Source organism: Melanerpes formicivorus, unplaced genomic scaffold (genome assembly GCF_026170545.1).
Source record: "Melanerpes formicivorus ecotype bairdi unplaced genomic scaffold, bMelFor1.0.p_v2 SCAF_9, whole genome shotgun sequence".
In the NCBI taxonomy this organism is placed as follows: Eukaryota; Metazoa; Chordata; class Aves; order Piciformes; family Picidae; genus Melanerpes; species Melanerpes formicivorus.
In genome coordinates this window covers 20362395-20433370 of record NW_027142361.1, presented here as the reverse complement: position 1 = coordinate 20433370, position 70976 = coordinate 20362395, and the positions used below count along the sequence as shown (strand labels likewise).

The 70976-nt window shown below is 50.2% G+C and overlaps 1 protein-coding gene and 1 long non-coding RNA gene across 2 annotated transcripts in view; both read left to right on the top strand.

Annotated features, from left to right (window-relative positions):
- Nucleotides 1-21592: 21592 nt before the first annotated feature.
- FAM167A (family with sequence similarity 167 member A) lies at nucleotides 21593-42824 on the top strand. The gene is made up of 3 exons (XM_068143218.1): nucleotides 21593-21681; nucleotides 34669-35210; nucleotides 40542-42824. The coding sequence occupies exons 2-3, from the start codon at nucleotides 34839-34841 to the stop codon at nucleotides 40803-40805; spliced, it is 636 nt and encodes a 211-aa protein (XP_067999319.1). The 5' UTR covers nucleotides 21593-21681; nucleotides 34669-34838; the 3' UTR covers nucleotides 40806-42824.
- A 24008-nt stretch (nucleotides 42825-66832) lies between these two features.
- LOC137443457 (uncharacterized) overlaps nucleotides 66833-70976 on the top strand; it is a 10701-nt gene continuing 6557 nt past the window's right edge. The window contains exon 1 of the long non-coding RNA XR_010987883.1: nucleotides 66833-69120. This is a non-coding gene — a long non-coding RNA (uncharacterized lncRNA). The remainder of the gene's footprint in view (nucleotides 69121-70976) is intronic.

Genomic DNA, 70976 nt, shown 5'->3' with positions numbered 1-70976 from the left:
TTTGCCATGAGGACAGGCTGAGGGAGCTGGGGTTGTTCAGCATGAAGGAAAGAAGGGAGACATAATAGCAGACATCCAGTACCTGTTGTAGCCACCTAGGTGGAAAACAGTGGTTTGCTTTGGCAGGTAATACAGCTGGTGGAGTGCCTTCTTGAACACCATGCGGGAATCTTTGGCAAGGGGGTGGCTGGGTTTGCAAACCAGCATTAGGAGCAGAAGTATAGTTATGTGAGAAAGTTCTTCACAGAGAGAGTTGTTAGCCATTGGAATGTGCTGCCCAGGGAGGTGGTGGAGTCACCGTCCCTGGAGGTGTTCAAAAAGGGACTGGATGTGGCACTTGGTGCCATGGTTTAGTAGTCATGAGGTGCTGGGTTGACAAGAACGGAGACAGGTCGGACAGCACTCATTATTTATAGTCTTATCTTATGCATAGTTAATTATATTCTAATTTAACACATACTATTGGTTTCTCTCTAAAAGTTTCATAGTTTCAAAGTTTCATAGTTTCATTCAGGGTTGGAAGGGACCACAAGGATCATCTAGTTCCAACCCCCCTGCCATGGGCAGGGACACCCCACACTAGATCAGGCTGGACAGAGCCTCATCCAGCCTGCTCTTAAACACCCCCAGGGACGGGGCCTCGACCACCTCCCTGGACAACACATTCCAGGGTTTCACCACTCTCATGGTGAAGAACCTCCTCCTCACATCTAGCCTGAATCTCCCCACCTCCAGCTTCATTCCATTCCCCCTAGTCCTCTCACTACCTGAGATCCTGAGAAGTCCTTCCCCAGCCTTCCTGTAGGCCCCTTTCAGATACTGGAAGGCGACAATTAGGTCACCTCGGAGCCTTCTCTTCTGCAGACTGAACAGCCCCAACTCCTTCAGTCTGTCCTCATAGGAGAGGTGCTCCAGCCCTCTGATCATCCTTGTGGCCCTTCTCTGGACACGTTCCAGCACCTCCACATCCCTCTTGTAATAGGGGCTCCAGAACTGGACACAGTACTCCAGGTGGGGTCTCACCAGGGCTGAGTAGAGGGGGAGGATCACCTCCCTCGACCTGCTAGCCACACTTCTCCTGATGCAGCCCAGGATCTGATTGGCTTTGCGGGCTGCAAGTGCACACTGAGAGCTCATGTTGAGCTTTTTGTCCACCAGCACCCCCAAGTCTCTCTCCTCAGGGCTACTTTCCAGCCAGTCACTGCCCAGCCTGTATTTGTGCCTGGGATTGCCTCGACCCAGATGCAGGACCCTGCACTTGCTCTTATTGAACTTCATGAGGTTGGCTTGTGCCCACCTCTCCAGCCTGTCAAGGTCCCTCTGGATGGCCTCCCTTCCCTCCAGCGTGTCTGCTGCACCACACAGCTTGGTGTCATCAGCAAACTTGCTGAGGGTGCACTCAATGCCACTGTCCATGTCCCCCACAAAGATGTTGAATAAGACAGGTCCCAGGACTGATCCCTGAGGGACTCCGCTTCTCACTGGCCTCCACTGGGACATGGAGCCATTGACAGCCACTCTTTGGGTGCGGCCATCAAGCCAGTTCCTTATCCATCTAGTGGTCCACCCATCAAACCCATGTGTCACCAGTTTGGAGACCAGGATGTGGTGCGGGACAGTGTCGAAGGCTTTGCTCAGGTCCAGGTAAACAACATCAGTTGCTCGCCCCTCATCTATTAATTTTGTCACCTGCTCATAGAAGGCCACCAGGTTGGTCAGGCAGGATTTGCCCTTGGCAAAGCCATGCTGACTGTTCCCAATCACCTCTTCACTATTCTTTTGAGCGAGTAGTGACTCCAGGAGGATCTGCTCCATGATCTTTCCTGGCACAGAGGTGAGACTGACTGGCCTGTAGTTCCCTGGTTCCTCCTTCTTGCCCTTTTTGAAGATGGGGGCAATGTTTCCCCTTTTCCAGTCTGTGAGGACTTCACCAGATTGCCATGACTTTTGAAATATAATAGAGAGGGGTTTAGCAACCTCATCTGCCAGTTCTCTCAGTACCCGTGGGTGTAACCCGTCGGGTCCCATGGACTTGAACACTTTCAGGTTCTTCAGATGATCACGAGCCTGATCGGCACTTACAATGGGCAGTTCTTCCTCCCCGTCCCTGGCTTTGACTTCCATAACATCAGGAGTGTGGCTAGAGGCCCTTGCAGTGAAGACTGAGGTAAAGAAGTTATTAAGTACCTCAGCCTTTTCCTCATCACATGTGACCATGTCACCATTTTCCTTTCTGAGGGGGCCCACACCTTCCCTAGTCTTCTTCTTCCCATTAATATACCTGTAAAAGTTCTTAGTATTCCCTTTAATCTCCCTGGCTAGATTCAACTCAAACTCTGCTTTGGCTTTCCTAACCAGGGCTCTTGCTGCTCGGGCAGCTTCCTTATATACCCCCTGTTCTACCTGTCCTTCCCTCCACTTCCAGTAGAGTTTCCTTTTAAGTAATAGTGTGTCCAGTAGCTCCTTGCCCATCCAGGCAGGCCTCCTAGCATTCTTACCTGCTTTTCTCTTTGTTGGTACACAGAGCTCCTGGACACAGAGGAGGTGGTCCTTGAATACTGACCAGCTGTCCTGGGTCCCTCTTCCCTCCAGGGCTTTGCCCCACGACACTTTGGCTAGCAGATCCCTGAAGCGATCAAAATCTGCACGCCTAAAGTCTAGGGTCGTGAGCTTGGAATACTTCCTCCTGATTGCCCTGAGGATGTTAAATTCAACTGCTTCATGGTCACTGCAGCCAAGGCCGTCTATGAGCCTCACATTGCTTACCAGCCCTTCCCTGTTGGTGAGAACAAGGTCCAGCATAGCACCATTTCTTGTTGGTTCCTCCACCATTTAGAGGAGGAAGTTGTCTTCTATGCAGTCCAGGAACATCCTGGATTGCTGGTGCCTTGCTGTGTTGTCCTCCAGCAGATATCCGGGTGGTTGAAATCACCCATGAGGACCAGGGCTTGTGACCTGGAAGCTGCTTCTATTTGCCTATGGAGGGCCTCATCTGCTTGGATCTGCTGGTCAGGTGGCCTGTAGGAGACCCCCACAGTAATATCTTCTTCCCCTGTCCTGCCTTTAATTTTGACCCATACACTCTCAACTAGCTTATCATCCCTCCCCAGTTGGAGCTCCACTGATTCCAACTGGCTATTGACATAGAGGGCAACACCTCCTCCTCTCCTTCCCTGCCTATCCTTCCTAAAGAGTTTATACCCATCTATCCCTACATCCCAGTCATGGGATTCATCCCACCAAGTTTCAGTAACAGCCACTATGTCGTGGCATCCCAGCAGCACAGTGGCCCTTAATTCATCCTGTTTGTTGCCCACGCTGCACGCATTCACATAGAAGCACTTCAGCTGGGCTGGCCCTGTCCTCCTCTTGTGCCAAATCCCCTCGGTTTCCACAGAATGTCCTGGTGGATCATTCGTGGCTTGCCTCAGGGTAGCAATTTGAGAGCCCTTACCAGCTCTCCTTCTCTCTACTGCTGGTGATCTGCCCCTCTGTTTGTCACCAGCCAGCAGGAGACTCTTAACCCCTTCCCCCTTCAAATCTAGTTTAAAGCCCTATCAATGAGCCCTGCCAATTCCTGTCCCCTCTCGCTCAAACCAAACCCCAACAATTCCCCCATTTTTCTTTTGTGCAAGTAAGGCCTTGGAGGTTATACTTTGAACACTTTGCATAATACAATTATAAACAAGTTTAACAATAATCAAAATTAATACAATAATACCTAAAAACCTTAAAGCTTCTTTTATCAATTGTATAACCCACTGTGACACATTCCCAAGCATTGATCTTAACCAATCATCTAAGGGACTTTTTACAATTGTAACAGCGTGCGTATGATTCTTTAGCCACCTAATCTCAGCATGCATCGACACTCCATGATCCGACAAGTTAAAACAACACATTCCTTCAAAATCTTCGCATCCATGCCCTTGAGCCAACAACAAAAAATCAATTGCAGCACGATTTTGCAGTAACGTGTGCTTCAATGATTTTTGATCTAACAATAACCCTTCCAACACCTGAGTGGTAACATTTGCGGTTTCTACTGACCAACACGCTAATTTTTCTACTGCACTCAAGGCTTTTCCTGCAGCGGCACCTGGCACAATTATACTTGCAAAGGCTCTCATTGCATACCCCCATAATTCCACTTGGTCATTACAATTTGATGGTAATTGCTCAATCGTGCGTTTTTTCCGTTGTTTTATTTGCTTTAAAAGTTTTAGCCACTGAGTCTGAGATGGTGCTATTATGGATAAAGACCCCAAATAACAGGGACCCCCCACTGGGTTAGCTGGAATTCCCTGCCAGGCACGATCTCCACAAATCAAAAACATACCTGGCGGCAATGCTTTTGCTATATGATTCTTCCATAAAAGGGGTATATTTTTGTTCTTAATTGTTGAAGTCCCTGCACTGAGATCTTGAGCTCCATATGCACCCCACAGTTTTGGCACGATGAGACCTTTTATTGTTGCTTTGTCATTCCATCCACAATAGTCACCATACACGTTATATGGTCTTTTGGGACGAACGTCAGTCCATCCCTGAGAGCTGCTTTGTATCCCAACTGGCACTTTCCCCCAACTTTCTAACACTTGCTCAAAACCTTGCTGTCCTTTAAACATACCTCCAAACACAATACATGTTCAAGTCCAGTTTCTCGATGCATTGCCGACCTGCTGAGAGCCCAATAATCGCATTTCTTCAGGATCATAAGGTAACCGCTGAGTCAGTCCCTTAATCAATAATGCACTACAATTTGCCACTTCACTCTCATTACTACAACTATTACTACTATAATTAACAAACATATTTACATCAAATCTGGGTATCCCTATCAGACATGTGTGAAAAGGTTCACCCACAGTCTGTAAGCTCAAACAAAATTCATTGTTGCCTGTCATGTTGGCCCATGTCACCCACAAATTTTCCCTGGGATTAATCTTCGTGATGATCGAGCGGCTGGTCGTGATCCCCGTTAGGAACATCAGCAACATTATTCGTGGCTGGCTTAGTCCACCTCGCAGGAATCCACAATGGACCTGAGGGAGTAATGACAGGCATATAACCTCTCCCCATATACTGTACTTCAGCAGGTCCCATCCACATTCCAGTTTTTGGATCTCTGTACATCACCCACATTTGCGGCGAATGATGTACCTGTGGATTCCAGTGACGGACTGCTGATGGTTGATCTTTGTCCCCAAAAATACACAGATGATTTAATACAAACAAAGCTTTACTGATACATTCTTTAGGATCTTTTTCTTCCTTGAACTTTTTTAGATATTGTTTTAATGTCTGATGGGCCCTTTCTATTATTGCCTGCCCAGTTGGGATATTAGCAATTCCTGTACTGTGTTTAATACCTCATGTCAGCATGAACTGTCTCATGGTTTGACTCGTATAGGCTGGTCCATTATCTGTCTTTATTGCCTGAGGCACCCCCATGACTGCAAAACTCACTAACAAATGTTTCCTTACATTGATTGCTTTTTCTCCTGTCTGTGGTGTTGTCCAAATGAACCCACTAAAAGTATCAATTGACACATGCACATATTTCAGTCTTCCAAACTCTCCTACATGAGTCACATCCATCTGCCAAAGTTCTAGTGGTCCTGCTCCTCTGGGATTTACCCCTACACCTAGTCCTGGTCCATAATGACTACACACAGGACAGGAAGCAACTATACCTTTTGCATCAGACAATGATATTCCAAACTGTCGATATAAACCTTTGGCATTTTGGTGAAACATAGAGTGTGACTCTCTTGCCATTACAAACTGATTCTGAGGTACCATCAATGATACCAATTTACCTGCTCTTTGGTTTCCTTCCCCCAAACCTTCATTCCACTTATGACTACGAATGGGCATGACACAATAGGGCTCCTGTCGCAGTCTGATGGCTCCTTTTAATTGTCTAAAAAGATCATTCAGCCTTTCATTTTTTATCTCCTTTATGATGGCCTCTTCAATCCTATTATTCATAGCCCAATCCAAAGCATCCTTTTTCATTGGCACCATAATACAATGGGGATGCCCACCAGAGATTTCCAACAAACGTTTTCGACCCTTAGAAATTATATTTGCTATAGCCTACATTTGCGTTAAAATAGATGGTTTTGGTTGCATTGCTTGAAAGATCCACTCCAACACCCAAGGCTCCCCCGTTTTTTCTTTGCACTGAACAAGTGCACCAAAGACAGTTACATCTAGGCCCAATACCGCAATTGAAATAGGCAATTCAGGATCTCTATGATGGACTTTACGCTCCATAACTTGCATTGCAATTTCTTGAATTACTGCTTTTTGCTCAGATGTAAGTGTTACAGGCAAAGATGGATTAGTACCCTTTAACAATGGTGTGGTGGGTTATCGCCTTTTTCTGAAAACAAAAGAAGAAAGCAGGGTGGAGGGCTTGCGGGTACTTTACCCTCCCTGAAGGGCGTTTCCCCCTGGGAAAGCTGAGTCTGTTCCACTCCCCCCTCCCTGCCCAGCTAGGGTATAAAAAGCAGGACATCATAGATGTTGGATCTCCTTTTTGGTTCCTGCCTCTGCTGGATGAGAGCTACTGCAGCTGCCCTCCTGCTCCTCAGCCACGTGGCCGGACCTGATATTTTTCCCGGCTGTTTCCGCACCTCCTCAGAGAAAGACTGGTTTTGTATTATTCTTTTCTGTCCCACTCCCATCCATTCTTGTTCCTTGCCCTTGTGAACCTTTTTTTTCCCTGTTATTGTCATATATATAATTTGAAGAAAAAAATATTCGCCTCTCTACATCCAAGCTGACTCCAGATTGTTGTTTAGTGGATTTGCTCCTTACCATTTTTTTTTTGTTTTCTCCTCTCCCTGTTTGCGGGGGGGGGGGGGGGGGGGGGGGGGGGAGTGGGGAAGAGATTCTCAGCCTTTTCCCCATTTGAGCTTTTAACTCTCAGTTAAGGCTCAAACCACTACAAATGGTCTCAATTTTTCCAAAGCGTCCAGTGAGATGCTCACCACAGGATGCAGCCACTGCATGTCTCCCATAAATGTCTGCGTATCATGCAGTGTTTTGATCTCAGTACACAGATTCAGCTTTTGTGGCGTAATATGACTGTCAGTGATCTTCCACCCTAAATATTTAATAGGAGATATACATTGTACCTTTTCTGGAGCCACAACCAGACCACGATGTTTTAATGTTACCTCTAATTGTTGTTCTTGTATTTGTGTAATAGACTCTGATTGTGCAATTAAGATGTCATCCATATAGTGATAAATAAGTGTCCCGGGCCACGTTATCCTAAGTGATGAGAGTGCATCATCAACATAAAGTTGACATAAAGTAGGGCTGTTCTTCATTCCTTGAGGCAAAACCACCCATTCAAATCGCATAGCAGGTGCTTGCCTATTGATAGAGGGTACAGTAAAAGCAAATCTCTTACAATCATCAGGGTGTAACCTAATAGTGAAGAAACAGTCCTTTAAGTCTACAACCAACAGATGCCAATCCTTTGGAATCATAGCAGGTGAGGGTAAGCCTGGTTGTAAGGCTCCCATATCTTCCATCTGAGCATTGACTTCCCTTAAATCATGTAACAAGCGATATTTGCCTGACTTCTTTGGAATTACAAAAATAGGCGTATTCCATGGACTTGTTGATGGTCTTATATGTCCTGAAGCCAACTGCTCATTTACCAGGATGTGAGCTTGTTGCAGTCTTTCTTTTGAAAGCGGCCATTGCTCGACCCATCTAGGTTGATTATCATGCCACTGTAATTTTATGGGGAAAGACTGCCGCCCAAAGGTCGCAATTAAAAATGTTTTTCTGAAGTTAAGACCACATCCAATTCCTGCGTCACATCCCGGACCACCTAAGCATTGATTCCATCAGGCAATGGCATAACAGTAACTGTGATTAAAGCCTGTTTTCCTTCAATCTTCACTACAATTTTGTGACTACTCTGCATTACTGCTTGTGCCCCTCCAATACTCAGCCGCTTGGATCCACACAAGTCATAGTATCACAGTATCATAGTATCATTCAGGGTTGGAAGGGACCACAAGGATCATCTAGTTCCAACCCCCCTGCCATGGGCAGGGACACCCCACACTAGATCAGGCTGGACAGAGCCTCATCCAGCCTGGTCTTAAACACCCCCAGGGACGGGGCCTCGACCACCTCCCTGGACAACCCATTCCAGGGTTTCACCACTCTCATGGTGAAGAACCTCCTCCTCACATCTAGCCTGAATCTCCCCACCTCCAGCTTCATTCCATTCCCCTAGTCCTATCACTACCTGAGATCCTGAGAAGTCCTTCCCCAGCCTTCCTGTAGGCCCCCCTCAGATACTGGAAGGCGACAATTAGGTCACCTCAGAGCCTTCTCTTCTGCAGACTGAACAGCCCCAACTCCTTCAGTCTGTCCTCATAGGAGAGGTGCTCCAGCCCTCTGATCATCCTTGTGGCCCTTCTCTGGACACCTTCCAGCACCTCCACATCCCTCTTGTAATAGGGGCTCCAGAACTGGACACAGTACTCCAGGTGGGGTCTCACCAGAGCTGAGTAGAGGGGGAGGATCACCTCCCTCAACCTGCTAGCCACACTTCTCCTTATGCAGGCCAGGATCTGATTGGCTTTGCGGGCTGCAAGTGCACACTGAGAGCTCATGTTGGGCTTTTTGTCCACCAGCACCCCCAAGTCTCTCTCTTCAGGGCTACTTTCCAGCCAGTCACTGCCCAGCCTGTATTTGTGCCTGGGATTGCCTCGACCCAGATGCAGGACCCTGCACTTGCTCTTATTGAACTTCATGAGGTTGGCTTGTGCCCACCTCTCCAGCCTGTCAAGGTCCCTCTGGATGGCCTCCCTTCCCTCCAGCGTGTCTGCTGCACCACACAGCTTGGTGTCATCAGCAAACTTGCTGAGGGTGCACTCAATGCCACTGTCCATGTCCCCCACAAAGATGTTGAACAAAACAGGTCCCAGGACTGATCCCTGAGGGACTCCGCTTGTCACTGGCCTCCACTGGGACATGGACCCATTGACAGCCACTCTCTGGGTGCGGCCATCAAGCCAGTTCCTTATCCATCTAGTGGTCCACCCATCAAACCCATGTGTCACCAGTTTGGACACCAGGATGTGGTGCGGGACAGTGTCGAAGGCTTTGCTCAGGTCCAGGTAAACAACATCAGTTGCTCGCCCCTCATCTATTAATTTTGTCACCTGCTCATAGAAGGCCACCAGGTTGGTCAGGCAGGATTTGCCCTTGGCAAAGCCATGCTGACTGTTCCCAATCACCTCTTCACTATCTTTCTGAGCAAGTAGTGACTCCAGGAGCATCTGCTCCATGATCTTTCCAGGCACAGAGGTGAGACTGACTGGCCTGTAGATCCCTGGTTCCTCCTTCTTACCCTTTTTGAAGATGGGGGCAATGTTTCCCCTTTTCCAGTCTGTGGGGACTTCCCCAGACTGCCATGACTTTTGAAATATAATAGAGAGGGGTTTAGCAACCTCATCTGCCAGTTCTCTCAGTACCCGTGGGTGTATCCTGTCGGGTCCCATGGACTTGAACACTTTCAGGTTCTTCAGGTGATCACGAACCTGATCTGCACTTACAATGGGCAGTTCTTCCTCCCCGTCTCTGGCATTGTCTTCCTTAACATCAGGAGTGTGGCTAGAGGCCCTTGCAGTGAAGACTGAGGTAAAGAAGTTGTTAAGTACCTCAGCCTTTTCCTCATCACTTGTGACCATGTCACCATTTTCCTTTCTGAGGGGGCCCACACCTTCCCTAGTCTTCTTGTTCCCATTAATATACCTATAGAAGTTCTTAGTGTTCCCTTTAATCTCCCTGGCTAGATTAAATTCAAACTCTGCTTTGGCTTTCCTAACCAGGTCTCTTGCTGCTCGGGCAGCTTCCTTATATACCCCCTGTTCTAGCTGTCCTCCTCTCCACTTCCTGTAGAGTTTCCTTTTAAGTAATAGTGTGTCCAGTAGCTCCTTGCTCATCCAGGCAGGCCTCCTAGCATTCTTACCTGATTTTCTCTTTGTTGGTACACAGAGCTCCTGGACACAGAGGAGGTGGTCCTTGAATACTGACCAGCTGTCCTGGGTCCCTCTTCCCTCCAGGGCTTTGTCCCACGACACTTTGGCTAGCAGATCCCTGAAGCGATCAAAATCTGCACGCCTAAAGTCTAGGGTCGTGAGCTTGGAATACTTCCTCCTGATTGCCCTGAGGATATTAAATTCAACTGCTTCATGGTCACTGCAGCCAAGGCCGTCTCTGAGCCTCACATTGCTTACCAGCCCTTCCCTGTTGGTGAGAACAAGGTCCAGCATAGCACCTTTTCTTGTTGGTTCCTCTACCATTTGGAGGAGGAAGTTGTCTTCTATGCAGTCCAGGAACATCCTGGATTGCTGGTGCCTTGCTGTGTTGTCCCTCCAGCAGATGTCCGGGTGGTTGAAATCACCCATGAGGACCAGGGCTTGTGACCTGGAAGCCGCTTCTATTTGCCTGTGGAGGGCCTCATCTGCTTGGATCTGCTGGTCAGGTGGCCTGTAGGAGACCCCCACAGTAATATCTCCTTCCCCTGTCCTGCCTTTAGTTTTAACCCATACGCTCTCAACTAGCTTATCATCCCTCCCCAGTTGGAGCTCCACTGATTCCAACTGGCTATTGACATAGAGGGCAACACCTCCTCCTCTCCTTCCCTGCCTATCCTTCCTAAAGAGTTTATACCCATCTATCCCTACATTCCAGTCATGGGATTCATCCCACCAAGTTTCAGTAACAGCCACTATGTCGTGGCATCCCAGCAGCACAGTGGCCCTTAATTCATCCTGTTTGTTGCCCACGCTGCACGCATTCACATAGAAGCACTTCAGCTGGGCTGGCCCTGTCCTCCTCTTGTGCCAATTCCCCTCGGTTTCCACAGAATGTCCTGGTGGATCATTCGTGGCTTGCCTCAGGGCAGCAAGTTGAGAGCCCTTACCAGCTCTCCTTCTCTCTACTGCTGGTGAGCTGCCCCTCTGTTTGTCACCGGCCAGCAGGAGACTATTAACCTCTTCCCCCTTCAAATCTAGTTTAAAGCCCTATCAATGAGCCCTGCCAATTCCTGCCCCAGGATTCTTTTCCCCCTCTGGGACAAGTGTGTCCCATAAGTTGTTTTCAGTTCTGGTGCCTTGAAAACCAATCTATGATTGTGGAACCCAAAGCCCTGTCGATGGCACCAGCCCCTGAGCCATGAATTGACCTGTCGGCCCTTCCCTCAGTGTATCCTCATCCATTGCTGACGTTAGAGGGATAGCAGAGAACACGACTTGAGCCCCTGATCCCTTTAGCACTTGCCCTAAGGTTCTGAAGTCTTTTTTAATAGATTGTAAGCCTTTCATTGTTACATCGTCACTGCCCACCTGAAAGACCAGCAGTGGGTAGTAGTCTGAAGGACTCACGAGTTTGGGAATTCTATCTACAATGTCTTTTACTTGGGCACCAGGGAGGCAGCTGACCTCTCTATGAAATGGGTCTGGTCTGCATATTGGGCCCTCTGTTCCCCTCAGTAGGGAGTCTCCTATGACGATGACCCTGCGAGGTTTCTTTTCTGGGTAAGTTTTGATGGCTGGCCTGAGGCAACCTGTCATTGGTGTAGCTTCTGACCTTCTTGAGTCCTCGACCTTACCAATGACCTGTTCCTCCTGCAGAGCCTCATACCTGTTCTGTAACTGCACTGGAGGCAGCGTGCTGCTCACAGGAGCAGACTTCCTTCGTTTGCATTTCTTCCGTCGCGCAGAGACCTGTTCCCATTGGCCCTGCTCATGTGGGTTACTACAAGGGAGGTTGAGAGTCTTGCTGCTGGGAAGGTATCAAACTCCCTGTTCCACTGAGAATTACCCCCTGTTCTGGTTTAGAAGAGGTTACATTATGGGAATCGTCAATTTTCTGCTCGCCATCTCTTCTAGCTCTTAGCCTTTCCACCTCTTCTTTTAGTTTGACCACCATGCTCATCAGATCCCTGACCTGCTGACACCTGACACAGGAGCTGCTCCCTCCATCCTCCATATCGAGTGCCAGGCTCCAGCACTCACTGCAGCCACCTACTTGAACATCTGCATGCTTGTGTGTGGTCTCTGTTTGGGTGCGCATTGTCCTTCTGTTAGCCTTTGCTCTAGTAGTGACCATCTTGTAGTAAAGACCCTCTCCACCCGTGGTTTTTTGGTTTTTGGGTGTTTTTTTGGTTTTGTTTTTTCCCCTGTCACTCAGAAGACGAGCTGCGCTCCTCAAGCTGCCTCCTCTCTCTTCAGCCATGCGCTGGGTTCTGTTTGGTTTGCACGCAGTCTCCGCGGCAACCCCTCCCCCAGCTACGTTACTGCCCTCCGGCATGTAGGCAATCCGAGCCCCCTGCCCCTCCTCCTCTCTTCGGGAAGTCCCGAGCCACCAGCCCCTTACTGCCTGAAAAGCAATGGAAGCAAAGCCAAAAGCCAAAATCTGGTCCATGGGACCAGATGTGATCCATCCTAGGGTGCTGAGATACCTGGCAGAGGAGCTAGCCAAGCTGCTCTCCATCATTTTCCAGCAGTCCTGGCTCACTGGAGAGGTCCCAGAGGACTGGAAGCTGGCCAACGTGGTGCCCATCCACAAGAAGGGCCGGTTGGATGAGCCAGGGAATTATAGGTCAGTCAGCCTGACCTCAGTGCCAGGCAAGATCATGGAACAGGTCATCCTGAGTGCAATAACACAGCACTTAGAGGATGGCCAAGGGATCAGGCCTAGCCAGCATGGATTTAGGAAGGGCAGGTCCTGCCTGACCAACCTGATCTCCTTCTATGATCAGGTGACCCGCCTGGTGGATGTGGGGAGGCCTGTGGATGTAGTCTACCTGGACTTCAGCAAGGCCTTTGACACCGTCCCCCATAGCAAACTGCTGGCCAAGCTGTCAGCCCATGGCTTGGACGGGAGCACACTGCGATGGGTTAGGAACTGGCTGGATGGCCGAGCCCAGAGAGTGGTGGTGAATGGTGCCACATCCAGCTGTCGGCCAGTCACTAGTGGAGTCCCCTAGGGATCAGTGCTGGGCCCTGTGCTCTTTAACATCTTTATTGATGATCTGGATGAGGGCATTGAGTCCATCATCAGTAAATTTGCTGACGACACCAAGCTGGGGGCAGGAGTTGATCTGCTGGAGGGTAGAGAGACTCTGCAGAGGGACCTCGACAGGCTGGACAGATGGGCAGAACCCAACGGCATGAGATTTAACACATCCAAGTGCCCGGTTCTGCACATTGGCCACAACAACCCTATGCGGTGCTATAGGCTGGGGTCAGAGTGGCTGGAGAGCAGCCAGGCAGAGAGGGACCTGGGGGTGCTGGTTGATGGTAGGCTGAACATGAGCCTGCAGTGTGCCCAGGCAGCCAAGAGGGCCAATGGCATCCTGGCCTGCATCAGGAATAGTGTGGCCAGCAGGAGCAGGGAGGTCATTCTGCCCCTGTACACTGCACTGGTTAGGCCACTCCTTGAATACTGTGTCCAGTTCTGGGCCCCTCAGTTTAGGAAGGATGTTGACTTGCTGGAGCGTGTCCAGAGAAGGGCAACAAAGTTGGTGAGGGACTTGGAATACAAGCCCTATGAGGAGAGGCTGAGGGGGCTGGGGCTGCTTAGCCTGGAGAAGAGGAGACTCAGGGGTGACCTTATTGCTCTCTACAACTACCTGAAGGGGGGTTGTAGACAGGCAGAGGTTGGTCTCTTCTCCCAGGCAGCCAGCACCAGAACAAGAGGACACAGTCTCAGGCTGCACCAGGGGAGGTTCAGGCTGGAGGTCAGGAGGAAGTTTTACACAGAGAGAGTGATTGCCCATTGGAATGGGCTGCCCAAGGAGGTGGTGGAATCGCCATCGCTGGAGGTGTTCAGGAGGAGACTTGACAGGGTGCTTGGTTGCATGGTTTAGTTGGTTGGGTGGTGTTGGATGATAGGTTGGATGCGATGATCTTGAAGGTCTGCTACAACCTGGTCTATTCTATTCTATTCTATTCTATTCTATTCTATTCTATTCTATTCTATTCTATTCTCCTATTGCTGGTTCTAAAGGCCAGTGTCCCGGCCAGTGTGCATTACTCATGATTGTGATGTCAGCACCAGTATCTAGCAGACAAATTAATTTCACATGTTGAGACCTGTACCAAAATTCTACACCAGCGACTGGTCGTCTTCCCATTGGTATAGTTAAGAGAGGCAGTCCCCCCGTGGATCCAAAGCCTTTGTCACCTCGTACAGGCATTTCTGCAACTGAATTTGGAATCGGTACCAATTGAGCTACACGGCTGCCTTGCTGTATAAAAAATGGAGGATACATAGTCCATATCACAACACAAATAACACCACTGTAATCCGCATCAATTACTCCTGGCAATATCATTACCCCTTTAACACCCATAGATGATCAACCCATCCACAATGCTCCTACAGGCTGACCATTGATGTATATAGGCCCCTTTACATTTGTTTCCACTTTAATGGGCTGATTATCTGTTAAGGTAACATCTACTGCGGTTGCCACGTCCAAGCCAATGCTCCCTCTGGTTGCTGGTTGTAAGGCTGAGGTGTCGTTATCATTTCTGCGTCCTGTTGGTGATACACTGGAGCTGCCACTTGTGTCCCGGTGTGGTGGCTCTTCGCGCTGCTCCAGCCGTTTCCTGAGCTTTGACATGCATTGGTGGAATGAGAATTACTCTTACAATTATCACACCATACAAATTTCACTCTACATTGTGATCGGATATGTCCTTCTGTGGTGAAGAGGTTATTAAATTTATTAATATGAAATATGAATTATGAAAATAGAATTTTTATTAATTATCAAACTATTAATAACTGACGAATCACCAACTTATATACATGTTCTAGTGCACGTTCGTGAAATAGATTCCACAAGTGGCTTAGTGTTATGATTATAACTTAATTGAACTATCTATAAACCCTTTCTATATTTATATAATGAAGGGCGCAGTACTGCCACTTGGCCACTAGATGGAGACTCGGCGGGACGCGGGCGGCTTCTGGCTATACACAGCAATATTACAATCTTTCTATGCATCAGCGCTTACTCTGCTGGACACAGAGACTTTGAACTGAGTGCTAGTGGATGGAAAGCACGTGGAAGATATTCGATCCCCTTCAGACAACAGGGATCGGTCCTGGTCGAGGTTGGCCCATGGCTCTCATGGCAGGGCGGGACGACGGTGGCCGGTAGGCGGGCTCAAACGATGGGCAGCGGGCAAAGCTATGGGGCTCGGCCCAATCACGGCGGTTCTCGCGGATGATGTAAACAGCCTCGGGGAGAGAATGCGGCTGCATTAGGCGGCAGATTCTCGTTTACTGATCTTAAGGGACTCTCGTAGTGGTCCCGGGTTCGGTGCAGTATAGGCACGAACAATGCTTTAGTCTTCCCTGAGGTTCACAGGGCTCAGAGCGGCACTTGGCGGCTCCTCAGAGCGGCACTCGGCGGCTCCTCTCCCGCTACGGCGGGGCTAGACATACGTGGACTCGGTATTGATCAAGTCCCTTCTCCCCGGCAACTGGGCAGATCTTACCCTCGGGGGTCAGTCCAGTCATCCGGTGGCATGGTGGGCTATCCCGGTCGGCACGACTGGTTGTAGCAACGCTGGATTCCTCAGAAACAGCGAAGGTCCTCCCTCGGGGCTTCTCACCATGCACGGGCTTTCAGTATGCGTGCATGTATAACCGAAGCTAACAACAATAAGCTCAACGGCAAAGGCTGCAGCTCGTGAGTTACTCTCTCGAGCAAGCACAGAGACAAAGTGAATGAGGGGGCAACTTGTTTACCAACTGGGGTGATACTTATAGATTCCTCGAGGATGGGCTTGACCAATGGGCACTCTCATAAACAACTGGCTTCAGCCTATAGAAAGCGTGAAGCTAGAATTATGCCCATACTTGGTGTCAGCACGAGCACTGCATGCGCTGGGTGTGTGCAAGCCTGGCTAATGCCTTGCCTTTTGTCTTCCTCCTGGAGGGAGGGGGAACTTGCCCACATGCTGGGACAAGATTCAGTATCGGGGCATAATGTGCCTTCACCACACCTTCTTTACCACACTTATAACATCTTATTTTCCTTTGAAAAACATCCCCTTGTTGCCCCCTCGTATTAGCCTTTAAATAAGCTAAGGCTGACAATATTTGGGTTTGTGACACCGCAGTCTCTTCCAATCTCAGTGATCGTTCAGCCAATTTGTGCATACTATCTATGAGAAAAGCCTGTGGACCAGAAGATATTTAGAATAAACCTTTATTGAGAATAAACCAAACCAGGTTGGAAGAGACCTTCAAGATCATCGCATCCAACCCATCAACCAATCCAACCGACCCAAACAGCTAACCCATGGCACCAAGTACCCCATCAAGTCTCCTCCTGAAAACCTCCAATGATGGTGACTCCATCACCTCCTTGGGCAGCCCATTCCAATGGGCAATAACTCTTTCTGTATAGAACTTCTTACTAACATCCAACCTGAACCTCCCCTGGCACAGCCTGAGACTGTGTCCTCTTGTTCTGGTACTAGCTGCCTAGGAGAAGAGACCATCATCCGCCTGTCTACAACCTCCCTTCAGGTAGTTGTAGAGAGTGATAAGGTCACCCCTGAGTCTCCTCTTCTCCAGGCTGAGCAACCCCAGCTCCCTCAGTCTTTCCTCATAGGGCTTGTGTTCCAAACCCCTCACCAACTTTGCTGCCCTTCTCTGGACACACTCCAGCAAGTCAACATCCTCAGGATGTTACGAAAACTGAGGGGCCCAGAACTGGACACAGTATTCAAGGAGTGGCCTAACCAGTGCAGTGTACAGGGGCAGAATGACCCCCCTGCTCCTGCTGGCCACACTATTCCTGATGCAGGACAGGATGCCATTGGCCCTCTTGGCTGCCTGGGCACACTGCAGGCTCATGTTCAGCCTACCATCAACCAGCACCCCCAGGTCCCTCTCTGCCTGGCTGCTCTCCAGCCACTCTGACCCTGGCTTGTAGCACTGCATGGGGTTGTTGTGGCCAATGTGCAGAACCGGGCACTTGGATGTGTTAAATCTCATGCCGTTGGATTCTGCCCATCTGTCCAGCCTGTCGAGGTCCCTCTGCAGAGCCTCTCTACCCTCCAGCAAATCAACTCCTGCCCCCAGCTTGGTGTCGTCACCAAATTTACTGATGATGGACTCAATGCCCTCATCCAGATCATCAATAAAGATGTTAAAGAGCACAGGGCCCAGCACTGATCCCTAGGGGACTCCACTAGTGACTGGCCGACAGCTGGATGTGGCACCATTCACCACCGCTCTCTGGACTCGGCCCTCCAGCCAGTTCCTAACCCATTGCAGTGTGCTCCCATCCAAGCCATGGGCTGACAGCTTGGCCAGCAGTTTGCTATAGGGGACGGTGTCAAAGGCCTTGCTGAAGTCCAGGTAGACTACATCCACAGGCCTCCCCACATCCACCAGGCGGGTCACCTGATCATAGAAGGAGATCAGGTTGGTCAGGCAGGACCTGCCCTTCCTAAATCCATGCTGGCTGAGCCTGATCCCTTGGCCATCCTGTAAGTGCTGTGTGATTGCAGTCCGGATGACCTGTTCCATGATCTTGCCTGGCACTGAGGTCAGGCTGACAGGCCTATAATTCCCTGGCTCATCCAACCGATCCTCCTTGTGGATGGGCACCACGTTGGCCAGCTTCCGGTCCTCTGGGACCTCTCCAGTGAGCCAGGACTGCTGGAAAATGATGGATAGTGGCTTGGCCAGCTCATCTGCCAGCTCTCTCAGCACCCTAGGATGAATCCCATCTGGTCCCATGGACTTGTGGGGATCCAAGCTGCTAAGGAGAGTTCCAACCGCCTCCTCATGGAACTCAGGGAAAGTGCGGCTCCCTGGCTCCTTCTGCCAGCTCTGGAGGCCAGCTGTCAGGAAGACGTTCTGTCCTGCTAGTAAAACTTGAGGCAAAGAAGGTGTTAAGTATCTCTGCCTTTTCCTCATCCCTTGATACAACATTTCCCTCCATGTCAACCAAGGAGTGGAGGTTGTCCTTTCCCTTCCTCTTGCTATTAATATATTTATAGAAGGGCTTTTTGTTGTGCTTCACAGCAGAGGCCAGTTTAAGCTCCAAGTGTGCTTTTGCCTCCCTAATTTTCTTCCTACATGATTTGGCAACATCCTTAAACATTCAGTGGGTTGCCTCCCCTCTCTTCCAAAGGTGATACACCCTCTTTTTTTCCCTTAGTTCTATTAAACGTTCATTAACCATCCAGGCTGGCCGTCTGCCCCGGCGGCTCATCTTCCGGCACATTGGCACAGCCTGTCCCTGCGCCTTCAACAATTCTTCCTTGAAGTAGGTCCAGCTCTCTTGGACCCCTTTGTTTTTAAGGGCTTTATCCCAAGGAACCCTCTGAATTAGTTCCTTGAGTAGCCTGAAATCTGCCCTCCAGAAGTTCAGAGTGGAGGTCTTCTTGCTACCCCTCTTAGCTTGACCAAATGCTGAAAATTCAATTATCTCATGGTCACTGGCCCCTAAACACTCTCCGACCACCATATCACCTACCAGCCCTTCCCTGTTGGTGAAGAGGAGGTCAAGCATAGCCTTGCCCCTGGTAGTCTCTCGCAGCACCTGGGATAAGAAGCTGTCCTCCATGCATTCTAAGAACCTCCTAGACTGTCTCCTCTCTGCTGTGTTGAGATCCCAGCAGATGTCAGGCAGGTTGAAGTCGCCCATGAGAACAAGGTCCGGAGATCTTGAGAGAGCCTTAAGCTGCCTATAGAATGCTTCATCAACATCTTCCTCCTGGTTGGGTGGTCTATAACAGACTCCAACCAGGGTGTCTGCCCTGCTGGTCTTCCCTCTAATTCTTATCCACAAGCACTCAACCCGATCATCCCTAATCTCCGTCTCAATGGCATCTAGTGCCCCCCTGATGTACAGGTCCCTCTAATTCTTACCAACAAGCACTCAACCTGATCGTCCCTAATCTCCATCTCAATGGCATAACTAGTAAGGGATAGTAGTCAGAGGGCTGCACCAGGCTAGGCAGCCTTCTCGTAACATCATTAACTTGGACTCCTGGCAGACAACAGAGTTCCCTATGAGATGGGTCAGGCCGACATATGGGGCCCTCCGTTCCCCTCAGAAGGGAATCACCAATGACAATTACCCTCCTCTTTTTTTTGAGGGAGCAGGTCCTGATGCCAGGGGAAGGCTGTTTAACCTTAGGCTGCTTTGCCTTAGGCTGTTTAACCTTAGGCTGTTTAACCTCAGACTCTTTAACCTCAGACTGTTTAACCTCAGGGAGAACCCCAGATGGTGGGTCCTCCGGCATCAGGATCACCTCACCCTCAATCTCCGGTGCCCCATACCTGTTTTCCAAGAGCAGCGGGGAAGGTGAGGGGAGGCAAGGAGGTTTTAGTTTGTGTCTTTTGAGAGGAACCTGCGTCCATTCCCCTCTGCTTTTTGAATAACCAGCCTCTGCTGGGGGAGCCTGCAGAGCCTGCTTACTCTGATTCATCTCTTTCCTCCTCTGGTTCATCTCTTTCCTACATTCCCTTACATTTCTAAGGCTAGCAACCTCATCCTTCAGTCTGGCCACCTGTGATTAAGCAGATAGTCAATCTGCTCACACCTTATGCAAGAGTTGCCCCCACTACCCTCCATCTCAAGAGCCAGGCTCCAGCACTCTCTACAGCCAGATACCTGGACAGCTACCTGTTTGTGTTCTACCTCAGTCTGGGTCGACACTGATTTTTTTAGGGAGATTTTGCTGCAAGTTACAACCATGCCTGTCCCTGGCCACAGCACAAAACAAAAAAAAAAAAATTTAGAAAAAGTGTGGCAGCGCGTGAGAGCACAAGAGAGTACAAGAGAATACAGGCTGCCCGACGAACAGAGTCCCCGCGAGCCCCAGCAAACCCTTTTAAATTAAGCCGCTCCCGCAGCTGAGATCACGAGTCTGAGCCACGTGAAAAGACTGCTGCTCCTAGCCTCATGGCAGCAGGAAACTCCGCAGTGCTGGCAATTCCCGCAGCCCGAAAAGGAGAGCAGCAGCTGGTCCCCGGCTGCTGCTGGTCTTGGTGCTGTCCCGAGAGGGCTGCCCGACGAACAGAGACAGCCTTAAGCTGCCTATAGAATGCTTCATCAACATCTTCCTCCTGGTTGGGTGGTCTATAACAGACTCCAACCAGGATGTCAGCCCTGTTGGCCTTCCCTCTAATTCTCACCCCCAGGCACTCAACCTGATGGTCCCTGATCTCCAGCTCAATGGCATCTAGTGCCTCCCTGATGTACAGGGCCACCCCTCCACCCCTTCTTCCTTGCCTGTCTCTACTGAAGAGCCTGTAGCCATCAATTGCAGCGCTCCAGTCACGTGAGTCGTCCCACCACGTCTCTGTGATGGCAACTACATAATAACTTTCCTGCTGCAGCAAGGCTTCCAGCTCCTCTTGTTTGTTGCCCATGCTTCGTGCATTAGTGTACATGCACTTCAGCCGGGCTGCTGGTTTCACCTCTGGCTCTTCTCACCACCCCAACAGACCTGAGACACCAGATGTGCAATAGCTGCCCACTGGGACAGATGCGTGGGATGCTTTGGAGAGCTGTCCCCAGGCTTTTAGGGGTTAACTTCCAGCTCCTAGTGAAGAAATGAAATTCTCTCCCTTCCCTGCCTTTGCCTCTGGCCCCAAGTCAACCAGCAGCTGGGGCACATGTCTCTATCAGTCCCTTCTTGGAAGCAGTTAAAATGATTTCCAGCCCCACTACGGGATTCCTGGGAGCAACAGGCACTTTCCCAGTACAAAATCCAGGCAAAGGCTGCCTTCTGAGCTGGTTTCTGTCCAGAGGTGTATTGTGCCAGAAAGGGAATAGCAGCCCCGGTGCCCGGAGATCCCCACCCCTGGTCTTCCCGGAGATGCTGATGCAGCCTTGCAAAACTTCTCTCCGCACACACACGCTGACCCTCAGGCAAGACGTGGTGTCTGGAAAACGTTATCCCAAACCTCTCCTGAGTGCCAGAAAGAGCCCAGGCTCCTTGGAAAGGGCTCACAGCTTTCCGCGGTGTGCAACGGGAAGAGCCGTGGGGAGAGCAGCGCGGTTCGTGTCAGGAAGGCTCCTTCGGGAGCACACCAGCTCTTCGGCCATTCCCTGCCCAAAGGCTCCTGGGTTCCTGTCCTCGGCAGCACCGCTTCATCCCTGCTACCCGTTCCAGGGCATCTCTCCCCCTCCTCCTTCGTTTGGGTGCTGGAGTCGGAGGATGTTTAGGACCCAGGCTGTGCGGCTCCTCCCTTTCAGGTCTCTCCAGGGTTATTGCTTGGTGGGAGGTAGGTTCAGGGCTTGATGGTATGAATGAAAGAGAGAGAGAGGAAATCTGGACTGAAAAGCTCAAACTGGAATAGCTCGCCTGTCTCCAGGCAACAAGCCTGACGCAACTGCTGGACAGGGAAAAAAAAAAGTCCCTTAAATAATAAAATAAATTAAAAAGGAAAAAGAAAAGTAAAAGAATCAAACCCAACAACCAACACACACAGAGAGATTTCTGAAGCAAGGCAGGGAGGAGGATGAGACAGTCTCCTGAAGGTACTGGTGGCACTGCTCTGCAAATACCAAGTTGGAGACACGAGGCAGAAAGAGGGAGCCAAGATGTCCGTGCGATCTCCCCGCTGAGCAGCTCCTCGGTAAGTTTGTTGCTCACGCCGCGCTGGGTCTCCAGGGGAGGGTAGCCATCCCTGCCCTCGGGATGGAAGCCGTTGGAGAGATGCACAGCACTAGAGGGGACTCCCCCCCTCCCCCCGCCCCCGGCTTTTCTAGCTCTGTGGAAAAGAGTAGCAGCAAGGACCAGGTCCCTTTGGGAACACTGAGGTTGGGGCCAGGGGGACCCAATGTGCCGTGAAGTTCAGCGCTGGGGGCTGTTGTGCCACCTACGGTATGGTGGGGTTAGGAGCTGGCGTTATCCAACCACAATTTCCTGCCTCACTGGTATCCCCTGGAGGTGGCTGGCATGGTGGCTCCCCATTGTTTGGGACAGGCTGCAAATCAGGGCAGGGTTCAAATCCTCCTGTACAATGAGGCTTGCGGGTTTTGCTCTCGGCTGGGAGCAGCGTCAGGGGACTCAGCATCTTCAGGGGGGATTTTTTTGGGCACTGGATAAGGTCCAAGAGTGAAGAGTCTGACCAGGTTTTGGGACTTGTTGCTGCCCCTGCCCCCCTCCCCAAGATTTGCAAGAGCCCTGGGACAGTTTATCAGCCTGTGCAGTGCAGGCATAATAGGATGAAGCGTGGTGGCCTCGCAGGGCGTAGCTACCTTTGATTTCTGAAGCAGGCACTCCTGCACTGAGCAGAGCAGGTTCCCACCTGCTCACGTCTGGCCCTGGCAGCTCAAGTTAACACTGAGGTGGGGGGGGGGAAACAAAAGAAAAAGAAAACAAAGAAAAATCACCCAGAACTTCCTCAGAGCCCTCGTAACAGCTTGGGGCTAATTGCCACAATCATACTGGCAGCCCACACGCCCTCCCAGCCAGCACCCCCTGGTGCCGTGCAGGCACAGCCCTGCACCCACACTGAGCACGTCCTGTGGCCTGCACCTTGCCCCGTGCATACAGATTGACACCTCACCCCCCGCCCCAAGAGCAGCCACACAGGGCCGAGATGAACCCTTCCTGTTGCCCTGTGATGCTCCCCTGTGTTATGTGGCACCGCTTTGTCCTACAGAGCTTTCCTACCCCAGGGCCCTCAGTGGAAGGATGCAAACCGAGTGCCTTGTTTCCAGTGAGAAGCTATGTCCAGCTGCTACCTTGGGCTTTGTCTGCTCATCCCCTGGACTCCCCACTTTCCAGTGGGAATGAACCTGTTTTGGCTGCTGGGGTTCTTTTCTCTGCCAGCCATCATCTCAGCATGCTGGGACTGTCGCTGTTATTTGCATCTTTCGTCTCCCTTCCCCTTTTGAATGCCCATTGCAGCGATACCACCTCCTGAGGGGACCTGCCTGACCAAACCAAATCCTCACAAAACAAACAAAAAAAACCCAACCCCAAACCAAAATAACCCCCCCCTCCAAAAAAAATCCCACAGAATGGGAGGAATCTACCTTCTCCCAGGCTCTAGGCTTGCAATAGCTCTGCAGCCATTAGGTGCTTGGCAAACGTAGCAGAGACACCGCGGGAGGGGGGCGGGGGGAGAAAAATAAATACAAAATTAATAATCAGCCTTTCTGTGGGAAGGGAGTCAGGGTTTGCTTTAAAGCAGCTCGCCTTGAATCACGTTAAATAGCAAGAGCGCAGCTCAGCGCTGTTTGGAGGCAGGTCTGAGGACAGAGGCTGTGCGATCAGCGCCGGGGCAGCCGCCGCGGTGGCTAATTGGATGGGACAGGGAGCGTGTAAAGGGGATTAAAGGGATCGCCGCGGGGCTGACCCCGCTCCCCCCCCCCCCCCCCGATCGCTTTAACTTCGGGTCTGGAATGGGAGCTGGCCCTGAAGCTTGTCTCTGCAGGAGGTGAGCTCAGCGCTGAGCAGAATGAAGCCCAGGAAAGCAGAAAGAGGAACTTTCTGGTTTTTTTCCTCCCCTGAAAACACACCCTTCTGTCTGCCGTGCTGCGTTTAGGGAAAAATAACTCCCCCTGCTAGTCTCCTGGGAAGGGAGCATTTCTCAGCCTGACTTGGCTCATGCCCAAGGAGTCCCAGCTCTTCGCGTTAGCCTGGTTGCACGGGCACAGAGGTCCCTGCTTACTGCCTCTGCTCTTTCCTCACTGAAACACAGCTGTGGGTTGCCAGCAGGGAAAATAAGGGAAGGAACTGGCTCTGCCGAGCCACAGATCCTTGGAAGGCACCTCTGGGGTCAGGTTAGGCATGCCACCTCCAAGACTAGGTCCCAAAACCTGCTAGGATCCTGGGGCAGTGCACGGAGAAGCAATTCCTTCCTGTAATTTATGGCTCACTTCACCTCAGCAATCCTTACCAGAAGATGACTAGGGTGGATAGAATCACAGAATCATCACAGGATCACAGGATGTTAGGGGCTGGAAGGGACCTCTGGAGATCTTCAAGTCCAACCCCCCTGCCAGAGCAGGACAATATCATAGAATTGTTTTGGTTGGAAAAGATCTCTGAGATCATGAAGTCCAGCCATGGACCTAACACAACCACGGAGTGATGATGTTAGGCTGATGCAGTGCAATCGCTGAGAGCATTGCCTTTGTTGCTGCTGCTTAATCTCTTTCCCTCTAAAAGTAACCATACTTGGTTTTGGCTGATGGGCTGAGAGCATTGAGCCCTGTCCAGCTTCCCACTTACTGCAAGACTGGTTTGCAGAACTGCCAGATATCTCTCCATATCCATCTTCCTGCAGGATTTCCACATAACAGCTGGAAATCTGCTGATCAAGGGGAGCTGAGATGAGCTGAAAATGGAGCTGGTGGGGTCCTTCTGAAGCAGGCAGTAATCTCAGCCCTGCTTCCTCCTAAGGCGCCTGCTTGGCTTTGTGCAGGAGATGCAGGAGGGATAAAATGTAGCTAGACAGGAAGGGGTTCTGGCTCTGCCAGTGATGCTGGAGCAATGAGTACAAACTGGGCACCTCTTATTTCTTTCTTCCCTTTCTGCTCTGCTTCTCTGGCCAGGCAGATGGGTTTTTCTGTAGCTCCTCTTCTCACACCACTGCAGTGTTTAAGGATCTTTCTGGAAGTCATTTGGGCTGAAGGATGTGCCAAGGCAGCCCCTCACCCTGCTCCAGGTCATGCATGAAAGGAAAGCCTCACTTCTTCCCTCTTTCCCCCACGTATCTGTGAATGCCATGTCCACATCTGAAGGGCCAAAGCAGCAGGAGGGGCTGCTTCCCCACTGCTGATCTTAGCATTCCCGCTTGTCTGGGAAGTCTTGTGGGCTGGGTGTTTTTTTCATGACAGTAAATGGGCAGGAATAGCTCAGAACCCCATGAAGATGAGTGTTGTACACATATCTCAGCCCACTGTGTGGTGTGGCATTGTGACCACCAAACCCCTGCAAGCCCATTGCAATCTGGAACAACCCAGGGGCAGAAATGTGGTCTCTTCCCTGGGCTTTTCTCATGCATGAGGCTGGAAGTCTGGTCTGTGTGTGCCCAAAGGGACACAGCCAGCATGGGCATCTCTGCAAGGAGACCTGAAGGTAGAGTCACCAGATGCAGAATCAGAATCATTTTGGTTGAAAAAAACCTCTAAGATCCTCAAGTTCAATCATTATCCAACTCTGCCAAGTCTGGTACTAAACCATGCTCCTTAGCACCACATCTGTGCATGTTTTAAATACCTTCAGGGATGCTGATTCAACCAGGCTCCCTCCCTGGGGAGCATTTTCCAGTGTTTGGTAACCCTTTCAGTGGAGAAGTTTCTTCTAACATGCAGCCTAAGCCTCCCCTGGTGCAACTTGAGGAAGAAGTTCTATACAGAAAGAGTGATTGCGCTATGGAATGGGTTGCCCGGGGAGGTGGTGGAGTCGCCGTCATTGAAGGTGTTCAGAAGGAGACTTGATGGGGTGCTTGGTGCCATGGGTTAGCTGTTTGGGTGGGTTGGATTGGTTGATGGGTTGGACACGATGATCTTGAAGGTCTCTTCCAACCTGGTTTGGTTTATTCTAATATTCTAATATTCATTTCTTCTTGTCCAATTGCTTGTTGTCTAGGGGAAGAGACTGACCCTCATCTAGTTGCAACTTCTTTTCAGGCAGCTGTAGAGAGTGATAAGGTCTTCCCTCAGCCTCTTTTTCTCCAGTTGCCTCAGCTGCTTTCTATAGGACTTGTGCTCCAGACCTTTCACCATCTTTGTTAGCTTTCTTTGGATGTGCTCCAGCACCTCAATGTCTGTCTTGTAGTGAGGGCCTCAAAACTGAGCACAGTACTCAGTGTGGATAGGATAGGATAGGATAGGATAGGATAGGATAGGATAGGATAGGATAGGATAGGATAGGATAGAATTAACCGGGTTGGAAAAGACCTTCAAGATCATCAAGTCCAACCTATCATCCAACACCATCTCATCAACTAAACCATGGCACCAAGAACCCCATCCAGTCTCTCCCTAAACACCTCCAAGGATGGTGACTCCACCACCTCCCTGGGCAGCACATTCCAATGGCCAATCTCTCTTTCTGTGAAGAACTTCTTCCTAACATCCAGCCTAAACCTCTCCTGGTGCAGCTTGAGACTGTCCTCTTGTTCTGGTGCTGGTTGTCTGGGAGAAGAGACCAACCCCCACCTGGCTTCAGGGAGTTGTAGACAGCAAGAAGGTCTCCTCTGAGCCTCCTCTTCTCCAGGCTAAGCAACCCCAGCTCCCTCAGCTTCTCCTCACAGGGCTGTGCTCCAAACGTTCCAGCAACTCAACATCTTTCCTAAACTGAGGGGCCCAGAACTGGACACAGGACTCAAGGTGTGACCTAACCAGTGCTGAGTACAGGGCAGAATGACCTCCCTGCTCCTGCTGGCCACACTGTTCCTGATCCAGGCCAGGATGCCATTGGCCTTCTTGGGCACCTGGGCACACTGCTGGCTCATGTTCAGCCTACTATCAACCAGCACTCCCAGGTCCCTTTCTGCCTGGCCGCTCTCCAGCCACTGTGACCCCAGCCTGTAGCACTGCATGGGGTCGCTGTGGCCAATGTGTAGAACCCGACCCGTGCTGAGTACAGTGGGACAATAACTTCCCTGGTCTTGCTGGTCACACTGTTTCTAACACAGGCCAGGACACTGCTGAATCATGAAGTCCAGCTGTTAATGCAGCACAGCCAAGGTTTTGCGGTGCTGTAGATCTGTGACCATGATTCTAACACCCAGATTGGTCACTCCAGTGTCATCACCTTGCCTCTGGAAAAAGGGACAAGCTCACAGCCCACATGAGTGTGACCAGGGTGTCTCCATGGACACTATATCCAGTGGTCACTGCTGAGGGTTCTGCCATGACCTCTCCAGCCTTGCACAGGCAAATAGATAGGATAGGATAGGAGTAGAATAGAATAGAATAGAATAGAATAGAATAGAATAGAATAGAATAGAATAGAATAGAATAGAATAGAATAGAATAGAATAGAAATATAATTAGCCAGGTTGGAAAAGACCTTTGAGATCATCAAGTCCAACCTATCACCCAATACTATCTAATCAACTAAACCATGGCAACAAGTGCCTCATCCCGTCTCTTCTTAAACACCTCTAGTGATGGTGACTCCACCACCTCCCTGTCCTTCCATCCTGCCCCAAACATTCTGAGCAGGCAGAAAGTCTCTGATCATGGCAGCACCAGCTTCATCAGGGACCTGCATGAGTTTCTGAGTGATCTGCTCTAGTTGATCTTGCTCTGGCAGGGGGGTTGGACTGGATGATCTCTCGAGGTCCCTCCCATCCCCTAACATTCTATGGTTCTGTGACCTCTGCTCTGCAGGGAGTCCTGGCTCCAGGGCTGAGCAGATCTTCAGGCTTCTGGTGTCTTCTCCTTTTGTTGGGAAGGAGCTTGAAGGTCACTTTGGGACAGGCAAGAAAGGCCTTTGGAAAGCAGATAATTTTTTTGGAGAGGCAGGTTTTGGGTACTGCAGAGAGAGATTGTTTGGGAGTCAGTGGGGTGGCTGAGGGAATGATTTGCTCTCCTCCCTGCAGGAGCCTTCTGCAGAGCTGCCTGCTGCAGCCATGCTGCATGCTGGGGAGGGCCATGGCAGAGGTCCCCATGGTAAGGAAGAGCCTGGATTCACCAAAGCCCACACAGCACAACATCTCCCCTTCTGAGTGAGGTCATTTTAGCAGGGGGAAAGGAGTGATTCATACACAGACTGTGAAAAGGAGCCACCAGTTCCAAGGAGCTACAGTGCTGACCTGTGTGGGCCTCTGCTTCCCTCACCCACTGCCCCAGGCCTCTGTGTTTCTGATGCCCAGAGGAGGCTCAGGAGCCTCTATCCACCACCACGCAGCAGAGTCCTCTCTTACTCCATTGCTATGGCAACCCCCTTGCACAGGCATCTCCTCCTCGCTGCCCTGCTGCCAACCCGCTGCTAGACCCCCGAGGGAGTTCAACCATCCCCACCTCATCCCTTTTCACTGTGCTGAGAAGAGAAGCAAAGCAAGCACAGGTCTCCTTGCACAGGGAATGCACACTGGGCACCATCCCCCCACCTCTCACTCCACATCAGTATTCTTCAGCCTGTCCTTTCAGGCTCAGAGTTCTCCTCACCCCCTGGACCTGCAGGGCTTGATGCTGATGTTAGCACCTCTCTCTCCACCTCAGTATTTCTTCAGCCTGTCCTTTCAGGCTCAGAGTTCTCCTCACCCCCTGAACCTGCAGAGCTTGATGCTGATGTTAGCACCTCTCAGTGCCCCTCAGCACTGGTTAGGCCACACCTTGAGTGCTGAGAATAGAATAGAATAGAATAGAATAGAATAGAATAGAATAGAATAGAATAGAATAGACCAGACCAGGTTGGAAGAGACCTTCAAGATCATTGCATCCAACCTATCACCCAACACCATCTAATCAACTAAACCATGGCACCAAGCACGCCATCCAGTCTCTTCCTAAACACCACCAGTGATGGTGACTCCACCACCTCCCTGGGCAGCACATTCCAATGGCCAATCTCTCTTTCTGTGAAGAACTTCTTCCTAACATCCAGCCTAAACCTCCCCTGATGTGTGCTCAGTGCCTTCAGGATTGATAGGATTCCCACAGGGGGAAGGGGAAACCTCTCAGCACAGGTCTTGGCGAGGTGGGAGCAGACCCTCAGCCCATTTTTGGGTGAACTCCTCTTACTACTTAATTAGACATGAATGCCCTGAGACTGGTGAGTGTGATAACGAAGACAAATCAAGGGTTAACCACTGAAACTCCCTTGTGAAGGGCCAGCCTAGGGGTAAATTGAGCCTGAGGCAGAGAGACATCTGTTGATTTGAAGTAGAGGCCGGGTTTGTTCCTGGGAATTATGTAGCTCTCAGGCAGCAAAGAGGTTTGTGTTACAACCTCACACACAAATACTTTTCACACACTTACCCTTTTCAGATCACTTTCTTTTCTGCAGCAGGCCTTTGATTCAAGTCCAAGATATTGATAGGAAATTAAAGCTGGCTCCTTTCCATCATTTTTCCATTTGAACAGGCTGGGGAACTGGCATGCCTGTTTAGGAGGTGTCCCTGCAGAGTTAATGAGAGGCTTCATGTTTCTTCTGGGTTGAGGTGAAGGATGGGTTGGATCCCTGCTGTTTTCAGGGCAGTAAAATCAAATCCCTCCACGGTTGCTGGGCAGTGGTGATGGGGAGGGGGAGATGGCAGTGGGGTGGAGAAAAAGGGCATTGTCGTAGTTTGGGCTGGGTGCCCTCTGCTACAGGGGGGCTTCCTGTGTCCAGAAGTCCAGCCCAGTGGGTGGACACAGGAAATTAGGTTATTTCCTACCATGATCCCTTGCACCACTATAAGTCTCACGGCAGGGTCTGGCACTTCCTCTTTCCTTCCTCCTCGCCACCCGGTAACTGGGGTAGAGATCTCCCGGCCATGGGCCTGGTTAGGCCCAAGGCCACGGGGGGATGGGCAGTCTCAGATCTGGCCAGCTGAGACTAGCCTAGCCTAGCGGGGGGGGGGGGGGAAGGAGGAGCCCTGGGGGTTTGGGTGCACCCCCAGGTGGGGATGGGATCTCTCTGGGTCTGTTTTGGGTCTCTCTCTCTTGTCACTGTATTTCTAGTTCTCTGCACGCACTCACTGTTCTATTTAAACTTTCCATCACTTTTGCAATCCGTTTGTCTGAGTTGTTATTTCTGTGCGTGGTGGGGAGGGGGGCTGCCCCAACCCATTACAGGCATGCTCCAGACTTTAGTGCAATAGTGTAAAAGCTAACTGAGTTGCACCCAGAGCTCAGAGAGCCAAGGCCTTTTCCACCCTGAGGATGCTGAAGACATGAGAGGTTGAGGGGGAGCTCTGCTTTGTGGAAGTGGCATTCACAAAAGTCAGCCTTACAACACAATATTGTCTTTGCTAGGAGTTGCTACCCTAGTCTAGATGAGGATGACCTTGCTCACTGCAGGGCAGATGGACTAGATGCCCTCTAAATCATAGAATCATACAATCATTGATGTTGGAAAAGACCTCAGAGATCAAGTCCAACTTATCACTCAACACCTCATGACTAACTAAACCATGGCTCCAAGTGCCACATCCAATCCCCTCTTGAACACCTCCAGGCAGTGACTCCACCACCTCCCTGGGCAGCACATTCCAATGGCCAACAACTCTCTCTGGGAAGAACTTTCTCCTCACCTCCAGCCTAAATTTCCCCTGGCACAGCTTGAGACTGTGTCCTCCTGTTCCAATGCTGGTTGCCTGGGAGAAGAGACCAACCCCCTCCTGGCTACAACCTCCCTGCAGGGAGTTGTAGAGAGCAAGAAGGTCTGCCCTGAGCCTCCTCTTCTCCAGGCTAAGCAACCCCAGCTCCCTCAGCTTCTCCTCACAAGGCTTGTGCTCCAAACCCCTCCCCAGCCTCATTGCCAGTGCCTTCTTTTAAAGGTCCCTTCCAACCTAAAACATTGAACATATGAAACATTGAACATATGAAACCTAAAACATTGAACATTTGTGTAATGGGTTGGGGCAGACCCCCTCCCCACCACGCACAGAAATAACAACTCAGACAAACAGATTGCAAAAGTGATGGAAAGTTTAAATAGAGAACAGTGAGTGCATGCAAAGAACTAGAAACACAGTGACAAGAGAGAGAGAGACCCAAAAACAGACCCAGAGAAATCCCATCCCCACCTGGGGGTGCACCCAAACCCCCAGGGCTCCTCCTTCCCCCCCCCACTGCTAGGCTACTCTCAGCTGGCCAGATCTGAGACTGCCCATCCCCCCGTGGCCTTGGGCCTAACCAGGCCCATGGCCGGGAGATCTCTACCCCAGTTACCGGGTGGCGAGGAGGAAGGAAAGAGGAAGTGCCAGACCCCGCCGTGAAACTTATAGTGGTGCAAGGGATCATGGTAGGAAATAACCTAATTTCCTGTGTCCACCCACTGGGCTGGACTTCTGGACACAGGAAACACCCCTGTAGCAGAGGGCACCCAGCCCAAACTATGACAGGAGCCACCCCTTATTTCATATCATGATCCCTGCACCCAAACACATCATCAAATCAGAAAACTGATGACATGTCCGGCGAAGTCCTTATCTTCATCTGGGTGTCCACTCAGTCTCTCAGTCATGCTCAAGTGTCTATCCATTCCAGTTCTTCCTCCTTCATCCAGTGGAACCTCCCGGCGATGCAGAGCTCATTCTCCTGCGGTGCAAGTTCTCCATGGATCCGTTGGGCATCCTGGTCACTTGGAAAAGCCTCACGACTTCTCAGCCAAGCCTCTACTTTTCACGTGTAATCACTCGGCGGCATATTCTCCACCCCTGGGGCAGGCCAGTCGAAACAATCCAACCCACGACTGCCTTTTTCAATCCATCCAGGGTGCCGCAATCAACCGCTTCCAACTGCGGTCCAAAACTACACGGATGCATGTCCGAGGTACTCCGCCCCCCCACTAGGCGTACCCGTACCAAGGCAAGACAGCATCCGGCTGCACACCCCCCCTGGAAAGGGAGGGGCTGCACCACAGCTCACTGAGAAGAAGGGAGGTGGAGCCAGGTGCTCGGCGCCATTTTCGGAACTCGTCCGAAAAAGTCAGGGAAGAGACTAGGGCTGGCCCCGCCGCAGCCCGAGCGCACGGCCGGGTCCGCCGCCGCCGCTTGCCATGCAGCAGGGCTCCGCCCACCTCTGCCGCCGCGGCACAGAATCAAAATCACCTCCACCCCTCGGACACTCAAACGGCTTCTCCAGCGAAAGCCATACACGCGTTCTCAGAGCCCTTGAAAACGGCTTTCCAGCTGGAGTCCCTGTCGGCCCCCCGGGGCTTCGGGAGCTGGCTCGCCCGCTCGCAGCGGCTGGCTCTATCCCCGCAGCGAGAACGGACCTGACTCTGATCTGCTCGCCGCTGCCCCTCCCCCGCTTCGCTCCCCGCCGCGGAGGAAGGGCAGGTTCCGCGTTCTCAAGCGGTACCCCCGATGCCAATGGTCGAGAACCACCCCTGCCTGAAATAGCAGGAGAGGGTCCGAGCCACCGGCAGCGCACCAGTTATCCCCCCACAATCCACAAGAACTTACACGGTCGCCCCGGCAACATCACTTGAGCCCCCAACTGCCAAACCCAAACCGACGCCCAGAACTGAATTTAAACTCTCCATCCTTTGCAATCGATCTGCAGAGTGGGCTCAACAGCCAGCCCCACGTTGGTGCGCCAAAATGTAATGGGTTGGGCCAGACCCCCTCCCCACCACGCACAGAAATAACAACTCAGACAAACGGATTGCAAAAGTGATGAAAAGTTTAAATAGAACAGTGAGTGCGTGCAGAAAAAACTAGAAACACAGTGACAAGAGAGAGAGAGACCCAAAAACAGACCCAGAGAAATCCCATCCCCACCTGGGGGTGCACCCAAACCCCCAGGGCTCCTCCTTCCCCCCCCCCACTGCTAGGCTAGTCTCAGCTGGCCAGATCTGAGACTGCCCATCCCCCCGTGGCCTTGGGCCTAACCAGGCCCATGGCCGGGAGATCTCTACCCCAGTTACCGGGTGGCGAGGAGGAAGGAAAGAGGAAGTGCCAGACCCTGCCGTGAAACTTATAGTGGTGCAAGGGATCATGGTAGGAAATAACCTAATTTCCTGTGTCCACCCACTGGGCTGGACTTCTGGACACAGGAAGCCCCCCTGTAGCAGAGGGCACCCAGCCCAAACTACGACAATTTGAAACCTAAAACATTGAACATTTGAAACCCAAAACATTGAACATATGAAACCTCACAGCCCAGTGCAGAGCTGCATCAAGCTCTGTTGGGCTGCTGTTCTTGGCCAGCCCTAGCAATCACCATGTCAATGAACAGCAGCAAAAAAGAGAAAGCTCAGTGGTGAGGTCCTTAAAGGCATTAAGTGTTTTCCTTTATTGATTTTGGCATGCTGGAGTTGGAGGCCAGTGAAATTCACCAACATGCCCTTAGCTCTGTGTGAGAAGAGGTGGTGCAAGAGGTGACGCTGTGACAGGGCAGTCCTCTTGCTTTCCCCTTGCCTCGACTTTTTTCTCAGTGGAAGGAGGCAAACTGCTGCTGCTCCAGACGTGAGAGCTGTTGGGTTCAACCTGCTCCAGTGTCTGTGTTTGCTCCCTCTCATCAACATAAACAGGAGCAGGAATGAGACCACAACATGACTAATTCTCCACCCCCAGACTGTCTGCCTGTGTGTTATCAGCTCCTCATTCAGCTCATGTGCCTGCACACAATTAGGGGATAAATCTGACTCTCTCTTGGTGTTTAATTTAAACTGAACCTCCTCTACTGAAAAGGTTTCAGAGGCGTAATTATGGTCTGGATTTCAGAGCTACACACGTCTTTGTGGGCACAAATAGCAGGGTAAAGAATGGCTGAGTGACTCCTATTGCTCTGGTTTAGTGCATCCAGCTAGGAAGCTGCTTGCATCCTGGCTGGGCATGCTACCAAGCAGGCAAAAAGGTGTTTTGTGTTGGAGGTGTAGATGAGAGCTCTGGATCTATTCCTAGCTCAGTCACAGAGGAGCTTACGACCTTGAGAAAGTCTCTTATCTGATCCTGCAGGCAAACAAATACAAAAGCTGCCTGAGCTTAACTCTTGCAGAGTCCTTTGAATCTTCTGTCCCCCTAGGTCCCCTGGTTTGGTAGACCAGATGGGGCAGAGCTTCTCTGAGCCCACATGCAGTGGCAGAAGAAGCAGCTGGGAGGAAGTTCTGGGTGTCTTTCTGTTAGTCCTCTACTGTCATGTTTTGAAAGGAACCCTTGAGACCACTCCCAGTGGAAGAGTGGATATGGCCAGGGCTGGAAACCACAAGTCCAGATCTCCCAAGTCTCATCACAGGCATCTGCACCCAAACCATGCTAGCACCCCAACCATGCTAGCACCCCAGCAACTTCCACTCTTGACTGAAGACCACGGTCCTGCCTTGAGCCTGCTGGACAGGAGAGAGCTGAATCTTGTGGCTGCAGATTGGCATCTTTAGTAAACCTAGACCCCAACATAAATCTGTAAAACAGGGAGGGTGGTGAGGGGTGGGGGGAGTGGGGTGGGGATGAAGAAGTCACCCTTCTCAACTCTCCATTTGGCTCAGACTCCTTGGAGATATTTGGGCTCTCCTACTTCACCCTGTCCTGTTTGGGCTAAGTGGAAACCTGGCCCACAGGGATAGGAGTAAATGGCCCTTAAAGGTCCATTCCAACCCAAACCATTCTGTGATTCCATGATGCTGTGTAGGTTTGTCAGCCAGGAAATAAAAAAGCATGCAAATATACCCTGGCCCCCAGCAGCAACCACTGCTGCCTCCAGAGAACCTCAAGTTGTGTGCTACAACCCCAGAGGGGTCTGTGAGCAATTCCTGGCATCCTTGGCAACCCTTTCATGGCCCCTTGAGTTAAAACTGGAGATGCAGGTAACCAGAGCTTCCTTCAAAGCCAGAACCTGTCTATTCCTGTCCCAAAAGCAGACAGATAGCTGGAGCAAAGTAACACACCCTAGGAGCACCTTGTACTCTGCCTCTCCCAAAGCCCTCAATCCCTGCGCTGTTTCTCCCTTCTCGCTGCCTTTTCCTTCTCAAACTGGAAACCAACCCTCTGCTTTTCTCCTAGGTGTTTGTCCAGGGCTGGTGCAGTTTTTGAGCAGGAGCTACCACCACCACATCTGTTCTCTGGGGGGCTGCATCTGTCAAGCTGCCAGAGCTGATCCAGCCTTGAGGGTTTTCCATCTCCATCCCTAGCAGCTTGCAGTACACTCCTATGCTATTTGACTCCCAGGGAGAATGTCTCTACCCAAAATCCAAATAGAAGAGGCTCCAGACAATGCAGATCTCGGCTCTGGAGGCGCTATTTCTCCTGATGACCACCTGAGGAGCCTCAAGGCATTGACAGAGAAGCTGAGGCTGGAGACCAGGCGCCCATCCTACTTGGAGTGGAAGGCAAAGCTGGAGGAGCAGGCATGGAAGAGCCCCCAGCCATCAGGAGAGGAGGAGGGGACTGAGGCCAAAAAGGCCATGGAGGACACTGTCTCCTTGAGGAAGGTCCAGCTGCATCTCAATGGGAGTCCTAACCAGGACAAGACAACTCTTACCTCAGGCAGAATAGGTGGCTTTGAGAGCATCGACGGAGCTTTGACGTGGCTCAGGAAGGAACTGGTAAGAGGTTTCCTGTCCCTGGTAGTTAGCAAACTTCTACAACAGGGGGGAAAGAGAAAAGAAAAACTGAGGAAACAAGCAACTCCTTGTTCCTACCTGCCTTCAGCCCTAGGTGAAAAGGCAACAATCAGTCATTGTATTTTCCATGGCTTTCACTGTCTGGAAAGAATTATTTCCTGATATTCAGTCCAAACCTCCCCTGGCACAACCTGAGGTCATTTCCTCCTGTCCTATCACTTGTTCCTTGGGAGAAGAGACCAACCTCCACCTTGCTTCAACCTCCCTTCAGGCAGTTGTAGAGAGAGAGAAGAGCTCCCCTAAGCCTCCTTTTCTGCAGGCTAAACAAACCCAGTTGCTTCAGCAGCTCCTCTTAAGACCCGTTCTCCAGACCCTACACCACCTCTGTTGCTCTTCTCTGGACACACTCAGCTACCCAATGGCACTACAATGGTTAGAACCTTTTAGCCATTCACCCCCCTCCCCTCCTTCTCTAATTAGATCTCAGCACTCAGATGAATAGAGCAGGTAAGGGCACTGCTGGTTCAACAGCCCATATCTGATGGGGGTCAGGGAGAGGTGTTTCATCAGGGCTGTAGGAAGGAGGATCTGTCTCTTGAATCTGCCCTTGTGGTTGTTGGTGGTTTAGGAGCTCCCTCAGTGGGAGATTCTATGCTGGTGTAATAGGTTGGGGCAGACCCCCTCTCCCCACCACGCACAGAAATAACGACTCAGACAAACAGATTGCAAAAGTGATGGAAAGTTTAAATAGAGAACAGTGAGTGCATGCAAAGAACTAGAAACACAGTGACAAGAACCCCAAAACAGACCCAGAAAGATCCCATCCCCACCTGAGGGTGCACCCAAAACCCCCAGGGCTCCTCCTTCCCCCCCCCACTGCTAGGCTACTCTCAGCTGGCCAGATCTGAGACTGCCCATCCCCCCGTGGCCTTGGGCCTAACCAGGCCCATGGCTGGGAGATCTCTCTCCCAGTTACCGGGTGGCGAAGAGGAAGGAAAGAGGAAGTGCTAGACCCCGCCGTAAAACTTATAGTGGTGCAAGGGATCATGGTAGGAAATAACCTAATTTCCTGTGTCCACCCACTGGGCTGGACTTCTGGACACAGGAAACACCCCTGTAGCAGAGGGCACCCAGCCCAAACTACAACAGGAGCCACCCCTTATTTCATACCATAATCCCTGCACCCAAACACATAATCCAATCAGAAAACTTCTGATGACATGTCCGGCGAAGTCCTTATCTTCATCTGGGCGCCCACCCAAACAATCTCTCATTCAGGCTCAAGTGTCTATCCATTCCAGTTCTTCTTCCTTCAACCAATGGAACCTCCCAGCGATGCAGAGCTCATTCTCCTGCGGTGCAAGTTCTCCATGGATTCGTTGGACATCCTGGTCACCTGGAAAAGCCTCACGACTTCTCAGCCAAGCCTTTATTCTCACCTATGTTCACTCGGCGGCATATTCTCCACCCCTGGGGCAGGCCAGTCGAAATAATCCAACTCCACTACTGCCTTTTTCAATCCATCCAGGGTGCCGCAACCAACTGCTTCCATCCGCGGTCCAAAACTACACGGATGCATGTCCGAGGCACTCCGCCCCCCCACTAGGTGTACCGAGGCATGACAGCATCTGGCTGCACACCTCCCCCCAAAAAGGGAAGGGCTGCACCACAGCTTACTGAGAAGAAGGGAGGTGGAACCAGGCGCTCAGCGCCACTTTCGGAACTCATCCAAAAATCGGGGAAATAGATTGGAGCCGGCCCTACTGCAGCCCGAGTGCACAGCCGGGCCCACCGCCGCCGCTCGGCACACAGCAGGGCTCTGCCCGCCTCTACCGCCGTGGCACAGAGTCAAAATCACCTCCACCCCTCGGACACTCAAACGGCTTCTCCAGCGAAAGCCATACATGCGTTCTCAGAGCCCTTGAAAACGGCTTTACAGCTGGAGTCCCCGTCGGTCCCCCAGGGTTTCGGGAGCTGGCTCGCCCGCTCGCCACAGCTGGCTCTATCCCTGCAGTGAGAATGGACCTGACTCTGATCTGCTCACCGCTGCCCCTCCCCCGCTTCGCTCCCCGCCGTGGAGGAAGGGCAGGTTCTGCGTTCTCAAGCGGTACTCCAATGCCGATGGTCGAGAACCACCCCTGCTTGAAATAGGAGAGGGTCCATGCGACCGGCCGCACACCAGTTATCCCCCCGCAATCCACAAGAACTCACACGGTCGCCCCGGCAACATCACTTGAGCCCCCAACTGCCAAACCCAAACCGACGCCCAGAACTAAATTTAAACTCTCCATCCTTTGCAATCGATCTGCAGAGTGGGCACAACAGCCAGCCCCACGTTGGTGCGCCAAAATGTAATAAGTTGGGGCAGACCCCCCCTCCCCACCACACACAGAAATAACGACTCAGACAAACAGATTGCAAAAGTGATGGAAAGTTTAAATAGAGAACAGTGAGTGCTTGCAAAGAACTAGAAACACAGTGACAAGAACCCCAAAACAGACCCAGAAAGATCCCATCCCCACCTGAGGGTGCACCCAAAACCCCCAGGGCTCCTCCTTCCCCCCCCCACTGCTAGGCTACTCTCAGCTGGCCAGATCTGAGACTGCCCATCCCCCCCGTGGCCTTGGGCCTAACCAGGCCCATGGCTGGGAGATCTCTACCCCAGTTACCGGGTGGCGAAGAGGAAGGAAAGAGGAAGTGCTAGACCCCGCCGTAAAACTTATAGTGGTGCAAGGGATCATGGTAGGAAATAACCTAATTTCCTGTGTCCACCCACTGGGCTGGACTTCTGGACACAGGAAGCCCCCCTGTAGCAGAGGGCACCCAGCCCAAACTATGACAGCTGGCCACTTTATTTAACAGTGATTAGTGGATCTAATCTCCAAGTGTTTGCCTAATTTTCCCTTCTGCTTTAGTCTTCTTTTGGCTGGTTGGTTTTAACTCAAAATTCTCTGTAAGCTCCTGTGGTAACCTGCTTGCCCCCGAGTCAACTCTCCATGGTGACACCAAGTTCTTCAAACTGTTGTGGCAGAATAGCTGAAGAACAATATTCCCTTTCTTTTTTTATGCTGTGTGCACAACACCAGAACCTTATCTCAGATCCCTCCACATCTACCTTAGACAGGTTTAGCATCTGCTGGCTCCTGCTTTAGTAGAACCCAGTTCACAGTTCTGTCACCCTCCTATCCCAGTCTTGGGCACCTATAGAATAGAGTAGAGTAGAGTAGAGTAGAGTAGAGTAGAGTAGAGTAGAGTAGAATAGAATAGAATAGAATAGAATAGAATAGAATAGAATAGAGTAGAATAGAATTAACCAGGTTGGAACAGGGAGCTGGGGTTGCTTAGCCTGGAGAAGAGGAGGCTCAGGGGAGACCTTATTGCTCTCTACAACTACCTGAAGGAAGGTTGTAGCCAGATGGGGTTTGGTCTCTTCTCCCAAGCAACCAGCACGAGAACAAGAGGACACAGTCTCAAGCTGAGCCAGGGGAAGTTTAGGCTGGAGGTTAGGAGGAAGTTCTACACAGAGAGCGTGATTGGCCATTGGAATGTACTGCCCAGGGAGGTGGTGGAGTCACCATCACTGGAAGTGTTCAAGAAGGGATTGGACGTGGCACTTTTTGCCATGGTTTATTAGTCATGAGGTGTTGGGTGACAGGTTGGACTTGATGATCTTTGAGGTCTCTTCCAACCTCGGTGATACTGTGGTACTGTGAATTAATGGAATGAAGCTGGAGGTGGGGAGATTCAGGCTGGACGTGAGGAAGAAGTTCTTCATTGTGAGAGTGGTGAAGCTCTGGAATGGTTTGTCCAGGGAGGTGGTTGAGGCCCCATCCCTGGAGGCGTTTAAGACCAGGCTGGATGAAGCTCTGGCCAGCCTGATCTAGTGTGAGGTGTCCCTGCCCATGGCAGGGGGGTTGTAACTAGATGATCCTTGTGGTCCCTTCCAACCCTGACTGATTCTATGATCTTAAAAGTCTCTTCCAACCAATATGATTCAGATTTAGCTGCCCTCAGAGCATTTATCAGCTTTGCTCTCTTCTTGTACCCAGCAATTGGAGAGAGATTTAAGTCACGAGGTTTAGCTTCTCCCTATCACCTTCTTTCCTTTGTAGCTGTTACAGTTTGCTGCTTGTCTGTGAGGAGGGAAGCAGGGTGAGATGTGGGGATTGCCTTGTCAGCAGCTGCTCTTCCAGCTCTGCCTGCTTCTTTTCTGCAGTCAAAAGCTGATTCTTGGACTGAGTGTTCACCTCCTCCCTTCACCACCCCCAATATCCTGTGGCTATAAATCTTCTGCTTAATTATGGGTTGGAATTCAAAAATAAGTGCATTAAAAAATGTGAAAGCTCTTTTTTATTCCCTCAATTCTGGATCTTCCACTCTCCAAAGTAAGGTGCCAGGGGCAGAAAAGCAAAACCACCCTCTGAAACACTTAGTTCATTAGCCTGCAAGATAGTTGTTCTTCCTCCTGTGGGAAACCATGGAGGTCCTGTCCCAAGAGCCAGTTCAGATCAGTGAGGCCAGCTCTGGGGGATGTGGAGCCTGCTGATGCTGGCTGTTGTGAACCAGCTCTGGTTTATAGACTAGACTAGACTAGACTAGACTAGACTAGGAATAGAATAGAATAGAATAGAATAGAATAGAATAGAATAGAATAGAATAGAATATACCAGACCAGGTTGGAAGAGACCTTCAAGATCATTGCATCCAACCTATCACCCAACACCATCTAATCAACTAAACCATGGCACCAAGCACCCCATCCAGTCTCTTCCTAAACACTTCCAGTGATGGTGACTCCACCACCTCCCTGGGCAGCACATTCCAATGGCCAATCTCTCTTTCTGTGAAGAATTTCTTCCTGACATCCAGCCTAAACCTCCCCTGGTGCAGCTTGAGACTGTGTCCTCTTATTCTGGTGCTGGTTGCCTGGGAGAAGAGACCAACCCCCACCTGGCTACAACCTCCCTTCAGGTAGTTGTAAAGAGCAAGAAGGTCTCCCCTGAGCCTCCTCTTCTCCAGGCTAAGCAACCCCAGCCCCCTCAGCCTCTCCTCACAGGGCTGTGTTCCAGACCCCTCCCCATCTTTGTTGCCCTTCTCTGGACACCTTCCGGCAACTCAACATCTTTCCTAAAGTGAGGGGCCCAGAACTGGACATAGGACTCAAGGTGTGGCCAAATGTAGCCATATGCAGGCTGAAAGCCATTCTTTGCTGTAGGGCAACCCTTTCCAGCGGGCAGGGAGTAGCGTCGAGGGCAGCTTGCGGTGCCCTCTCTAATGCCCTCCTCTGCCCCCACCCTCTGCCTTGTGTTTCAGGCAGAAATGCGCCTGCAGGACCAGCAGCTGGCGAGGCAGCTGATGCGGCTCCACAGCGACATCAACAAGCTGAAGATAGAGCAGACCTGCCACCTGCACCAGCGCATGCTCAACGATGCCACCTATGAGCTGGAGGAGCGGGATGAGCTCCCGGACCTCTTCTGTGACTTCCCCCTTGTGAACTCCTTCAGCCTTTCCATGCCCCTCAAGCTCATCGGGGTCACCAAGATGAACATCAACTCCCGCCGTTTCTCACTGTGTTAAAGGGGGGAAAGAAGAGGGAAAGCTGGGGGAGAAAAAAAGAGAGAGAGAGGATTAGACAGGGCCAGGGCTCTCTCTGCCCTGTGCAAAAATAAAGAAAAAAAAGAAAAAAAAAATAGGGGAAACAAAATAAAGGCCAAAGAGGAGCAAACGGAACAGGAGCAAACAAGGAGCCCACAGGTGGTCTTGGTGACAAGGTAGAAGGGCAGAGCTGGGCACTGGTTAGGCCACACCTTGATTCCTGTGTCCAGTTCTGGGCCCCTCAGTTTAGGAAAGATGCTGAGTTGCTGGAAGGTGTCCAGAGAAGGGCAACAAAGCTGGGGAGGGGTTTGGAGCACAGCCCTGTGAGGAGAGGCTGAGGGAGCTGGGGTTGCTTAGCCTGGAGAAGAGGAGGCTCAGGGGAGACCTTATTGCTGTCTACAACTCCCTGAAGGGAGGTTGTAGTCAGGTGGGGGTTGGTCTCTTCTCCCAGGCAACCAACACCAGAACAAGAGGACGCAGTCTCAAGCTGTGCCAGGGGAGGTTTAGGCTGGATGTTAGGAAGAAATTCTTCACAGAAAGAGAGATTGGCCATTGGAATGTGCTGCCCAGGGAGGTGGTGGAATGGTGTGGCCAGCAGGAGCAGGGAGGTCATTGTGCCCCTGTACTCTGCATTGGTTAGGCTGCACCTTGAGTACTGTGTCCAGTTCTGGGACCCTCAGTTTAAGAAGGACATTGAGACACTTGAACGTGTCCAGATGTCATGGGTTTGAGAGGAAGGCACAGCCTTCTTCCCCCCACAAAGAGAAAGAGAAATAAACGAAACCACAGCTAGCCACAGCCGGAGGAACAAAAAGGAAATGCTATATTTACAAGCAGTTTTAGGGTATGCAGGGTATATATACACAATTTACAGTATTTACAATATATACACAGAAATATACAGCAAAGTAATACAGGAACGAAATTCCCTCCTCTGCTGAGGAGGGTTCTCCCCCCTGTACCCCCCTTCTCTCCCCTTTTTCCCCAAAGAGGGTTAGAAAGAGAGGAAAGGAGAAGTTGTTAATTAAAAGCAGTTATAAATTAGAGCAAAATGTTAGTAGGTTTGTAGGCCTCACACTCATCAGTCCAAGGTCAGTCTGGCAGAGAGCCTAGAAGCTGACAAGCTGGAAAGGGAGGGAAGGGCGAACTGAGGAAAGTCTCAGTTGGACTCAAAACTTAAAGTTGCATTCTACCAATCCACCAATGAAATTCGTTTAGACCTGTCCCTTTGTTTGCAAAACATTCAGCCACAGTACTGTCCCTTTCTTAAAGACACAGCGTCAAACGGTCACACCAGAGAAGGGCAACAAGGCAGGTGAGAGGCCTCAAGCACAAGCCCTATGAGGAGAGGCTGAGCGAGCTGGGATTGTTTAGCCTGGAGAAGAGGAGGCTCAGGGGAGACCTCATTGCCCTCTACAACTACCTGAAGGGTGGTTGTAGCCAGGAAGGGGTTGGTCTCTTCTCCCAGGCAACCAGCACCAGAACAAGGGGACACAGTCTCAAGCTGTGCCAGGGGAAGTTTAGGCTGGAGGTGAGGAGAAAGTTCTTCACCGAGAGAGTCATTAGTCATTGGAATGTGCTGCCAGGGGCGGTGGTGGAGTCACCATCCCTCAAGGTGTTCAAGAGGAGATTGGACGTGGCACTTGGTGCCATGGTCTAGTCATGGGTCTGTGGTGACAGGTTGGATTCAATGATCCTTGAGGTCTCTTCCTACCTTGGCAATACTGTGATACTGTGATACCATCACTGGAGGTGTTTGAAAGAGACTGGATGGGGTGCTTGTTGCCACAGTGTGACCGTTTGAGGCTGTCCCTTTAAGAAAGGGGACATTGTGGCTAAATGTTTGCCAAGGGTAAATCCTGCCTGACCAACCTGGTGGCCTTCTATGAGCAGGTGACAAAATTAATAGATGAGGGGTGAGCAACTGATGTCGTTTACCTGGACCTGAGCAAAGCCTTCGACACTGTCCCACACCACATCCTGGTCTCCAAACTGGTGACACATGGGTTTGATGGGTGGACCACTAGATGGATAAGGAACTGGCTTGATGGCCGCACCCAAAGAGTGGCTGTCAATGGCTCCATGTCCCAGTGGAGGCCAGTGACAAGTGGAGTCCCTCAGGGATCAGTCCTGGGACCTGTCTTATTCAACATCTTTGTGGGGGACATGGACAGTGGCATTGAGTGCACCCTCAGCAAGTTTGCTGATGACACCAAGCTGTGTGGTGCAGCAGACACGCTGGAGGGAAGGGAGGCCATCCAGAGGGACCTTGACAGGCTGGAGAGGTGGGCACAGGCCAACCTCATGAAGTTCAATAAGAGCAAGTGCAGGGTCCTGCATCTGGGTCGAGGCAATCCCAGGCACAAATACAGGCTGGGCAGTGACTGGCTGGAGGGTAGCCCTGAGGAGAGAGACTTGGGGGTGCTGGTGGACAAAAAGCTCAACATGAGCTCTCAGTGTGCACTTGCAGCCCGCAAAGCCAATCAGATCCTGGGCTGCATCAGGAGAAGTGTGGCTAGCAGGTCGAGGGAGGTGATCCTCCCCCTCTACTCAGCCCTGGTGAGACCCCACCTGGAGTACTGTGTCCAGTTCTGGAGCCCCTATTACAAGAGGGATGTGGAGGTGCTGGAACGTGTCCAGAGAAGGGCCACGAGGATGATCAGAGGGCTGGAGCACCTCTCCTATGAGGACAGACTGAAGGAGTTGGGGCTGTTCAGTCTGCAGAAGAGAAGGCTCCGAGGAGACCTAATTGTCGCCTTCCAGTATCTGAAGGGGGCCTACAGGAAGGCTGGGGAAGGACTTCTCAGGTTATCAGGTAGTGATAGGACTAGGGGGAATGGAATGAAGCTGGAGGTGGGGAGATTCAGGCTGGATGTGAGGAGGAGGTTCTTCACCATGAGAGTGGTGAAACCCTGGAATGTGTTGTCCAGGGAGGTGGTCGAGGCCCCGTCCCTGGGGGTGTTTAAGAGCAGGCTGGATGAGGCTCTGTCCAGCCTGATCTAGTGTGGGGTGTCCCTGCCCATGGCAGGGGGGTTGGAACTAGATGATCCTTGTGGTCCCTTCCAACCCTGAATGAAACTATGAAACTATGAAACTACGAAACTACGAAATGAAAGACATATCTAAACTAATTTCATTGGTAGATTGGTAGAAAGCACCTTTGAACTTGTAGTACAGCAGAGTATTCTGGGCAGTCTTGCACTTCTCCCCCTTCCTTGCACAGCTCGCAGCTTTTCTGGGCTTTCAGCCAGGCTGACCTTGGAGCTGATAAAGCGTGAGGCCTCCACTAACAAATTCTGATTAAATTAACAGTCTCTCATTTTCTCTCTTTCTAAACCTCTTCGGGAAAAAGGGGGAGAGAAGGGGGTACAGGGGTGGGGAACCCTTCTCAGTGGAGGAGGGGGATCTAGTTCCTGTGTGACTTTGTTGTATATTTCTGTATATATTGTAAATACTGTAAATTCTGTATATATTTCCCAGCATTCCCTAAACTGCTTTGTAAATACAGCACATTCCTTTGCTAATCCGGCTCTGAGGTTTTCTTTTTTCCCTTTCAATTTTCTTCCCTTCACTTTACAGGGAGGGGAGAAGGCCCAGCCTTTTCTTCCAACCCTCAACACATTTTTTTCTTGGCTTCCCCACATGCATCCGATAATTAGCTTGATTTATTGCTTTAGTGTTTTATAGCCGGATTAGAAAACATGAAGGTGCAGTGGTTTTTAGAATGTTTATTTTTTTCAATTTTTGGGGCTCTGGTTTACAGATATTGTTTGGGTTTGATTCTGGATTACTTGGGTAAGAACTTGCCTCAATTTTTAACAGCAAGGCAGGAGTTCAGGACGAGTGGCCTCCGGAGCTGGGCGATGGGGTCGGGGAGCAGTGTAATGCCCCGGAAATCCATGAGGAATTAGTTCGGGACCTGCTGAGCCACTTGGATATTCACAAGTCCATGGGACCGGATGGGATCCATCCTAGGGTGCTGAGAGAGCTGGCAGATGTGCTAGCTAGGCCACTCTCCATCATTTTCCTCCAGTCCTGGCTCACAGGTGAGGTCCCAGATGACTGGAAACTGGCCAACGTGGTCCCCATCCACAAGGAGGGTCGGATGGAGGAACCTGGAAACTACAGGCCAGTCAGCCTGACCTCAGTTCCAGGGAAAGTGATGGAGCAGATTATCCTGGCGGCAATAACTGCGCACCTGAAGGATGGCCAAGGGCTCAGGTCCAGCCAACATGGATTTAGGAAGGGCAGATCCTGCCTCTCCAACCTGATCTCTTTCTATGATCAGGTGACCCGTCTGGTGGATGTGGGGAGGCCTGTGGATGTGGTCTACCTGGACTTCAGCAAGGCCCTTGACACCGTCCCCCACAGCAAACTGCTGACTAAGCTGTCAGCCCGTGGATTGGACCATTACACTCTGTGCTGGGTTAGGAACTGGCTGGAGGGCCGGGCCCAGAGAGTGGTAGTGAACGGTGCCACATCCAGCTGGCGGCCAGTCACCAGTGGTGTCCCCCAGGGATCAGTGCTGGGCCCTGTCCTCTTTAACATATTCATCGAGGATCTGGATGAAGGGGTAGAGTCGGTCATCAGCAAGTTTGCAGATGACACAAAGTTAGGGGTAGATGTTAGTCAGAGGGTAGAAAGGCTCTGCAGAGGGACCTCGACCGATGGGACCAATGGGATGGCATTCAACAAGTCCAAGTGCCGAGTGCTGCACTTTGGCTACGGCAATCCCATGCAGAGCTATAGGCTGGGGTCGGAGTGGCTGGAGATCTCCCAAACAGAGAGGGACCTGGGGGTGCTGATCGACAGCCACCTGAATATGAGCCAGCAGTGTGCCCAGGTGGCCAAGAGGGCCAATAGCATCCTGGCCTGCATTAGGAATAGTGTGGCCAGCAGGAGCAGGGAGGTCATAGTGCCCCTCTACTCTGCTTTGGTTAGGCCGCACCTTGAGTACTGTGACCAGTTCTGGGCCCCTCAGTTTAAGAAGGACATTGAAACACTTGAGCGTGTCCAGAGAAGGGCAACAAGGCTGGTGAGAGGCCTTGAACACAAGCCCTATGAGGAGAGGCTGAGGGAGCTGGGATTGTTTAGCCTGGAGAAGAGGAGGCTCAGGGGTGACCTCATTGCCCTCTACAACTACCTGAAAGGTGGTTGTAGCCAGGAAGGGGTTGGCCTCTTCTCCCAGGCAACCAGCACCAGAACAAGGGGACACAGTCTCAAGCTGCGCCAGGGGAGGTTTAGACTCGAGGTGAGGAGGAAGTTCTTCACCGAGCGAGTAATTCGTCATTGGAATGGGTTGCCCAGGGAGGTGGTTGAGTCATCGACCCTGGAGGCGTTCAAGGGGAGATTGGACGTGGCACTTGGTGCCATGGTCTAGTCATGGGGTCTGTGTTGATAGGTTGGACTCGATGATCCTCGAGGTCCTTTCCAACCTAAGTGATACTGTGATACTGTGATACTGTGAACTTGCTGCTGACAATTTATTTGTGGTTTATGTATAGAGTTAGATTCTGGTATGGAAAATTCATGGATTTCTTGTGGCCAGCGAGATACAGAAATGTAACCTCTAGCACTCTCCCAATTGAGATAAAAGGCTTTAAGATTCTGCCGGAGGAGAGAGTAACTTTAGGTGATGGCTGGGATCCAAAGGTGATTTATCTTATGTGTGTAATCCTGCTGCTGGTGATAACTAATGTGTATTCTCTGTATTCTTGGCGTTGGGAGAGGAAGGTATCGAGACTGTGTTTTGTTTCTAAAACTAGATCAAAGAGAAAACGCCGTGGCTCTGGATCAGTCCCAGAGACATCTAGTGATGAGGAGTGTGGAGAATCTGTGTCAGTTGAAAAGAGGGCTAAAAAGTTAATTGGAAAAGCAGCTCTGAATGGTTTTGCTGCTGATTCTGGCAAGCTGCCAGGGGCGGCGGCAGATATCAACATGGCCCCTACTCCTTCTCCTCCTCCTTCTTCTCTGTCGGCCATTAACAGAGCAACGTCATTTCCTCCCACTCTCTCGGTGGGACTGGAAGTCACTGCCCCAGCAGCTGATTTATCTCAGGACCTGTCAGCTTCTATTAAGGTGGCTGTAAATTCAAACACAGCTCCAGTTAAGGTGGCTGTTTTAAAGACTAGAAGTGGAAAGGCCAAAGCTGATGGAGAAGAAGAGCAGGAGACTGATCCTGGTGAGGGGCCCTCTACTCTAAAAGATCCTGCTCAGGAGGAAGAGAAGGTTTGTTTTAAAGATCTAGCTAATCTAGAGAGAGCAAAGCAGGATAGAGATGCAGCTAGGACAGGAGCTGGCAAAGGTGGTTCTCAGCTTAAAGAGATCCTTGAGAAAATGGCAACAGGATTATTAGGACAACAAGTTGGGGAAGAGGAGGAATCAGATGACATTTCGGACTGTTCCTCCCCAAGGGAAGAATTGCAAAATGTCTGTAAAGATTTCACCAGGGCAGATAAGGAGCCAGTTCTAGCTTGGCTTAGTAGGTGTTATGATACAGGTGCTCCAACTCTAATGGTTGGAGACAAGTCAGCAGCTCAGTTAGGAACTCTCTCAAGGGATAATGGAATAGATAGACATCTAGGTAGGGTTCTCGGTAAGGTTAATCTGTGGATATGCCTTTTAATGGCGGATGCCCTGAGATACCCTTCCCGAGATGATCTTCCATGGAATCCTAAACCCTGGACTACCATAGATGAGGGAATTAAGCGCTTGAGAGAATTTGCTGTTAGAGAGATACTCTATGGTGAACATGAAACTCTGAATCCTGATGACATTCCTGTGGGTATTGGTCTTGCTAAAAAGATCATCAAACTTGCTCCTTCTAATTATGCAAACATTCTGGCAAGCAGAATTGTGTCAAGAAGTTATGGTGGAGCTTCTCCTACGGTTGGCCAATTCAGTGATCAAATGAGACAGTTGGAGGATAGCATGACATGTGTTTCTGACTTAGAGAATGACACACAAGAGACTCAGTAAGTTTCTTGTATTATGCTTCTATTCTGGTGCGCCTGACACAGGTAGAATAATTTCAAACGACCTGTGTGTCTTCAGAGAGTTTTGGACAAACTTTTATACAAAAAGTTATCTGTCTATAATGACAGAGGTCCAGATGCTTCCTATCTATACAAAGCTTATCTATCTAAAAAGAGAAGAAGTATACATATCATGCAGGTGTCCTTTATCTTATACAAAAGAGCATCTTGTCCAAGACTAACAGAAGTGAATCACTGACAAATCCTGTTATTCCTTATCTATCCAAAGGCTGTCTGCCAACCCCTCTCCCCCTCCCTGCATTCCAGCATTTCAGCTAACAAGTGGAAAATTCTTATCAACTCTGTTATTCTGTTAATGAGACTTTTCTGTTCATCATTTCTTTGGTTTCAGCCATTGAAACTCTGTCTGGAAAAATTGAGAGTTGCATGAAGCATCTGAAAGATTCCATATACCAATTGGCACAGAAGGATAATTTCAATTCTTCCTCCAGGTGGATACAAGTTTCATCTGTGAGGAATACACGTCCTCCAAAAAGGTCATTCCAAAACAGATCAAATCAAAACAGACCACCAAGGCAGTCACGTAGCACTATTTGGATAACTCTGCGTAATCAGTTTGGTGAGAACTTGAACTGGTGGGATGGCCAACCAACTTCAAATCTTTTCAGGAGACTGAGGGAATTGCAAAGTGGCAGAACCAGAGGTAGCAACACCAGAAGGGTAGCTGTTACTTCCACAGTTCCCCAGAACAACTCTAGTAGCTCCAACAGTGGCTCCAGTTATAACATGCAAAGTTATAACACTGCACACTGTGCACAATGCACATGTGGGCATGTTCCCCATAACTAGGGGTGCCCTGCCTCCCGCCAGGGGGAGGACAGGGATAACAGAGATAATAGAATCTATTGGGATATGTCAACCAGTGGTCTGGCACTTCACAATTTTGGAAGTACAGGGCCTTGGTTGACACAGGAGCTCAGTGCACCATGATGCCATCAAATTATCAGGGATCAGAGTCTATAACTATTCTGGGAGTCACTGGTGGATCTCAAGAGTTAAGTAAGGTGGAGGTTAATATAAGTTTAACTGGTAAACAATGGAGGAAGCATACAGTTGTGACCGGACCTGATGCACCTTGTATTTTGGGAATTGATTTTCTGAGAGAAGGGCGTTTCAAAGACCCCAGAGGTTACAAATGGGCTTTTGGAGTAGCTTCTGTAGAAATTGATGGACAAAAATTGAAGCTGTCTGCTAGACATGAGCTTTCTGATGAATCTGCAGTTGTGGGACAACATAAGATACAGGACATTAAATTGCCAGTTGCTTCTCAGACTGTGCATCACAGACAGTACAGAACCAACCGTGACTCTTTGTTGCCCATTCAGAATCTGATTTGTCAGTTGGAGAGTCAGAAACTCATCAGCAAAACTCATTCACCTTTCAACAGTCCAGTGTGGCCTGTGCGAAAGCAGAATGGAGACTGGCGTCTGACAGTAGACTACCGAGCCCTGAATGAAGTAACACCACCTATGAGTGCAGCAGTGCCAGACATGATGGAGCTTCAGTATGAGCTGGAATCCAAAGAGGCCAAATGGTATGCTACCATAGACATTGCTAATGCATTTTTCTCTATTCCCATAGCAGAGGAATGCAGGCCTCAGTTTGCTTTCACCTGGAGAGGAATCCAGTACACTTTCAACAGACTGCCAATGGGCTGGATCCACAGCTCAAGCATCTGTCATGCAGTGATCCACGATGCTCTGGAGAAAGGCAGTGCTCCAGAACACATCCAGTTTATCGATGATATCATCGTCTGGGGTAAAACTGCTGAGGAAGTCTTCGAGAAAGGTAACAAAATCATTGACATTCTTCTGAATGCAGGTTTTGCCATCAAGCGAGACAAGGTGAAAGGACCTACCACAGAGATTCAGTTTCTGGGAGTGCGGTGGCAGGATGGACGCCGACACATTCCAGTGGATGTGGTAAATAGAGTCTCTACCATGGCAAGTCCCACAAACAAGCAAGAGACCCTACGTTTCTTGGGGATAGTGGGATTTTGGAGACTGCACATTCCTGGATACAGTCAGATTGTGAAACCTCTGTATGATGTGACTCGAAAGAGAAACCATTTCCACTGGGGACCTGAACAACAAGCAGCCTTTGACCAGATAATGCAAGAGGTGATTCAAGCAATGGCTCTGGGACCTGTCCGAGATGGTCCAGACATTAAGAACATTTTGTACACGGCTGCAGGTGGTGTGGCCGGTTGACGTTGCCCCCTTAAGAAAGGGAATATGGTGGACGGAAGTTGGTAAACGGAAGGAATAGTCTAAACTAATTTCATTGGTGAAGTGGGAGGAAGCACCTTCTGAGCTGGGACTATACTGGGTTTTTCCAGCACCTTATCTTCAGTCTTGCTTCTGCCTTTCCACGGTGCAGCAGCTCTGCAGCTCTGTCTCTGTGCTGGGCTTTCTGCCAAGGCCTCGGCCTTGAAAACAAGATACCAGGCCTGTATATTAACTCCTTTCCAATTAACACAAACTGCTTCTAACATTTTTTTTTTTTTTCCTCTCTTTTCTCTCTCTTTCTATCCCACTGTGGGGAAAGGGGGGGAGAGAGGGGAGAGCGGAGGTGGGGAACCCCCTCTGTCCAGAGGGGGGTCACTCTCATTTCTGTGTTACTCTGTTGTATATCTTTGTATATATTGTAGATATTGTAAATTTGTAAATATTCCCCTGCAAACCCTACATTGCTTTGTAAATATAGCTCCACTGCTTTGCTAATTCAGCTTGCGAGTTTTTTTTTCCTTTCCCTTCAATTTTTTTTTCCCTTTTACTTTACAAGGGGGAAGGGAGGAGGCTTCTTGGCCTTACCCCTTCCAGATCCACCACAGGTGGCAATAGTCCAACCTGGTGCTTCTGGCAAAGAGCTCCAGGTGAGACATATGGACAACCTCTTGGTTTCTGGAGTCGAGGTTACAGAGGTTCAGAGGCTAATTATACTCTAACAGAAAAAGAGATTCTACCTGCCTATGAAGGAGTAAAAGCATCTTCTGAAGTGATTGGAACTGAATCACAACTTCTTCTAGCTCCCAGATTACCAGTTCTGAATTGGATGTTCAAAGGCAAAGGATCCACACACATCATGCCACAGACTCAACATGGTCTAAGTGGATGGCTCTGATAACACAGAGAGCTCGAATGGGAAATCTTGAAAGACCTGGTCTAGTGGAGGTGATCTCAAGTTGGCCTGAAGGTACCAACTGTGCTAAACCTCCAGAGGAGAAAGTAACTCGTGCTGAGGAAGCTCCTCCTTACAATGACCTTTCTGATGATGAAAAGAAATATGCTTTGTTCACAGACGGTTCCTGTCGTCTTGTTGAAAACAAGCGAAAGTGGAAGTCTGCAGTGTGGAGTCCAACACGCCGAGTTGCAGAGGCGAAGGATGGACAAGGAGAATCCAGTCAGTTCGCAGAGGTAAAAGCTGTCCAGCTAGCTCTCAATGTGGCTGAACGTGAGAGATGGCCAAAGCTTTATCTCTACGCCGACTCTTGGATGGTAGCCAATGCTCTATGGGGTTGGCTAAAGAACTGGAAGAAGAGTGGTTGGCAGAGGAAAGGAAAACCCATTTGGGCAGCCGACCTGTGGCAGGACATTGCTAATCGAATCGAGAGAATTCCAGTGAAAGTGAGACACATCGATGCTCACATTCCTAAGAGCAAAGCTACTGAGGAGCAGCAACATAACTATCAGGCAGATCTAGCTGCAAGAGTTTCTCAAGTAGACATGGACTCTAATCTTGATCTCGACTGGAAACACCGAGGTGAGATATTCTTAGCTCGGTGGGCTCATGATTCGTCAGGACATCGAGGCAGAGATGCAACATACCAATGGGCTCGTGACAGATCCATAGACATTTCCATGGATGCTATCACACAAGTCATCCATGACTGTGACATTTGTGCTGCTATTAAGCAGGCAAAGCAAATAAAGCCCTTGTGGTATGGTGACAGATGGTCCAAGTACAAGTATGGTGAAGCTTGGCAGATTGACTACATCACTCTACCATGTTCTCGTTCTGGTAAGCAATATGTGCTTACTATGGTTGAGGCAAACACTGGATGGTTGGAAACTTATCCAGTTCCACATGCAACTGCACGCAACACCATTCTCGGTCTGGAGAGACAAATCCTGTGGAGACATGGAACTCCAGAGAGGATTGAGTCAGACAACGGAACTCATTTCAAGAACAACCTTGTCAAGAACTGGGCAAAAGAGCACGGTATTGAGTGGATATTCCACAATCCCTACTATGCACCAGCTGCAGGGAAGATTGAACGCTACAACATTTTGTTGAAGACCACTCTTAATGCCATGGGTGGGTGGATCTTTGAAAAACTGGGAAAAACATTTAGCACAAGCAACCTGGCTGGTAAATAGTAGAGGTTCAGTGAACTGAGCTGGATCTGCACATTCAGATCTGCTACAGAAAGTAGAAGGTGATAGAGTTCCTGTTGTTAGAGAAAAGAGTCTGTTAAGATGGTTTGGGTATTTTCTCCCTCAGGAGAGGCTAAACCTGTCCGAAGGGTGTTTTCAGCTGAAGGTCCGGGTCACACTTATTGGGTAATGCAAGAGAATGGTGAAATTCGGTGTGTCCCACAAAGAAATTTAACTTTAGCTGAAAGAATTTAATTTCTATCTGTTGTACAGCTATATCGCGTCCAAAGGAAGAATCAACGATGAATCTACGGTGCGCGAACCCTGAGAACCCTGAGAGCCATGAGTCAACTAAGAGACCCTGAGAATCCCTGTTTCCCTTTTCTTCACTTCATAGTTTCATAGTTTCATAGTTTCATAGTTTCATTCAGTGTTGGAAGGGACCACAAGGATCATCTAGTTCCAACCCCCCTGCCATGGGCAGGGACACCCCACACTAGATCAGGCTGGACAGAGCCTCATCCAGCCTGCTCTCAAACACCCCCAGGGACGGGGCCTCGACCACCTCCCTGGACAACCCATTCCAGGGTTTCACCACTCTCATGGTGAAGAACCTCCTCCTCACATCCAGCCTGAATCTCCCCACCTCCAGCTTCATTCCATTCCCCCTAGTCCTATCACTACCTTATATCCTGAGAAGTCCTTCCCCAGCCTTCCTGTAGGCCCCCTTCAGATACTGGAAGGCGACAATTAGGTCTCCTCGGAGCCTTCTCTTCTGCAGACTGAACAGCCCCAACTCCTTCAGTCTGTCCTCATAGGAGAGGTGCTCCAGCCCTCTGATCATCCTTGTGGCCCTTCTCTGGACACGTTCCAGCACCTCCACATCCCTCTTGTAATAGGGGCTCCAGAACTGGACACAGTACTCCAGGTGGGGTCTCACCAGGGCTGAGTAGAGGGGGAGGATCACCTCCCTCGACCTGCTAGCCACACTTCTCCTGATGCAGCCCAGGATCTGATTGGCTTTGCGGGCTGCAAGTGCACACTGAGAGCTCATGTTGAGCTTTTTGTCCACCAGCACCCCCAAGTCTCTCTCCTCAGGGCTACCCTCCAGCCAGTCACTGCCCAGCCTGTATTTGTGCCTGGGATTGCCTCGACCCAGATGCAGGACCCTGCACTTGCTCTTATTGAACTTCATGAGGTTGGCCTGTGCCCACCTCTCCAGCCTGTCAAGGTCCCTCTGGATGGCCTCCCTTCCCTCCAGCGTGTCTGCTGCACCACACAGCTTGGTGTCATCAGCAAACTTGCTGAGGGTGCACTCAATGCCACTGTCCATGTCCCCCACAAAGATGTTGAATAAGACAGGTCCCAGGACTGATCCCTGAGGGACTCCACTTGTCACTGGCCTCCACTGGGACATGGAGCCATTGACAGCCACTCTTTGGGTGCGGCCATCAAGCCAGTTCCTTATCCATCTAGTGGTCCACCCATCAAACCCATGTGTCACCAGTTTGGAGACCAGGATGTGGTGTGGGACAGTGTCGAAGGCTTTGCTCAGGTCCAGGTAAACGACATCAGTTGCTCGCCCCTCATCTATTAATTTTGTCACCTGCTCATAGAAGGCCACCAGGTTGGTCAGGCAGGATTTGCCCTTGGCAAAGCCATGCTGACTGTTCCCAATCACCTCTTCACTATTCTTTTGAGTGAGTAGTGACTCCAGGCGGATCTGTTCCATGATCTTTCCAGGCACAGAGGTGAGACTGACTGGCCTGTAGTTCCCTGGTTCCTCCTTCTTGCCCTTTTTGAAGATGGGGGCAATGTTTCCCCTTTTCCAGTCTGTGGGGACTTCACCAGACTGCCAGGACTTTTGAAATATAATAGAGAGGGGTTTAGCAACCTCATCTGCCAATTCTCTCAGCACCCGTGGGTGTAACCCGTCGGGTCCCATGGACTTGAACACTTTCAGGTTCTTCAGATGATCACAAACCTGATCTGCACTTACAATGGGGAGTTCTTCCTCCCCGTCCCTGGCTTTGACTTCCATAACATCAGGAGTGAATAAACCTTTATTAGAATAAACCAAACCAGGTTGGAAGAGACCTTCAAGATCATCGTGTCCAACCCATCAACCAATCCAACCCACCCAAACAGCTAACCCATGGCACCAAGCATCCCATCAAGTCTCCTTCTGAACACCTTCAATGACGGCGACTCCACCACCTCCCCGGGCAGCCCATTCCATAGCGCAATCACTCTTTCTGTATAGAACTTCTTCCTAACATCCAACCTGAACCTCCCCTGGCGCAGCCTGAGACTGTGTCCTCTTGTTCTGGTACTGGGTGCCTGGGAGAAGAGACCATCATCAGCCTGTCTACAACCTCCCTTCAGGTAGTTGTAGACAGTGATAAGGTCACCCCTAAGTCTCCTCTTCTCCAGGCTAAGCAGCCCCAGCTCCCTCAGCCTCTCCTCATAGGGCTTGTGTTCCAAACCCCTCACCAACTTTGTTGCTCTTCTCTGGACTCGTTCCAGCAAGTCAACATCCTTCCTAAACTGAGGGGCCCAGAACTGGACACAGTACTCGAGGTGTGGCCTAACCAGTGCAGTGTACAGGGGCAGAATGACCTCCCTGCTCCTGCTGGCCACACTGTTCTTGATGCAGGCCAGGATGCCATTGGCCCTCTTGGCTGCCTGGGCACACTGCAGGCTCATGTTAAGCCTACCATCAGCCAGCACCCCCAGGTCCCTCTCTGCCTGGCTGCTCTCTAGCCACTCTGACCCCAGCCTGTAGCACTGCATGGGGTTGTTGTGGCCAATGTGCAGAACCCGGCATTTGGATGTGTTAAATCTCATGCCGTTGGATTCTGCCCATCTGTCCAGCCTGTCGAGGTCTCTCTGCAGAGCCTCTCTACCCTCCAGCAGATCAACTCTTGCCCCCAGCTTGGTGTCGTCAGCAAATTTACTGATGATGGACTCAATGCCCTCATCCAGATCATCAATAAAGATGTTAAAGAGCACAGGGCCCAGCACTGATCCTTGGGGCACACCACTAGTGACTGGCTGCCAGCTGGATGTGGCACCATTCACCACCACTCTCTGGGCTCGGCCCTCCAGCCAGTTCCTAACCCATCGCAGTGTGCTCCCGTCCAAGCCATGGGCTGACAGTTTGGCCAGCAGTTTGCTATGGGGGACGGTGTCAAAGGCCTTGCTGAGGTCCAGGTAGACTACATCAACAGGCCTCCCCACATCCACCAGGCGGGTCACCTGATCATAGAAGGAGATCAGGTTGGTCAGGCAGGACCTGCCCTTCCTAAATCCATGCTGGCTAGGCCTGATCCCTTGGCCATCCTGTAAGTGTTGTGTTATTGAACTCAGGATGACCTGTTCCATGATCTTGCCTGGCACTGAGGTCAGGCTGACAGGCCTGTAATTCCCTGGCTCATCCAACCGGCCCTTCTTATGGATGGGCACCACGTTGGCCAGCTTCCAGTCCTCTGGGACCTCGCCAGTGAGCCAGGACTGCTGGAAAATTATGGAGAGTGGCTTGGCCAGCTCATCTGCCAGCTCTCTCAGCACCCTAGGATGAATCCCATCTGGTCCCATGGACTTGTGGGGATCCAAGCTGCTAAGGAGAGTTCCAACCACCGCCTCATGGAACATAGGGAAACTGTGCAGCTCCCTGGCTCCTTCTGCTAGCTCTGCAGGCCAGCTGTCAGGAAGACGTTCTGCCCTTCTAGTAAAAATTGAGGCAAAGAAGGTGTTAAGTATCTCTGCCTTTTCCTTATCCTTGGTTACAATGTTCCCCTCCGTATCCACCAAGGAGTGGAGGTTTTCCTTCCCCTTCCTCTTACTATTAATGTATTTATAGAAGGACTTTTTGTTGTCCTTCACAGTAGAGGCCAGTTTAAGCTCCAAGTGTGCTTTTGCCTCCCTAATTCTCTTCCTACAAGACCTAGCAACATCCTTAAACATTCTGTGGGTTGCCTCCCCTCGCTTCCAAAGGTGATACACCCTCTTTTTTTCCCTCAGTTCCATTAAAAGTTCATGAACCATCCAGGCTGGCCGTCTGCCCCGGCGGCTCATCTTCTGGCACATTGGCACAGCCTGTCCCTGAGCCTTCAACAATTCTTCATTGAAGTAGGTCCAGCTCTCCTGGACCCCTTTGTTTTTAAGGGCTTTATCCCAAGGAACCCTGTGAATTAGTTCCTTGAGTAACCCAAAGTCTGCCCTCCGGAAGTCCAGAGTGGAGGTCTTCTTGCCGCCCCTCTTGGCTTGACCAAAAACCGAGAATTCAATTATCTCGTGGTCACTGGACCCCAAACACCCTCCAACCACCACATTGCCCACCAGTCCTTCCCTGTTGGTGAAGAGGAGGTCAAGCATAGCCTTGCCCCTGGTAGGCTCTCGCAGCACCTGGGATAAGAAGCTGTCCTCCATGCATTCTAAAAACCTTCTAGACTGTCTCCTCTCTGCCGTGTTGAGTTCCCAGCAGATGTCAGGCAGGTTGAAGTCGCCCATGAGAACAAGGTCCGGAGATCTTGAGACAGCCCTAAGCTGCCTATAGAATGCTTCGTCAACATCTTCCTCCTGGTTGGGTGGTCTATAACAGACTCCAACCAGGGTGTCTGCCCTGCTGGTCTTCCCTCTAATTCTTATCCACAAGCATTCAACCCGATCATCCCTAGCCTCCATCTCAATGGCATCTAGTGCCTTCCTGATGTAAAGGGCCACCCCTCCACCCCTTCTTCCTCGCCTGTCTCTCCTGAAGAGCTTGTAACCGTCAATTGCAGCGCTCCAGTCGTGTGAGTCGTCCCACCACGTCTCTGTGATGGCAACTATATCATAATTTTCCTGCTGCATCAAGGCTTCCAGCTCCTCCTGTTTGTTACCCATGCTTCGTGCATTAGTGTACATGCACTTCAGCTGGGCTGCTGGTTTCACCTCTGACTCTAGCTTGTCGCCCCCAGACTCTTGTCTGAGAGGACTCTCTTCAGCCCCTTCCCCCTTCGAAACTAGTTTAAAGCCCTGTCTATGAGACCCGCCAATTCCCTACCCAGGATTTTTTTATCTTTGGGGGACAGTCCGTTCTCATATACAGTGATCTTTCCCCTTCTCTGGGACAGATGTACTCTATCTGTTGCCAGCTGGCCTGGTGCAGTGGAAAGTTTCCCAATATCAAAAAACCCAAAATTCTTTTGACTGCAGAAGAAACAAACTGTTTTCCATTTTTCTCATTTTCTGATTTTCTTGGACTTTTGAATCATCTACATCTGAGCATAGCCAGAATGAACTATGAACTTTACTCACAAACTGTAGATATCATCTTGGATTGGATGGACAGTATGAACAGCCATTGAAATTGTTTAGAAGTGGTGGACTGTGACCGTTTGAGGCTGTCCCTTTAAGAAAGGGGACATTGTGGCTGAATGTTTATAAACGAAAGTCATATCTAAACTAATTTCATTGGTAGATTGGTAGAAAGCACCTTTGAACTTGTAGAAGAACAGCAGAGTATTCTGGGCAGTCTTGCACTTCTCCCCCTTCCTTGCACAGCTCGCAGCTTTTCTGGGCTTTCAGCCAGGCTGACCTTGGAGCTGATAAAGCGTGAGGCCTCCACTAACAAATTCTGATTAAATTAACAGTCTCTCATTTTCTCTCTTTCTAAACCTCTTCAGGAAAAAGGGGGAGAGAAGGGGGTACAGGGGTGGGGAACCCTTCTCAGTGGAGGAGGGGGATCTAGTTCCTGTGTGACTTTGTTGTATATTTCTGTATATATTGTAAATACTGTAAATTCTGTATATATTTCCCTGCATTCCCTAAACTGCTTTGTAAATACAGCACATTCCTTTGCTAATCCGGCTCTGAGGTTTTTTTTCCCCCTTTCAATTTTCTTCCCTTCACTTCACAGGGAGGGGAGAAGGCCCGGCCTTTTCCTCCAACCCTCGACACATAGTTTAGTTTATTAGATGGTGTTGGGTGATAGGTTGGACTTGAGGATCTCAAAGGTCTCTTCCAACCTGGTTAATTCTATTCTATTCTATTCTGTTCTATTCCACTCTGGTGAGACTCCACCTGCATTGCTGTGTACTGCACTGGGGCCTTCATCACAGAGTAGACATGGAACTGTTGGAAGGGGTTCCTAGGACAGCTGTCCAGAGAGCTGGAACACCTCTGCTATGAGGGCCGGCTGAGAGAGTTGGGATTATTCAGCCTGGAGAAGAGAAGGCTCCAGGGAGATCTTATTGCAGTCTTCCAGTACCTAAAGGTCAGGTTGAACTTGATGATCTTTGAGGTCTTTTCCAACCTTATTGATTCTATGATTCCAAGCTGCCTGTAAAAAAGATGGGGACAGACTTTTTAGCAGGGCCTGCTGTGACAGGACAAGGGGTGATGGTTAGAAACTAAAAGAGGGGAGATTTAGGCTAGATGCAAGGAAGATATTTTTTACACTGAGGGTTGTGAAACACTGGCACAGGTTGCCCAGAGAGGTGGTAGAAGCCTCATCCCTGGCAATATTCAAGGTCAGGTTGGATGGAGCTCTGAGCAGCCTGATCTAGTTGGAGATGTCTCTGCTCACTTCAGGGGGTTGGACTGGGTGACCTTGAAAGGTGCCTTTGAACACAAATCATTCCACAGTTCTCTGATTCTATGAAGGTTTGCAAGTCAGGTTGTTCAGGTCAGGTTTTTCTATCCATGCACATCACTGGGACACCCCTATGGATCCATCAGCAACTCTGCCTTGGGGGATGCAATGAAATTTAAGGTGGGAGCACTTATTACATTTTGGGGCAAAAAGCAAAAGTCAATGTGCAAGAATGAAAGGAAAAACCACCCCCAAAAGAATGAACCCCACTCTTTAAAGTGCTGTTCTGTTAGTCAGCCAGTGATCCAGAAGTGAGTCCAAGCACTTAAACTTTTTCAGGCTAAAAGAAAGACAAAAATAAATAGAAGTATGACTGAAAGGAATTCCTAGATCCCAGCTGTCTAGAAGGAGATGATTCATGCCCTCAAGTGTTGGTTCCTCTCCTCATACAAGTGGCTTATACCCACAACCCCTTTCCTAAATGACCTACAGTGCCTGCAGGGAAATGCTGGTGGCAAAACCTGACACTTTTTGGGTCCATCCTGAAAATCCCCTTTAATATGGCTACAAGTGGAGCACTGAATCAAGGCCATGGCATCTCCTCCTGGAGCACCAATGGCTACTGCTCCATTGCAGATGACACCAAGCTGAGTGGTGCTGTCAATACACCAGAGGGGCAGGATGGCATCCAGGGGGACCTGGACAAGCTGGAGTGGTGGCCCCAGGTGAACCTCATGGGATTCAACAAGAGCAAGTGCAGGGTTCTGCACCTGGGCTGGAGTAATCATCACTAACAATACAGAATGAGAAGGAGGTGTTAGAAAGCAGCCTGAGGAAAAGGATTTGGGGATGCTGATGGATGAGAAGCTGGACATGAGCAGGCAGTGTGAGCTTGAAGCCCAGAAGGCAAATCACAGCCTGGGCTGCATCAAAAGATGTGATCCCAGATCAGACCCAGAGCAGCAGATCCAGAGAGGTGATTCTGACTCTGCTCTGCTGAGACCTCACCTGGAGTACTGTGTGCAGCTCTAGAACCCTCAATATAGGAAGGATATGGAGGAAGGAGAGGCTAGGAAAGAGAGGCTCCAGAGCAGGGCCACAAAAATGATCAGGGGGTTGGAGCACCTCTGCCATGAGGACAGGCTGAGAGAGCTGCGCTTGTTCAGCCTGGAGAAGAGGAGGCTCTGGGGAGACCTAATAGCAGCCTGCCAGTACCTGAAGGGGGCTACAGGAAAGATGGAGAGAGACTGTTCACAAAGGGCTGCAGTGACAGGACAGGGGGGGGAATGGCTTCCAACCAGAGAAGGGCAGATTTAGACTGGATATCAGGAAGAAGTTCTTTACCATGAGGGTGGTGGAACTCTGGAACAGGTTGCCCAGGGAGGTGGTTCAGGTCCCATCCCTGGAGATATTCAAGGTGAGGCTCAAGGAGGCCCTGGGCAGCTTGCTCTAGTTGGGGATGTCCCTGCTGACTGTGGGGAGGTTGGAGTGGATGACCTTTGGAGGTCCCTTCTGGCCTGGACCATTCTGTGATTCTATGATTCTATGACTCTATGATTCTATCAGTCTATGATTTATTTCAAGCAGAAATCTCCTGGGCATTGTTTCCATGGTTGCCCACAGCCCCCCCAGCAGTCAGACACCTTCCTCACTGAAGTGAACAAGCAGGGTTGAGACTAATGCATGTGAATAATTAACTGCATTGGTAAATTAGCTAGCCATATTGGAAGACCATGGATTTCTCCAGGCTAACTAGAAGATCAAATTATAGATTATTTGATTTCCTGCCCCAAAGAAACTCAGTGAAAATATTTGGGGGGGGGGGGGGGGGGGGGGGAGGAGAAGGAAAATCCGTCAAGTTTTGTAACTGGTTACATTTTGCTTTTCTTTAAAATAGCCCTTAGAAAAACATTTAAATTAAACTGGAAATCATTAACACCTCATTTGCATTCAAACATTGTCTGGTAATGGAAAGCCAAAGCATTTTCCCCACTGAAATAGCCTTAATTAAACTCTTCCACTCTCTCTTTCTCTTTATATTCCATGGATATCAGGCATTCATCCAGCTAGATCCAAATCCTGAAATTGCAGTCAATTGTATAGGTGTGTATATATATATATATATTATACACACATATATCTGAGCAAGAAGAAATGAGCTTGTGAGAGTCTAATAAGTTTGTCTCTCTCTATGTGAGTCAACAAAGATAAAGTGATAGCAGAGCCACTGGAAAGAAGGTGGAAAGAATCCTGTCCACCAATCCTGGATGCAAATCAGCTTGTGATTGCATCGTGATAACACGGGACTACAACAATGGACCCAAGGACCCAGCCATCACACCTTTAGGGCAAGATAATCACCACCTGTTTCCTGAGCCTTGTCTGGATGGAGACAGGGTAGACAGAGATTCCCCCCTCCTCCAGCCAGGGTCTTGCCCAAACACACAGATTTCCTGCCACTGGAATTCCTGAGGGACAATATTTGACTACATACCTAAGGACTAAAAAACTGTATAAAAGACTTGAGCAACTACTGGTTTGTAGAGAGAAACAGAAGAGAGAAACAGAAGAGAGAAACAGAAGAGAGAAACAGAGGAGAGAAACAGAGGAGAAAAACGGGGAGAAAAATGGAGATGAAGGAAAACACAAGAGACGGGCCAGGCCGCTGAGAAGAGAAAGCCGGGACGATGCTGCTCCGGAGAAAAGAAGCTGCCCGGAGGACCACAGCTCCAGCCAAATCCTCAGCACCCCTTCTCTACAGACCCAGGCTGCCCAGAGGAGCCTCAGCACTGTTCCTGTATCAACCCAACATCTCCCCAGAGGACCACAGCTGTTCTCCAGCAAAAGCCTCACCACGGTTTCTCTACAAACCCAACATCTCCTGCAGCACCTTTCCTCCACAGACTTTATCTTGGGGGGGATGAGGGGTGTGGTAATATAATTCCTTTCCTCTTCTATCTCTCGTCCCTCTCTCTCTCTCTCTTTTCTCCCTTTCCCTTCTTATGTCCACTTTCTCTATTTTCTCCCTCTTCCTTTCTTATGTCCACTTTATTTATGTAATAAATAGTCTAGCTGTTGATACTTTGGCCTCGTTTGTGCCTTTAATTTCACAACACGGGAATATTTAAAAGAACTGTGTCTCTGGACCGAGACATCTAATGTCTCCGGACCTTGACAGAGCTGAAAAGGAATTTGCCTGGCTTGATCTTTTTACTTGCTTTGGGTCAAATAAAAGGAAGCACCAAGCAGTTTTACACCTTTTAACTCACAGTCAGCTGGCAACATCTGCCACAGTGTGCTGATGGACAACCTCAGGCACAAATCCAGGCTGGGCAGGGACTGGCTGGAAAGCAGCCCTGAGGAGTGAGAGACTTGGGGGTGCTGGTGGATGAGAAGCTCAACATGAGCTCTCAGTGTGCACTTGCAGCCCGCAAAGCCAATCAGATCCAGGGCTGCATCAAGAGAAGTGTGGCCAGCAGGTCAAGGGAGGTGATTCTCCCCCTCTACTCAGCTCTGGTGAGACCCCATCTGGAGTACTGCCTCCAGTTCTGGAGCCCCTAATACAAGAGGGATCTGGAGGTGCCAGAAGGTGTCCAGAAAAGGGCCACGAGGATGATCAGAGGGCTGGAGCTCCTCTCCTATGAAGACAGACTGAGAGTTGGGGCTGTTCAGTCTGGAGAAGAGAAGGCTCCGAGGAGACCTAATTGTCGCCTTCCAGTATCTGAAGAGGGCCTACAAGAAGGCTGGGGAGGGACTTTTTAGGGTGTCAGGTAGTGATAGGACTAGGGGGAATGGAATGAAGCTGGAGGTGGGGAGATTCAGGCTGGACATGCGGAAGAAGTTCTTCACCATGAGAGTGGTAAAGCCCTGGAATTGGTTGTCCAGGGAGGTGGTTGAGGCCCCATCCCTGGAGGTGTTTAAGACCAGGCTGGATGAATCTCTGGCCAGCCTGATCTAGTGTGAGGTGTCCCTGCCCATGGCAGGGGGGTTGGAACTACTTGATCCTTGTGGTCCCTTCCAACCCTGACTGATTCTATGATTCTATGATTCTAAGGCCTTGCTCATCTGACATAGCTGCAGTGGAAAGGGTCATTGTTCCCAGGAGAGTGTCCCATTTCTCACTCTATTGGCACTGGGAAGTGCTGTTGTATAATCAGGGAGTGATTTGTGTTTCAATGTCTCCCACAACTGCCTCCCTAGAACCCTGGATGAAATACAACAGAGGCAGCATCAATTAAGTGCCCAAATAGGACCCAATAGGTCTGGGGCTAGTGGTTGACAGTAGGCTGAACATGAGCTAGCATGTGCCCAGGTGGCCAAGAAGGCCAATGGCATCCTGGCCTGCACCAGGAATAGTGTGGCCAGCAGGAGCAGGGAGGTCATTCTGCCCTGTACTCAGCACTGGTTAGGCCAGACCTTGAGTCCTGTGTCCAGTTCTGGGCCTCTCAGTTTAGGAAAGATGTTGAGTTGCTGGAAGGTGTCCAGGGAAGGGCAACAAAGCTGGGGAGGGGTTTGGAGCACAACCCTGTGAGGAGAGGCTGAGGGAGCTGGGGCTGCTTAGCCTGGAGAAGAGGAGGCTCAGGGGAGACCTTCTTGCTGTCTATAACTACCTGAAGGGAGGTTGTAGCCAGGTGGGGGTTGGTCTCTTCTTCCAGGCAGCCAGCACCAGAACAAGAGGACACAGTCTCAAGCTGCACCAGGGGAAGTTTAGGCTGGATGTTAGGAAGAAGTTCTTCATAGAAAGAGTGATTGGCCATTGGAATGTGCTGTCCAGGGAGGTGGTGGAGTCACCATCCCTGGAGGTGTTTAGGAAGAGACTGGATGGGGTGCTTGGTGCCGTGGTTTAGTTGATGAGATGGTGTTGGGTGATAGGTTGGACTTAATGGTCTCAAAGGTCTCTTCCAACCTGCTTAATTCTATTCTGTTCTAAACCTGAAGCAAGTCTGAATATCTGCAGAACCTTGGAGCAAGGCTGCCTTCCATAAATTGAGGTTAAAAAAAAGGCATTCAGCCTTTCCAATAATCACCCATTGTTAGGCTGTCCTCTCATCTGACAACCCACTCACATTTTCCCTGAAGTATGCTGTGAAAATACTTCCAACCCCCCTATTTCTCTTACTCTCACTATCCCTGGCCAGTCTTCGCTCCAGCTTCTCTCTCTTTTCTGCTTTTATTCCTAAGTACCCCAGTGATGTCTTTGCACTTTTCTTTCTTTCTCTTGCCTTATTTCCATTTCTTCTGTGCTCCCTTTTAGCAGCTTAGCTCACTAAGAAGCATTTTAATTAGCCCAGTAGGCTTTGTGCTGAATGTCTTGAATCTCATATACAAAGGCCAGGTTTGTTCCCAAGCTCTGAATAAGGTTTCTTTTAGGAAAGAAGAGAGAGAATCAGACAGCTGTCTTGGACACTTTCTCTTCTCACAGCAGCCCCCAATTCCCCACATAAGCAAAGGCCAACACTCTTGAAGCCAGGCTCACAGAATGGGAGAGGATGGAAGGAACCTTTCAAGATCATCTAATCCACCCCCCTGCTAAAGCAGGGTCAGCCAGAGCAGCTTGCACAGGTTTGTGTCCAGACAGGTTTTGAATCTCTTCAGAAAAGGAAACTCCACAACCTCCCTGGGCAGCCTCTTCTAGGGGCTCTGTCATCCTCACAGGAAAGAAAGTTTTCCTCATGTTTAGATGGAACCTCCTGTGCTCCATTTTTTTGCCCATTCCCCCTTGTCCTGTCACTGGGCACCATTGGAAAGAGCCTGGCCCCATCCTCTTGATATTTGTCCTTTAGATATCAATCAGTATTGATAATATCCCCCTCAGTTTTCTCTTTTCCAGGCCAAAATCTCTCAGCTTTTCCTCAGCAGAAAGATGCTCCAGTACCTTCTTCATCTTTTCAGCCTGTCCAGATTCTTTGCCTCTCTCTCTTGACCTGGGGAACCCTGAACTGGATGCAGTATTCCAGATGTGACCTCACCAGGGCAGAGCAGGGTGGGGGAGGGAGAACCTCCCTTGCCCTTCTAGTCACACTTTTCTTAATGCACCCCAGAAAATCCCTGTGCTTCTTGGCCACTAGGGTATATTGCAGACTCATAGTGAACTTGACCACCAGGACTCTCAGTTTGTTCTCCTGGGAGCTGATTCTACCCTCCCCAAGCACCAGTCCAGTCTGTGTTTCCTTGGCTTGGCCAGACATCCAGCCCAGCCTGCCCAAGAACTTGAGTTCTGCAGGGAGCACAGGGACTTGCTTTTCCCCTCATATCCTGCTGCCTGCCTCTCCTCTCCCTCTCACCAGTGGGAGGCCCAGGATGGATATTAGGAAATATTTATTCTCTGAAAGGGTTCTCAAACACTGGAATGGTCTGCCCAGGGCAGTGGTGGAGCCCCCTTCCCTGGGGGTTGTTCAAGCAGTGTGTGCACCTGGATCTTAGGGTCATGGTTTAGCGTTGAACCTTCAGTGCTGGGTTGAGGGTTGGACTGGGTGATCTTGGAGGTCTCTTCAAGCTGGATGTATTCTGTGATTCTGAGAGTTTATCATCTTCAGCCAAGCCACCAGCATCACAGGCTGTAGGGAATAAGGCTTTTGATGGGTTCAAGCCTGGCAGAGCTGAGAGATGGCATTGTGACTCAGCTCCCACCCCTCCAAGCTCAGCTCCCCCCCCCTCCAAGCTCAGCTCCCCTTTCTTTCCCAGCCCTGTCCCTGTTTACTCCTGCCTCCCTGCTTTGTTTTCCTGTCAGTGCTCCTCATCTGCAGGGGTTTGATCACCTGTGGCTCCTTAATGACAGAGTGCAGCTCCCTGCAAAGAGCAGAGACAGAAAGGTCTCCTTTTAGCTGCTCCCTGGGGACCTCTTTTGTCTCCAGGCCTCCGGTTTCCTCGGAACACCGCTCTGCCCCATCCTCTTGTGCATCCTGCTCGCACAAAGCCTTCTTTGTGCTGGTGCTGGGCTCCAGCCAGCCCAGGCAGCAGGCACAGGCTTATCTTCAAGTGGAAGCAGCATTCCCAGCTCGAGCAAGACTGCTGCACTGAGCTGAGGAGTGCCTCGTGGCAGGCATCTGAGCTCCTTCTGCAGTGCTCCACAAGTGCCCCAGCCCATGGTGCAGTAACTCATCCTTCCCCATGGCTTCCCTCGGGGCAGGCTGGGAATGTGAAGCCTCCAGGTGAGAGGATGCAGAGGGGATGACCCTGGTCTATTCTATTTGATTTGATTCGATTCGATTCGATCCTCCTGCTGCTGCGGTTGTCTGCCTGCCATCACTGACACCAGCCTTCAAGGAACTGCTGGAGTAAGTCCAACATAGGTCTGTGAAAGTGATGAGGGTTTAAGAAAGATGTTGAGTTGCTGGAAGGTGTCCAGAGAAGGGCAACAAAGCTGGGGAGGGGTTTGGAGCACAACCCTGTGAGGAGAGGCTGAGGGAGCTGGGGTTGCTTAGTTTGGAGAAGAGGAGGCTCAGGGGAGACCTTCTTGCTCTCTACAACTACCTGAAGGGAGGTTGTAGCCAGGTGGGGGTTGGTCTCTTCTCCCAGGCAACCAGCACCAGAACAAGAGGACACAGTCTCAAACTGTGCCAGGGGAAGTTTAGGCTGGAGGTGAGGAGAAAGTTCTTCACTGAGAGAGTTGTTGCCCATTGGAATGTGCTGCCCAGGGAGGTGGTGGAGTCACCATCCCTGGATGTGTTCAAAAAAGGCTTGGATGTGGCACTTGGAGCCATGTTTTAGTTGATGAGATGGTGTTGGGTGATAGGTTTGACTTGATGATCTCAAAAGCCTTTTCCAACCTGGTTAATTCTGTATTCTGTGCTGAGGGGACATGGGGCATCTTTATCACAAGGGAAGGCTGAGAGATCTTTATTAGAATAAACCTTTATTAGAATAAACCAAACCAGGTTGGAAGAGACCTTCAAGATCATCGTGTCCAACCCATCAACCAATCCAACCCACCCAAACAGCTAACCCATGGCACCAAGCACCCCATCAAGTCTCCTTCTGAACACTTTCAATGACGGCGACTCCACCACCTCCCCAGGCAACCCATTCCATAGCGCAATCACTCTTTCTGTATAGAACTTCTTCCTAAGTTCTGGGGAGGCTTAGTTTGGTGCAGAGAAGCCTGAGAGGGGATCTTCTCAATGCTTATCACTAACTAAAGGTCAAGAGGATGAGGCCAGGCTAGCTGACCTCCAGAGGTCCCTTCCAACCCCCACCATTCTGTGACTGTGTGATACTGAGCTGCTTGGCCAGGCTTTGGAGCGCTCCTGCCAGCACAGCATTCCTCGGGGGCTCGTCCCTGTCTCCCAGGGTGATTGCTAAGGGCACAGGGGGAAAGTCTGGAGTCTCTGGCAACAGCACAATGCCAGCACTCCTCCTGGGGGGCAAAGATTCCACTCATCATGTCCAGGTACCCAAAGGGTTTCTCTACCCTCCAGAGGAGGCTGTTTCCCTGGAGGAAGTTGTCTGAGAAGGAAAGGTGGCTGGATTCAAGGGCTGCTCTTACAAGGGGCAAAATGGTTTTCACATCTGGAGTAGGCTCAGTAAGAGGGATTTCAGAGAGGGGGCTCTGGGTGTTCCCTCTGGCCTGTTTTTGCTTCAAAGGGTGGTAAATTCCCCTGTCCCTACCAGCTTGTCCTTGGCAGGCTGCACTTGCAGACAACTCCAGGTTTATTCCATCAGGGATGCTGACATGCTGAGCATGGGCTCTCACTGCTCCTCTCCGTGAGTCCCAGAGGGGAAAACGGCTGCAGTGCTGGTGCTGGAGTGCCCTCCCTTAAAGGAGACCACCCCAGTGTGTTTCTAAGGGTGACACACTGATTTCTCATTGCCAGAGGTTGCTGTTGAGAAGATTTTTGCAGTCACAGCCTGATTTTTTTTCCCCCCACTGGGCCATCTGCAGGTGGAAATCACAGCTTGGGGTGGCAGCCTGGGCTATTTACCCACCTCCAGACTTCCTGACAGCATAGGCCCTTGCCTGGCTTCTTACAGGGAGGTTTCCCAGGAGTTTTGCTGGCTTGTTTTGCAGGCTCACATGTACACCAGCTCTTCCTTGCCCGTGTGAGCTTGCTGCTTGCTGCCAGCAAGCTTCTGTGCCTATCACTGGTGGGGTTTTGTGCTGCTGGTGGTGTAGGCAAAGGAGCAACATTGACTCTTACAGGTAAGTCTTTTGCTGGTGAGGGAAACCTGCATCTTCTGACTCCAGCCAGCGCTGTGCAGAGGAGGAAAGAAGAGTGAAGCTGCTTCCTCTGAAATCTGGGAGACAAGCAAAAACGGACAGGTTGAGGGATGTGCCAGCAGCAGACAAAAGCACTCCGAGGAGGGGAGGGAGTGAGGAGCTGGCTCCCAGGCTGCCGACCGGGTTGCCATGGATTTTGTGCTAATCGGCCCTTTCCTTGCCTGAGCGGAGGGAAGAGGGAGGGGTTTGAGCATGGAGGAGCTGTCTCCATACCTGAGCTGTCTCCTGTGACCATCTGTCCAGTGGCTGTGCCAGAATGAAGGGCCAAAGTTCTCTGGTATAGGATATTTTGGGAAGTAAGGAGGTGATGTCCCCGTGCTAGGGATGCCTGCTGTGGGGCTTGCTGCTGTGCTCCTGGCTGCAGCTGAGACCCGGCCGTGCCCTCCTGCAGAGCTGCCCATGTGCTCTGGATCGTGCTGCACTTGCGGGGTGGGTGATGGGAAGGGAAGGTTTGCAGGAGCAGGTGTTGGAAATGCGATTTTCAGGTGCCCATGTGTGAGAGACTAAAAGTTTGTCTCTCTTGGTGTGAGTCAACAAAGATAAACTGATAGCAGAGCCACTGGAAGGAAGGTGCAAAGAATCCTGTCTACCAATCCTGGATGCAAATCAGCTTGTGATTGCATCGTGATAACACTGGACTACAACAATGGACCCAAGGACCCAGCCATCACGCCTTTAGGGCAAGATAATCTCCACCCATCAAGTACCCTGGGCAGGGTGACACAATGGTTTTTACCACCTGTTTCCTGATGTGTAAGGAATGTGGGGGGCCTGTCTGGATGGAGACGGGGGAGATGGAGGTCGTCCCCCCCTCCATCCAAAATCTTGCCCAAACACACAGCAATACACAGAAAGATTTCCGGGGGAACGGATACCTGGACATTTACCTAAGGATTATTTCCTTGCCCCTGGAATTCCTGAGGGACAATAATTGGATACATACCTAAGGACTAAAAACTGTATAAAAAGACCTGAGTGACACTGTCAAAGAAGAAGAGAGAAGACGGCACCACACGCTGGAACATCACGGGGCGACACAATGGATCTTGGACTCTCACCACCCCGACCGTTGGTAATATAATCTCTTTCCGACTTTCTCCTTTTATCTCTCTCTCTAATTCCTTCCCTCTTCTCCCTCTCCCCTTCTTATTTCCACTTTATGTAATAAATAGTCTAGCTGTTGATATTTTGGCCTCGTTTGTGCCTCTAATTTCACAACACAGGAATATTTAAAAGAACTGTGTCTCTGGACTGAGACATTTAATTGGCGTAGTCGGCAGGATTCCCATGCAGTGAAAGTATCACAGCAAGATTATTGCATTTCTGAGAACCCCGAAATGTGTGTGTGTGTGCCTGAGACGTACTCTGAGTACGAAGCAAGTGTGGAGTCCAGATTCACGTTTTCACTTGCCCAAGAGGAAAGTGGCCAGAGAAGGATGAAGCGAAATTTTCAGAGAGACTGTGTGGGAGTTCTCAAAAGCTTTAAATGTGTGTGCTTTCTCAAGGAAGATTATCTGGGGTACAACTGTTGGTTTTATAGTGTGACCTCCTCGAGAATCCTCTGTACCCTGCTTTAAATGTGTGTGCTTTCCCGGGGAAGATTATCTGGGGTACAACTGTTGACTTTATAGTGTGACCTCCCCGAGAATTCTCAGTACCCTCTTTTAGGAAACCCAGTTTTGGTGGTATTTGTAAAGCGTGTATCCTCTTGGGGAAAGTGTGGCTTTCCCGAGAAGCCCAGTATTGAAGCAAAAGTTGAGAAACTTCTGCTGGTGTGTGTTCTCTCAGGGAAGCAGAGTGACTCTTCCCTAAGAAACAGTTGTTTGGTTTTTTTTTTTCTTGTCCTGGTGTAACAGAAAAAATTGAGGTAACAAAAAAGCTGAGAAGCTTTTGCAAGTGTGGGTTCTCTCAGGGAAATAGTGTGACTTCCTTGAGAAGCCCAGGTTGTTGGTTTTTTTTCCTGTGTGTGCATTTTTCCTGGAGAAGATTATTTTGGAGTAAGCCTTTTAAAAGTGTACGTTTTTCCAGGGAAGATTTTCCCGGTGAGACTTAGTGCCCTATTAAGAAATGCTTTGTGAAACAAAAGAGATGGCCCGGAGTGAGCGGCTTTTTAACCTTTTAGAAGTTCACGGGGCTCGCCCATCTATACAAGGTCTTGATTTGGCTTATGAAAACTGGAATATTTTCCAGAGTATGGCTGATCGTATTTTGGCTCTGCAAAAAGAAGCCAAGGCAAAAACCGGAAAAGGGAAAGTTTTTATTTGTGCAGTGTTAGGCGCCTGTTTAGCAGCTGCAGTGAGAGAGAAAGAGGAATGGTACGAGCAGGAGAATAAAGCTATTTCCTCTTTGCAGGGCTTAGTAGACGCACTACAAAGCCATGTGGCTACTTTAAAAAACGTACTAGCAGATCTTAAACTTCAGTTAGAAGCAAAACAGGAGGGGAATTACCCGGATCCTGCCTCCATATATCCTCGGGCAGAATTGACAGCGGCTAAGGAAGCTGCTGCGCATATCAGACCTCTCATTACAACTGAAGTTTTATATGAGGATGGGGAAACTACCCCCACTATCACAACCAAAGAAACGCCTTTCTCCTCAACTGAACTGGCCAAAATTCGTAAAGAATTTGCACGCTCTGCTGGGGAATCTGAGGTGGAATATGTCTGGCGAGTTTCAAAAACTGGAGGTGATCAGATTCTGTTAACAGAAGCTGAAGCCATGGGCTATTGGGGTGATAATGTGTTTCTAACTACGAAAAACAGGAGTGGTCCCTGGAGCCTTACCCAGCGAGCTGCCTACTGGGCAGGGGGGTTTGATCCGAAGGAGAGAGGGGAACCTGTAGTTCTGCGGGGAGGGATGAATCAGATAATGGAGAATGTGCAAAGGGCTGCATGCCTGCAAATGATATATGACAGAGAACTGAAACAT

Excerpts from the sequence above, each read along its gene's own strand:
- FAM167A (XM_068143218.1), top strand. The coding sequence starts at position 34,839 with ATGTCTCTACCCAAAATCCAAATAGAAGAGGCTCCAGACAATGCAGAT. Across the intron at positions 35,211-40,541 it reads CGTGGCTCAGGAAGGAACTG|GCAGAAATGCGCCTGCAGGA; the intron begins GTAAGAGGTTTC and ends CTTGTGTTTCAG.